Genomic DNA, 60,948 nt, shown 5'->3' with positions numbered 1-60,948 from the left:
AAAACCCATCGTACATATTTCATCTGCTGTATTAAGAGTTAAAGTCATTGTGATTACATTATTTTCTAAATAAACACACAAAATACAAGTTATAACCAATCAGTTGTCACTGACAAGTCTTAACAAGTAAGTGTTGACAGGTGAATGTGTAGCACCTTGTCAGGAAGTCCAGCATGCTTCAGTAGAAATATGTTCATATAATGACTTGCTTACAATATTATAGGGTTACATGTTGCAATATTGCATCATCAAAATTTCAATGCAGGAGAAAACTCACAAATTTACAATAAATTATTAAATTTAAGATGTGTCATTTTAAAAAATTGTATTTTTTTGTGAAATGATGCAAATTTCAAAAAAGCATTAAAGGGTTAAAGAAAGTAGATTTCCAAAGGGGGTGGTGAGTCATTTTATTTTCTTTCCGAAAAGGGGCAGTAGGCCAAATAAGTTTGGGAACCTCTGCATCTAGCGTATTTCCTGTGCTGCCTCTTTATTTCTTTCAGTCATTCCTTGTGTATCTGTAGTTAAGCCACGTTGATCTCCATTAAAACAGAACAAGTTTAAGGGCCAATTAAAAAAAAAAACAAACCACAGGATTGACCAGCCCATCCTTCTTAGATGCTCCTTTAAGTCCTAGCAATGGATCTCATCTTACCTGAAATTTATGGCAAGTTCCACACTTGGGTATGAATCCTTACTTTGTCATACTAAGTATAAACCAATTTTAGTTAGTGTTTACTTACGCAAGAAATGTTGAAGCAGGTCTGAACAATGTTTATAGGTGATTGTGTTCTGTCTCTGACAGGGTCTGACACCTGCAATTCATCACGCTGACTTCAGAAAGTTAAGGAAGTGTCTTGAATGTCACTAACATCACCCTAACAAACCATAATGGATTTGTCATCCATGAATTTATCTATGATATTCTTGAAGCAACAACAAAATCCTAAGTTTCAATTTTAACTCCTCATGAACCTATCCTTCACAATCTGGTATTCGGTAGGCATGGGGAACTTTCAAACTATCGTGCCCTTTGCTGGCGCTCATTCTCTGCCAAAAAGCAGACAGTGGGACTGTTAATTTAAGTGAGCAAGAGGAGGCAACCCATTGACCAATGAAAAAAGTCATCTGTATAGAATTTTGATGAAAACCTGGCTTGAAACCCCCAGAACTCTGGGAAGGAGTCTTTTTCTACAGTAAAAGAAGCAAATCAACCTTCTTGAGGCTTCTCACACACTCCATTCCATCTCCTATCTGCATGCCTCTTCACTGGTTGAATTGCTCTCCAGACCTGGAATGGACTCTCAATTCATCTCTATTTCTTAGCATCACAGGAAGACTGGGCTATCATTGGCAACTGCCCTGCCCCCAAGCCCCTTACACTTGAGAGCCCAGTCCTCCTGTGACTTTAGAATCCTATATTTCATTTAAAACTGAGCTCAGTTTCTGCATTCTGCAGGAGGCCTTTTCTGATCTCCCCAGATGCTAGGGTTTTCTCTCTAATAATTGCCTTGTAGTATGTATGTGTACATATATGCACACAGATATATACATAAACATGTAAATATATGCATATAGATACATGTATATGTATATATACATGCTCCTATACATAATGTGTATACAAAGAAATATTCTAATCAAGGTTTATGGATATAACATGAGAGATAGGAATAAATGAATAATGTATTTAAAAAATTTCTTGATTGGAATGATCCAGGGAGGTGGTAGTAGCCTCGGGTGCAATGGGGAGGGGGGTGTTAAATAAAAATAAAGGGGTGGAGGAAGCATAAGGAAAGAAAAGAAGAAAATTTTGAAAAACCCGTTGTACATGTTTCATCTGTTGTATAGCAGAGTTAAGAAGTCATCGTGATTACATTATATTTTATAATAGTATTTTATTTTTCCAATTGCATGTAAAGGTAGTTTTCAACATTCATTTTTGTCAGATTTTGAGTTCCAAATTTTTCTCCCTCTCTCTTTTCCCTCCCACCTCCCCAAGGCAGTAAGTAATCTGATATAGGTTATACATGTACAATCACGTTCAACTGATTTCCACATTAGTCATGTTGTGAAAGAAGAATCAGAACAAAAGGGAAAAACCATGAGAAAGAAAAAACAAAAACCAAAAAAAGTGAAAATAGTCTGCTTCAATCTGCATTCAGACGCCATAGTTTTTTTTTTTCTCGATGTGGATAGCATTTTCCATCATGAGTCTTTTGGAACTGTCTTAGATCACAGGTTGCGGAGAAGAGCTAATTCAGTCATAGTTGATTATTGCGTGATGTTGCTGTTACTGTGTACAATGTTTTCCTGGTTCTGCTCACTTCACTCAGCATCAATAAGTCTTTCCAGGTTTTTCTGAAATCCATCTGCTTGTCATTTTTTTTTTTTTGGTCTTTGGCAGGGCAATTGGGGTTAAGTGACTTGCCCAAGGTCACACAGCTAGTACATGTCAAGTGTCTGAGGCCACCAGATCCTCCTGACTCCAGGGCCGGTGCTCTACTCACTGCGCCACCTAGCTGCCTCCTGTCATTTCTTATAGAACAATAGTATTCCATTACATTCATATGCCACAACCGTATTCAGCCATCCCCTAGTTGATGGGCATTCCTACAATTTCTAGTTCTTGGCCACCTCAAAAAAAGCTACTATAAATATTTTTCTACATGTGGGTCCTTTCCCCTATTTTATGATCACTTTTGGATACAGACCTAGTAGTGCTATTTTTGTATCAAAGGGTATGCACAGTTTTATGACACTTTGGACATAGTTCCACACTTTCCAGAATGGTTGGATCAGTTCACAACTCCACCAATAATGCATTAGTGTTCCAATATTCCCCTATCTTCCCCAACAATAAATGAATAATATAGCAGTGTTAAGGATGAACCTTGCCCCACCTGACCAGCAGTGCTTAAGGATGGCATCCTTACATACAGCCATGTTCTTTGCAGTTCCATGGATGAGAGTATAAATTTGTGTTGCAAGGTGAAAGCCACACCTTTTTAGGGGCTCTCAGGGACAAAATCTCTGAACCCTAATCTACTACTTGATTTGGTACCTTATTGAACACAAACTGGGTTTGAAGGCAATCAAGATGTATATTCTTACATTTCCTCATGAATTACTAAAATTTCAACATCTCTCTAATTAGTTAATTAATTAGTTTTGAATCTCAATAGATGTGGGAAAGTTTTTAATAAAATACAACACCCATTCCTAGACTAGAAACACTAGAAAGCATAGTAATAAATGTTGTGTATTTGTCCTTCATTTTCAAAGAGGACCATGACATCAGGGAAATGATGACATGACTTTGATTTGAGTGAGGAAGGGCTGTGCAAGGTCACCAGCCTCACTTTTCTCCTCCGGAGCCATCTGGATCCAGTGACCTGATATTCATCAGGATGAGTGGAGATGACCCAGGATGCAATAGGAGACCCTGGCCCTTTTAGGCTAAGGCCTTTTAATGTACTCACTTAGGGTGAGTTAACACCCATTCAGTGAATAGGCCTCTTTAAGAAGTGACAAACACACCCTGTGAGTACACAGACCTGCCTGGATGGGGACCCAGTTAGTTGCTAGTTGTGTAACTCAGCTTATCCTCTCCCTCTCCCTCTCTTTCTCCTTCTCCTCTCCAAAGGAAGGTAAATTTTGATGGCCAGAAGCTACCCACTTAACTTGGGGTTTACTGGCTAGATTTCTTTTTCTTTCTGCAATGCTACCTAAATTAATTTACTTATTCAGTGCCATACCAATCAAACTACCAAAGAATTAGAGATCTAGAAAAAAATAATAACAAAATTCATCTAGAAGAACAAAAGGTTAAGAACAGCCTGCAAAACTTTGCCACATGCCAAAGGATTTCAGGTGGCCAGCAAAAAATGTAAAGGAAAACATCCTTTGTGTGTAGAGGAACTCCTTCGGCATGCAGCAAGTGGCCAGAGGGCCCTAAGCTGCCAGCAGGCTGCAAGTTGTGCAGGCCTGGTTAAGAATATCAATAGAATCAATGAAAAAAAATGTGAAGGAAGGTGACCTAGTAGTACCAGATTTCAAACTATATTACAAAGTGGTAATCATCAAAACAGTCTGGTACTGGCCAAGAAACAGAGCAGTGGATCAGTGGAATAGTTTAGATTACACAATACACAGTAGTAAATGACCATAGTATTCTAGCGTTCGATAAACCCAAAGGTCCAAGCTTTGGGGGCAAAAATCTCTTTATTTAGCAAAAATTTCTGGGAAAACTTAAAAGGCAGTTCAGCAGAAAGTAGGCATAGACCAACATCTTATACTGTATTCCAAGATAAGGTCAAAATGGGTCCATGATTTAGACATAAAGGGTAAGCATAAGCTTAATTAAGCAAATAAGTGGAGCTGTCAGATCTATTACCCTTGATACTGGAAAGTCCTCTAGCATTATATGACACTACCTCTTGGTTGCAAAGACACTATTTTATATATTCCTATGCTTTTTTATTATTTAGTGTAAATTTGCACTGTATTTCTCTAAAGCTTTTTCATACAGATATACACGTGTGTAAAAAATTGATATCTCTTTTTCACGTTGTCAAAATTTCTCCCAGTATCTCTCCCCATTCCCCTGTCCCAGAGAACCATGCCATATAACAAATAATATATTTTAAAGAGAAGAGAAAAATCAACAAAACTGATAGGCAGAAAAAGTCTGAAATATGGGCAATGTGCCACACCCATGGACCTCCCAGATGTTCAAAGGAGTGGGGAGAGAAACACAAAGATTTCAACATCTTCTCAGATCTCTTCTTTGGAATCGTGCTTGTTCTCTGCAATATTGTAATATTCACTTTTGATTATTTTGTGGTTGTCTTTCTGTTTGCGTTGTAGTTGTGTCTGTTGTTTCCTTGGCTCTGCTTACTTCACTCTGCACCAGTTCATGTAGATCTTTCCAAGCTTCTCTTTTCAACTATTGAAATCATGTGTTTTTACTATTTTTATTTTTAACATAGTCTACTATGTTTGTGGTTTTTGTAATATTGAACCAAACTTGGATTTCTGGTATAAACCCAACCTGACAATGGTGTATAGTTTTTTTAATATGTTACTGTTGACTCTTTGCTATTATTTTATTTAATATTTTTGTTTCAATACTCATTAGAGACCTGCTTATCATTTTCTTTCTCTTCTTTCTTTAGGATTTAGATATTAGAACCAAATTTTTCTCATTATAAGGAATTTGGTAGAATCCTTTCTCCCACCCCTCCCCATCTCTCTTCCTCTCTCTCTTCCCCCTCATCTCTCTCCCCTCCCTTTCTCTGTGCAAACAATTTATATGACATTGAACTTAATCTTTCTTCAAACATTTTGATAGACAACTTGTAAGTCCATCTAGGCCTTGTTTTTTTCCCTTTAGGGGTTCATTTATGACTTATTCAATTTCTTTATCTGAGAATGGGTTGTTTTTCTTCTTTATTTCTTGTTTTGTTAATCTTATCCTTTTGTATTTTGTAAACATTCATCCATTTCATTTAAATTCTCAGTTTTATTGGCATATACTTGGGCAAAGTAAATTCTGCCTACTCAGTTCTTTCCCTCTTCATCTGTTATGTATTCTTTTTCATTTTTAATGATAATTTGGTTTTCCTCTTGTCTTTATTGATTTAGCTAATAGTCTATTTTGTTAGTTTTTTTCAACAAACTGTATCTGTTTTCTTTATCAATTCAATGGATTTTCAATTTTATCTCCTTTGATTTTTAGAATTTCCATTTTTGTTTGATTGGATTTTCAAAAATTTGTTGCCTTTCTAGTTTGCTCTATTGCTTTTCTCTTTTATTGATGGAAGTAATCAGAGAGATATATTTTCCTCTAATGAATACTTTGACTGGATCCCGAAAGTTTTGGTGTTCTCTCATTGTTGAAATTTTATTTGATAAAATTATCTATTATTTCTGTGGCTTGTTCTTTGACTCACATATTTTTTTTAGGATCATATTATTTAGCCTCCATTTTTGTTTTAATCTGTCAAAGGTCCCTTATTGATTAGAATTTTTATTGTGCTGTGGTCACTAAAGGATTTTTAACTGAAATTCTTGAAATAGACTGAGACTAAGACACTATAAATGTCATTCCATTCCATGGAAAGTTAACCACCATTCTGTTTGTGAGACAGAAGCAGAAGAAATTAACTGTCATCCTTAGAGTCTGTGAAAGGAGTGACAGATGATTTGAATTACGTGTGACTTATTCTGCAGAGGAGACATTCATAGAGAAGGAGTCTGGAGGAGAATTCTTGGAAGACCACGACTGTGGTCCTGAGAGTGTTGAATGTTGAATAGTAAGTCTGTCCTTCCAGCGTCTGTAGAAGAGTCATCAGTTGCATTCAGTAGATCCAAGTAACTCCGGTTGTGATTTTTTCCCATAGCTGATTCATTGTTGGAATATTTTACTATATCTCTCTGTATTGCTTGTTTCACTATTAATAAATTATAAAATCAGCAATGTTGGTGTTTTGTCTGCCTGTGAGACCGGGGTCTGATACTTAAAGAAGAGAGAAAGTTTATCAGAAAAGAAGTTTATCTAATTAGGCACTGAAGCCACTTGGGCTGTGCAAGGCCATGCAGCTGTGTAGAGCTGCAGAGGGGGAGGGGGAGGTCTGTGGCATTTTTTACTTATGGTAACCAAGAACTGTGTGTGCTTTTACCATCCATTTCCTCCTGTAACTCATTTATCTTTTCCTTTAATTGATCGACCCATTGGGTGTCTCATACGGTTATTGGGAATGTGCCATTGGTAAAACCAGGCAAGCAGCAAGAACGGAGATGGGGAAACTCCGGATGAAGGAAATGACTTGTGATGTTATTGAAGAAGTTGCAAAAATAATCTATGTAGTAAGTGATGAAGCTAAGGACAAAGCTTTGGAACTGGAGCTCAGTTGGGTTGGAGAAGCGACCGAAGGAAAGCATGAAATCGCTCCAAAAGATGGAAGAGAAGAAGCAGAGAAATACACTTCCAATCAGTTCCTGTGACATGCAGATCCAACTGATGAGATTGAGAAGACACAGTTGGAAAAATAGGAGAATTAAGAAAGAGCAGGGTCATAAAAATCCGGAGATAAGAGATCACCCAGAAGGACCACAGTGTTGAGTCAGGGTTGAGGCTGGCGAGATATGAGTATGATCCTTTTGACTTGGCTGCCTCCGCTCTCTGCCCTTCTCTCGCTGGTGAGTTCTCTGCAGAACCTTCAATTTGAAAAAAGGCACGAAAGGGCATTGTCTTTTCCTTAAATTGACTAGACTATTCCTTACTCTTCCTCACCCCACTTCTTCCTGAAGCCAGGCTGATGGCAGTCCAGGAGTTCTAGATCAACGAGCAGGTTTTCCCTGCCCACAGGGACTGTGGAATTTTTCATTTTTGATGCTTTCTTTCTAGTTCTCCTGGAAGAGATAAACAAAAAACAGAGATGGAGCGATGTACACACAGGTGTAGGGAGAAGAGCCTAAAGCTGAGAGAACGACTAGTTCTCTGTTTTCAGCTAGTCAGACTATAAGCATGGGTGAAATGACACGTGGATGGAAGAGTGTCAGGAATCCTCTTGTCTAGCCCTGGTTTGATAGAAGGAGAATGTCTAAAATAAGAGATAGTTAGATGGCATTGTTGATGGAGCACTGGTAAGAAAAACCTGAATTCAAATCCAGCCTCAGATATTTACTGTGTGATCCTGGGCAAGGTGCTTAATCTCTGTCTGCAGTAGTTTCTCATCTGTTGTTCAGTTGTGTCTGACTCTCCCTGATCCCATTTGGGGTTTTCTTGGCAAAGGTTGTGGAGTGGTTTGCCATTTCCTTCTCCAGCTCATTTTATAGATGAGGAAACTGAGGCAAACAGGGTTAAGTGACTTGCCCAGAGAAGCACAGCTAGTGTCTGAGGCCAGATTTGAACTCATGAAGATGAGTCTTCCTGACTCCATCTTGGCGCTCCCTACGATGGAGATAATAGCACTTACCTACCAAGGCAAAGTGCGATGTAAATCTTAAAGTGTGACCCAAATGCTAGCCATTAGCATCATCATCATCGTCATCATCATCATTACAAGGCAATTGGGATTAAGTGACTTGCCCAGGGTAATACAGCTAGTGTCTGAGGCTAGATTTGAACTCACAAAGATGAGTCTTCCTAACTCCAAGCCTGGGGCTCTATCCACTGTGCCACCCTACAATGGAGATAATAAGGTTCACAAAGTACTATGTGAACCTTAAAGTGTGATATAAATTCTAGTCATTATTATTATTTTTGCAAATCAATTGGTGTTAAGTGACTTGCTTAGGGTCACACAGCTAGTAAGTGTTCAGTGTCTGAGGCTCCTGATTCCAGGGCCAGTACTCTATCCATTGCACCACCTAGCTGCCCCTATTCATTATTATTATTAGGCATAGAGATGTAACCCTGGATTCCAGGGATGGTGGTGCCTGCCCCAAAGCTGTCTTTTTTTAATCTCCACTCAGTAGAGCAGAGGCAAGGAACAGAGAAAATGCTGCCTTAACAGAACATAATGCCCTTTAGGAAATATGGAGCTATTAACAAAGCCCATACCAGGGTCAAGCCAGCCAATGGCCCAGTGATCCTGACCCTGGAGTGGCCTATGAGCAGATAGAGAACGCAGAGGATTAAGTAGCAAAGGCATCATGATGAGCAGGTATTAGAAGGGCAGGGGATTTTCTTACTGTGTGGGTCTGGGTGGAGCCAGAGACAACCTTGCTTGAGAGCGTGAGCGACTCGAACGCAGATTTTGTTTCCCTGACTGTCATGAACCATCGTTTGTACTGTTCCTGAACCTGGAAAGCCAAAGGAGTCTCTGGGTCAGTTCACTGTGGGCAATGAGGTAGAGGAAAAGGAGAAGTGGAAAGGGAACTCACCTGATGATTGAAAAGACAGTACACCAGGAAAATGAAGACTCCCTGCAGGCTGTTGATGACAGTGAAGAGATAAGCCATGATCCTAGCAGCTGGGCCAATCTGCAGAATGCCCAGACACCAGGTGCAGCCCAGGATGCACAACTGAGCCAGGGCTTTAAATGTCAGCAACCTAAATAGGAGCGCAAGGCGAGAATCTGTTATGTGTTCTGAGAGCATCTGCCTCTCAGCCCCCTTGGCAGAGAGCCCGGTTTCTGCTTGAGTCTTATGAGAAGTTCCATAGACCGAGTTCCATAGTCATAAATTCCATGGACCAAGTCCTTGGATGGACGATTAAGTTTTAGTCTTCACTCTCAATGGCTGCTAGGTGGTACCATAGTGCATGGAGCATTGGGCTTGGAGTCAGGAAGACTAGACTCATCTTTGTGAGTTCAAATCTGGTGTCAGACACTTCCTAGCTGTGTGACGCTAAGCAAGTCACTTAACCCTCTTTGCCCCAGTTTCCTCATCTGTAAAAATGAGCTGGAGGAGGAGATGGCGAAACACTCCAGTATCTTTGGCAAGAAAACTTCAAAAGGGGTCACGGAGAGTTGGACATGATTGAAAAACAACTCAGTGTCTTTCTTATAAAAGTGGGCCTGAGCAATGTCTGCCTGGGACAGTGTTCTGCCCTGGGTAAGGATTGGCTCGGAGCAACGCGGAATGCTGTCTTGTAAATCTTAGTCAAGCATCTTCCAAAAGCCTGACTTAATAAACATCTACGGGATTGTCACTCACTTGAAACATTTCTGAGTAGCTCTTTTTCAGCAGAAAACTTTTGTCTACCTGTTGCTCAGGCCAGGAGATTCTGATTGAAATAAGGTCAGGTCTCCGGAGCCATAATGAAGGTGTGAAGATTAGAGTTCTATTTCCGGGTACTAGAGGCAAATGTAGTTTATCAACAGCTTAGAAACAATAGAACTCAGCAAGAATAATTAATAAGAACAGGAAACTACCAGATGCTCCTTGATGATGTAGCAGATAGAGCGCTGGCTCTGAAGTCAGGAAGACCTGAGTTCAAATGTGACTTCGGATACTTTCTAGCTGTGTGACTTTGGGGCAGTCATTTAACCTCCCATCTGCCTCAGTTTCCTGAACTGTAAAATGAAGATAATAATGACATCTACCTCACAGGGTTGGTGAGATGGTCAAATAAGATAATATTTGTTAGGCACTTAGCACAGTACCTGGCACATAGTAGGTGCTTGATAAATTCTTGCTTCTTCCTCTGTTCTTCCCCCTAGCAGCTATACCCCTTTGAAGCTTCTCCCTAGCCTCGCCTACTCTTCTCTCACTCCTCTGACCTGCCCAGGGTATGTTTCATCTTGCTTGCCCCAGGTGGAAAAAGTGCTAGAGTGCTACATGCCTTGACTTTTTTTTTAAACCCAATTTGGGAGCAGCATTTGGGAGTCTCAATACTAAGTTCTCTTACCTTTTGAATTTTTGTAGTAAATGAACTTAAAATAAAAACTGAGTGTCTTTCCCTATTTTTTTTTTGTCATGTAAAACTAGGATAGAAATAAAGAGCTTAAGGGATAAATAAGATGTCCACTACATTTGGAAATTTTCTTAGCATTTAAACTAGGATGAGATTAAATATGTGCTGAATTTTGATAATTTATGAAATATTATAAAGCATCTAGGTGGCACAATGGATAATGCCAGGCCTGGAGTCAGGGAGACTCATCTTCCTGAGTTCAAATCCAGCCTCAGATACTTATCAGCTGTGTGACCCTGGGCAAGTCATTTAAACCTGTTTGCCTCAGTTTCCTCAAATGTAAAATGAGCTAGAGAAGGAAATGGCAGACCACTCCGGTATCTTTGCCAAGAAAACCCCAAACAGGGTCACAAAGAGTCAGGCATGATTGAAAAACAAATAAAAAAATGTAATATGTACAAATGAGAGTTTTTTCCCCACCCAAAACCCTGGACAAAACCTAGAAGAACTTGGGCCAAGGAAAGAAAGAAGCTGAAGAGAATAAAACTTCCTAACTTCTTTGCTGAATAGGTAGGCAAATTATTGGCTTCTTAAGCATACCTTCAGTGATAGGATTAAATCCCTCCTTTTATGAAGATCCACCTCCACTGTTCCATACAGGATGAGCGCCATCATCTTTATTTTGACATCTTTACATAGTCAATACAATGTTGATTTGGAGACCCAGTGACTGGCTTGAATCCTCTTTCTATCATTTACTACCTGTGTGGCCCTGGGCAAGTCCTTTATTCTCTTTGGGTTTCAGTTTCCTCATTTCTAAAAGAGGGGGTTTGGCCTACAGGCTCTATAATGTTCCTTCCAGGTCTGAATCTGTGACCCTATGAGTCTGTGAGGTGCACTGAGATATGACATTGGACCCAACCAGGGAACATGGCTTTGACTTTCAGAGACTGCTTAGGAAAGAAGGATCTTTTATTTTATCTTACCTTGTGTCCTGGAGAGTGGATACCTCACTATTGAGGGAGGAAAGTTTCCTATGCAAAATCCAAAAGACCAGCAGAATAAAAACAAAGTTTACCTGTGGGAACATTGCAAAATTCATTGGCTCATGTGTTTCACCTGGAACCTGAGCTCCATCTTGGTCATCTACTTCCAAACCTGGCTGCTCTCAGTTTGGATCTGCATTAGTCACTGCATTGTGCACATGTGTGTGCATGCACACAGACACAAGCTCACATGTATATTTATACATGTCTACAAGACCATTGCCACCACCCGATCAGCCAGGAACATTGATTCTTGCTCCTGACACCTTGCTCAGCCCCTCTAGCTTCCTGGGGATCCCTCTGTCTAGTGGCTAGAATTACATTGTAAGGTGTTCACTTACACAGAATATAGTACAGACAGGTCCAAGGAAAGCCCAGAGAAATCCCTTTTTTGGCTGGAGCCAGCAGCTAAGGCAAAGAAAGAACAACTGGTAAGCCCTGGTGGCCAAACACATCAGCATTGATGGGTACAAAACTTTCTTAATCCGGGGTGAGGAGACTTCCCCAACTTGGGTGGAGAACTTTGGGTGATGTAAAAGGAATCCTGGGCTAGGTTGTCAGGTGTACCTACTGACACCAACAAAAAACATTTAACTGTCTGTGGTCTGATGCAGTGCTGTAGATGCTCATGCATGTGTCCATATCCATACTCCCACAATACTCCTAATATCAGTGGTACTCACCTCACAGGGTTATGAAGTTCAGATGAGATGGTTCATGGAAAGTCTCTTACAAACTCAAAAGTGCTTCATAAATGGCAGTAATGTAAGCACATATTTGTTCCTATGATTTTGTCACTGTGGGAGCTACTGGTGTGGGAACTCCTTCTAACAGCACAGATCATAATCTGCTTCTAATTTATACGGAGTTTATATAGACTTGGAGTCAGCAAAACCTGAATTCAAACCCTGCCTTGGACATACACTAGCTGGATGTTCCTGGGCAAATCGATCGGTTGTTGTCCTTCATTCTCGAAGAGGACCAAAATGACATCATTATGCTAGAGTCAAGTTTCAATGTGTCTGACCTTGGCTGATCAGACTAATATGAGCTTGGAATGTTCTACCACAGGTTGGGCACAAATAGTCCACGTGAACATTTGGGGTGGATTCTCTAAATTTGTGCATCTTGTGTTTCTTTTGAGCTGTTTCAATTTTGCTTTGCTCATAGAGCACAGCACCTTCTCTAATGTGGGCAGGCCATGCTGAGTGGTCCTGTGCCAGTGTCTCCCATGTCACACAATTCCAATGCTCTTAAGAGAGACCTTGAGAATGTCCTTGTATCACTTCTTCTGACCACCATGTGAACACTTGCCCCATGTGAGTTCTTCATATTTAACCCCTCAACTTCCATTTAGGCATCTGTAAAATGGAGATAATATTAACAGCCGCCTCAAAGGTCTATTGTAGAGATCAAATGAAATAATACATGTAAAACACCTTTCCAACTTTAAGATGTTCCAGAAATGCTAGTTATTTTTATTGTGAGATTCGAATGAGATAATCTATACAAAGTGATTTGCAGGCCTTAAAGTGATATATAAGTGGTAGCTATTATTAATTAATTATTGTTGTTGTCTTAGGGAGTTGCTTGCAGTCAGAGAGGAGGAGTAACTTGTCCATAGTTATGGGGCTGGTAAGTGACAGATTCTGAATCTAGGCCTTCCTGATTCAAAGTCCAGTATTCCATCCACTAGGCAATACTGCCCCTGGATCCCAGGGTTTCCTATTCTGGCTAAATCATAGCTATGCATGTGTAGGGAGATTGATTTTGCTGGTTAAAACACTGCAGCAAAGCTGCGTGGTGATCACAGAAGTGCATAACAAGGATCTGGTTGGGACCTAGGATTTCACTTGTGTAGGGAGCTCTTGAGTGAGGACCCTCCCTCTCACAGGGCAGATTGAACCTTCTCAGGAAATGATGCTCGTGGAGAGCTGCTTAGGACACCGTGAAGTTTAATGACCCGCCTAGGGCCAGAGAGTCCGTCTGTGTCAGGCAGGGCTCAAATTCAGGTTTTCCCGGCTTCAAGGTCAGCTGCCAAGGTCATCCACTCTGCCAGATTCTTCCGTGTATAACACAGACAGGAATTTGGATGAGGTTGATGAGAATACTGACCATGTCTCCCTAGTCTCCTTTTGTTGTTGTTGTCGTCATTCTGGATCAAATTCTTTTAAAGCCGAGGCAAGAAGGATCTCAGGAGTAAATAAGTCCAAACTCTAAATTAGTTATCCGTAACAGAAGGCTTTGATATCTTACGCAGGCATAAGAGTAAAAAGGGAAAGACCTAATCTTAGACCAAGGGCATTCTTCCTGGCTTTTGTTAATTGGATGCGGTGGTTATAATTAAAGAACTGTCAGCCTGCTTCCATAAGGGAGAGGGTCTGGCCACTATACCCTAGCAGACTGAAGCACAGATGGCTTGGCTGGTCCTGAAGGGAAGCATCAAGAAGATAATAGCAAGGAGCAATATCTGATAGAGAGACATTGAGACAAGCAGAGCAACATGCCAGTGAAGACTATATAGCTTGAGACCAGCAGGGTCTAATAGAGCAGACACACTGTGCCCACTGAGCCCAGGTAGATAGTACCAAATCAGTAAGGAGCAGGCCCAGCATGTGCCCAGCAGAGTCAGCAGACCCAGAGAAGAGCAGGCCAAGGGAGAGAAACTTGATAACGTCACCAGAAGATATCCAGGATCCTGTAGCATTGGAGGTGTGGGCTCCTCCCACTGTTCAGCATATGTTTTTTACTGGTGGAAAATCCCAACTTCTGCAAGAAGCCTTTTTCAACTCCTCTTAATTCTAGTGCCTTCCTTCTGCTAATTTTTTCCTATTTATCCTGCATAGAGCTTGTTTATATATATTTGTTTGTGTGTTGTCCCCATTAGACTGTAAGCTCCTTGAGGGAAGAGATTGTCTTTTCCCTCTTTTTGTACCCTCAGTGCTTACCATAGTGCCTGGTATGAAGTAAATGCTTAATAAATGTTTATTCGTTGATTCCTATGCCACGTCACTCTTCACACTGATGATATGCATATTTGTATGATGGTATGCCCTATATTTATAGGGCTAAGTCTTCTTCCCATGTCATTTCATTAACTGTGTTTGCTTTGAACTTATTGTGTCCTCTGTCTGACTATAGAAAAAGCAAAGATTGGTGGAGTTTGTGAGCTATCTTTTTGAATAGATAAGGACCCAAGAAATACCTTGAACCTGTGGCTACTTTTTTTAGGACCTTATGTATGAGAGAGGGGTGTCACAGGTGTCATATCTAGCTGTATGTGTACATTTTTATTATGTCTCCAACATATAATATACATATATGATTATTTATATATTCATATATCTAATATATGTTTATGCATATAAGAATCCCAGATTTGTGATAACTGGCCTATTGCTATGTCCTAGCTAACAGAAGTAACTCCATTTTTGACCACCTGCCTATGTATTGGGAAGTTTTTATCTACCCAATATTGGCTTGGTTTGCTACATTTAGGCAAGGAATACAAAGCCCTCCTGATCATAATAGCCCAACTTCATCTAATTCATGTATGTAAGGTTAGCAAACTTTCCAAATCACAATGCTCTTGTGGTTGATAAATGGGTCATAGTCTAGACCACCTGCTGAGTGGTTCCCCCTAAGATCCCCCTTCCAGTCAGTCCCTATGAATCTGTCCAGCAATATAATTAGATCGAAAGTCAGAGACCCAAAGTTCTGGACTCTCCTCCAGGGAGCACATCCCACTACCGGTGCTGCCCCTAGGATGGTAGGACTGAGGAGCGGCCTGCTTGCTTGCCTGCGAGTCATAAACCACCTGACTCATGATCCTGTGAGCACCCCTGTCCCTTTTCAGTACCCTACCCACAATACTTACTGTACTTAACGTAACACAGACTCCACCATTAGGACTCTAAGAAGACTTTTCAGCTCATTAAATTGCTAGGCTCAGGTCTATGGACAGAGACACCATTTCTCTGGATCAGAATTTCTCTGTCATTTTCGTAGTGATTTTTGCTCCTGTTGATAAATTAGGCAAACCACTTTATGCTTCAAGAAAACCTTTCTTTGATTGTGGCCCACAAGATCCTGCACAAAAATCTAAGGCTTCCACCATAACAACAGTCTATGAAAAGCATCCCCACCCCCATTTTCCTGAATGGGAGTATAGTTGGTAAGAGGTCTGTAACCCATGTGATAAGGTGGTTTTATGACCAAATTATCTCTAAAGCTTTCCTCAGATTTTCCTATTAAAGCTTAAAGATCTGTGGGCCAAAGACAATTACAGAAACTACACTAAAGTTTAGCCAGCAACCTTCTAGCTTGATATCTCAATTCAATTCCATTTGATTTATTTTGATTCAATAAGTGTTTGTTAATAGCCTACACGGGTAGCTGGGTGATGCAGTGGATGGAGTGCCAGGCCTGGATTCAGGAAGACATCTTCTTGAGTTCAAATCTGGCCTCAGATACTTACTAGCTGTGTGACTCTGAGCAAGTGACTTCACCCTGTTTGCCTCAGTTTCCTCATCTGTAAAATGAGCTGGAGAAGGAAATGTCAAACCACTCCAGTGTCTTTGCCAAGAAAACTCCAGATGGGGGTCACAGGGAGTCAGACACAACTGACATGTTCAAGGCATTGTGCCAGGCACTGGGAATGCAGAGACAATTTAACCTCTCTTCCCACATAGTGCTCTAGTATCTTCAATGGATGGCAGCAATCAGGGGTGAATGAGTAAGCTCTACTTACTGGGAAGGTGTTCCGGGAGTTCCATAAAGGTCTGCTCTTGATGCTGCAGAAGTAGCCACAATCACAGCTGGAATTCCATATCCCAGAGGATACATGACCCTCTTCAGGGATTGGCTTACTCTGGAGTAATTGACAACCATCAGGTTCCGGGCAGTTAGAAAGAGATGTAGACCGTCCAGCAGCATCCAGGTGAAAGAGGCCAGGTAGAAATAATGTAATAAACCAGCAATGATGGAACATAGGACCTGGCAGGGCAGGGATACAATGTTAGAAGAGCTTTGGGTCTGGAGTAAAGTCCTTGAAGAATCTCCCTTTTACAATGCCTTCCCTCAGGGCCCGGAGCCATTAAAAAAAATAAGAGAGAACAGGACATTGCAATGTCACAGGTAACACAAACACCAACATCTACTAGCTGCTCCCATTTCCTGGAGTGTGTGTCTGGAATGGGGGCAGCCAGGGCCCAGTACTTTGGGATGCCATTAATACCTGATTCTTGGTTTGTTTAATTCCTGCGAGGAAGATGAGATCAGCCAGGAAGAGGCAGAGCGAGAGCTGTAGGTGGAGGGAGGTGCTCGTGTTCTTAATGGTGTGGCACAGGAGGAAGGTGAGGATGGCCAGAAAGAGACACAGCAGGGAAAGGCTCAGCCCCACATATGTGATCACTGTCAGTACACCGTCCTCCACCTATGGCCCAACAAAGGAGAGATGCCAATGATTCTTTCTCATTCTTTGGTTCTGGGGTTGGAGAGGCATCGTGCCCATCATGTAATAAGTGCTTTATAAGTACTGGTTGATTTTACTTGATTTTGGTGTAAAGGAAGGGGAAAGTTCATTAACCTGCATGCCTAAATTTGGATTGAGGCTTAGTCACTTATGAGCTGTGTGATTATTGGCAAGTCACTAACCTCTTTGAGCTTTGGTTTTCTCATCTTTAAAATGGGAATTTCCAACACAACATGCCTGAGAAGTAGTCATCTAGCCTCCATCTAAAGACCTCTAATGACTAAGAGAGTTTCTCTTTCCTTTGCTCCCAATAACCAAGTCTCATTAAGTTTTGTCAATTCATTCTCAATGGCCTCATCATCTCTATCCCCATCTACAACTGGTTCTGGTCCTAGTCCACTGCCAAATGGAGGCAACAGCCCAACTTTTCTCCATCCTTAAAAATATCCTTAAAATATCTCATCATCTGCACTAGCTACCATCTTATATTTTTCCTCCTTTTCTGAGCCAAACTCCTTGAAAAAGCTGTCTAGTTATTCTTCACTTCCTCTCCTTTCAACCTCTTCTAAACCCCCTGCAATCTAGCTTTTGATCTCATGAATCAAATGAGCTTGCCTTCTCCAAAGTGATTTAGTTGCTGAATCTATCAGCCTTTTCATAATGTTGATCCTTCTTAACCTTCCTACAGCATTTGACACAGCATTTGACGTCCCATTCTATAGACTCTTCCCTCTCTGGGTTTTTGTGATGCTATCCACTCTTAGTTCCCCTCCCATGTGTGACTTACTCCTCTGCTATATCATCATCCTTGTCATATCCCTAATGGTGGTTGCTCCCAAGCCCATAGGCTTGGATCCTATTCTCTTCCATCTCTACACTATTATATGGTGACCTCAGCAACACACAGAGGTTTGTTTTTCATATCTATATATATGACTCTCAGATCTATATACCCAGCCCTGAGCTACAATCCTGCATACCCAATTGCCTATTGGCCATCTTGAATTGGATATCCTATAGACATTTCAAACTCAAGATGTCCAAGACAGAACTCATTATATTTTCCCTCAAACTCACACCTCTTCTGAATTTCACAATTATTTTTGAGAGAACTGCCTTCCAGCCACCTAGGTTTGCACCATTGGTGTCATCCTTGATTCTTCCTTCCCCTTCAGCCCAATTACCTAATCTAGCACACAGTAAGTGTGCTAGACTGATAAATAAAATAATAAATAAAATAAATAAAATAAATAAAAATAATAAATGCTGACTGATCCTATGACCCTACTCTGAATTACTGAACTCCACTTCCAGTTCAACTGAATTTGCCCCAAGTACAGTTTTAACTAGATACAACTACAACAACAGGAAACATCTGGAAGTCTGTGATATGTTGGAAAGGCTTCATGGGTGACTCAGCAATAGGCAATTTTTTTTTCTGTTGTCTAAGTACTAGTCTTAACTATAGGAAGGTAGTACAACCCAAGTTTAGTAACTAGGTAATGAATCTTTTCCATCACAGCAACTAACAAAGGCTACCTGCTAAGGTATAAAGGAGTTATAATCTTCATTGGTGCAGTATGATGGAAAGAGCATTCTATCTAGTGTCAGAAGATCTGGGTTCAAATCCTGCCTCTGACACTTATTACATGTATGAGTTTGGTTAAGTCACTGAACCTCCTCAGGTCTCAGTTTCCTCACCTGTAAAATGAGGAGGTTGGACTATACTATCCTTGAGGTTCCTTCTAGTTCTAAGATTGATTCTATGATTTCAATAGTTGAGGTCAGATCCTTGAAGAACTCAAGTTTGGGTAAATAAGGTGAGCTGGCCGGTGGCCATCTCTGTAATTAGTTTAGAGCAGAGATTCTTAACCTTTTTTTTGTGTCATAAAGCCCTTTGGCGGGCTGGTGAAATCTATGGAACCCTTCTCAGAATGGTGGTTTATTGCCTGTGTTCATAATGGAAAGAAATGCTAAATTTCAGTTTCAGGGCAGAAAATAATGATGCCTTTTTTTCCTCATCCAAGTTCATGGACCCTTGAAACCTATGCTCTATATACAGCAAGTTAAGAAAGCCTTAGAGAACTGGGGAGAAAACTCTGAAAGGATGGGATGTTTGGAAAATAAGATCTATGTGGAAAAGTGATTGAAATTTTGATGCTTCTGCCTGGAGAAAAGAAGACAGATGAGTAATTTAATAAATTTTATAGGAAGTAGAGGAAGGACATTTATATTCTCCCAGTAGAATGAATATAAGTTCCTTAAAAGAAGGGAGTGTTTCATGTTTGTCCTTGTAGGACTTAAGAAATGCTTGTTGACTGAATCAAAATACACAGAGGATAGTAATGAGCCATCCTTAATCTAGGAAGACAGGAGAAAATATTAATGTGCAGCCTGGCAGATTCAGTTTGGTTAAACACATAGTGGGAATGATTAAAGTTGGCATAGATTGTTTAGGAAACCCATGGCATCACCTTCTCTTAAGAAACAAGGACATTTTTCGCTTGTTAGAAACAGTTTCATCTGAGGATTACCTGGCAACAGAGGAAAAGAACCCATGACCTTACTCTCCATGGACTTTTCCCACTAGGGGTCCATGATTCTGCCTCTAGCAGATTTATTGGGAGGCTTTGGTTTGAATGGGCATGACATACACACCTCTGATTGGGGAGCCATCAGGACAGCAAAAGTAGACAAGTGGGTGCAGTTGCAGCTGGTATGTGTCTCATTGGACTTGTTGAGGGTGCAGTGATCTTCAGACCAGACACCTCCCTCCTCTCCCAGTGCTTTCCAGTAGACACAGAGAGACCTTTCTTCTGCTTTCTTTTTCTAGAACAGAGTGAGATGATTTCATTTCATTGGTTCCAAAGGCCCAATTTGCTTGGTGTTAGCAGAATGATCACAGTCTGGTCCATTCATGATGGATTTTAGAGACAATAGAGAATTCATTTTTCCTCTCCTATATCTTTTTGGTGTCTGTGAGGCTTCAAACGTAATATCTTTAGAAGGCATACTTTGTTATTCCTGTTTCTAATTTCATTCTGTGCTTTACACAAATAACTTAACGCTGGCATATAATAGCAGGATTTCATCTTGGGATATTATGATTTCATCAGCATGGAGAGCTCCTTTCCCAGAGGAAGTTTATCCCTGACTTAATAGATGAGTCCTAGGGAGTTGCCTTTGGCACAAAGAGGTGTTTTGGTCACACAGCTATGTTTGAGCCCTTGACTCTAAGCCCAGTATTCTATCCACTATTCCATGCTCCCCCTATCGTTTAAATATAGCAATGGCCACATAAACCCTCCGTGATTCATTCTCTATGATGTTATGATACTCTTATTTTTTGGAATTTTTTTTTTTGCAATTACATGTAAAATTTTTTTTATCATTTGTTCTTCTTTAAAATTTTGAGTTCCAAATTCTCTCTCTCCCTCCCTTCCCTCCACCCTCATTGAACAGGCAAGCAATTTGATAGAGGTTATACATATACTGTCATGCAAAACATATTCCCATATTGTGAAAGAAAACAGACAAAAAATCCCCAAGAAAAATAAAGTTAAAAGAGAAGTATGCTTCGATCTGCATTCAGACTTCATCAGTTCTTTCTCTGAGGTGGATAGCATTTTTCATCATGTGTCCTTCAGAATTATCTTCGATCATTGTATTGCTAAGAATAGCTAAGTCATTCATAGTTGGTTATCATACAATATTGTGGTTACTGTGTATGATGTTCTCCTGGTTCTACTCACTTCACTTTGCATCAGTTCATGTCTTTCCAAGTTTTTCCTGTTCATCATTTCTTATAGCACAATAATATTCCATTGCAATCAGCATTGAAGAGCTCGTTCAGCCATTCCACACTTGATGGACATCCCCTCAATCTCCAATTCTTTGCCACCACTAAAAGAGTTGCTATAAATATTTTTGTATACATAGATCCTTTCCCTTTTTTTTAAAATCTCTTTGGTATACAGACCCAGTAGTGCTATTGCAGGGTATGCAGAAATTTATAGCCTTTTGGCCATAGTTCCAATTTGCTCCCCAGAATAGTCAGATCAGTTCACAGCTCCACCAACATTGCATTAGTGTCCCATTTTTTCCACATCCCCTTCAACATTTGTCATTTTCCTTTTCTTTTATATTGGCCAATCTGATAGGTGTAAGGTGGTACCTCAGAGTTGTTTTAATTTGTATTTCTCTAATCAATAGTGATTTAGAGCCTTTTTAGATGACTATAGATCGCTTTGACTTCTTCATCTGAAAACTGCCTGTTCATCTCCTTTGACCATTTATCAATTGGGGAATGACTTGTATTCTTATGAATTGACTCTGTTCTCTGTATATGTGAGAAATGAGGCCTTTATCAGAGAAACTTGCTGTAAAATTCCCCCTCCCAGTTTTCTGCTTTCCTTCTAATCTTAGCTACATTGATTTTGTTTGTGCAAAATCTTTTCAATTTAATGTAATAAAAATTATCCATTTTGTATTTTCTAATGCTATCTCTTGTCTGGTCATGAATTCTTCCCTTATCAATAGATCTGACCGGTAAACTATTTCATACTGTCCTAATTTGCTTCTGGTATCGTCCTTTATGTCTAACTCATGTAACCATTCTTTTTATACAGTATGAGATATTGGTCTCTTCCTGGTTTCTTCCAAAAGACTTTCCAGTTTTCCCAGCAGTTTTTGTCAAATAGTGAGTTCTTGTCCCAAAATCTTGGCTCTTTGGGTTTATCAAACACTTAATTACTGTGGTCAATTACTACTATATATTATATACTTAATCTGTTCCCCTGATCCCCCACTCTGTTTCTTAGCCAGTACCAGATTGTTTTGAGATCTGGTACAGCTAAATCACTTTCCTTCACATTTTTTTATTGATTCCCTTAATATTCTTGGTCTTTTGTTCTTCCAGATAAATTCTGTTATTATTTTTTCTAGCTCTATAATGTAATTCTTTGGTAGTGTGATCGGTATGACACTGAATACGTAGATTAATTTAGGTAGAATTGTCATTCTTATTATATTAGCTCAGCCTACCCATGAACAATTAATATTTCTCCAATTGTTTAGATCTGACTTCAGTTGTGTGAAAAGTATATTGTTATTGTATTCATATAGTTCCAGGGTTTGTCTCAGCAGGTAGACTATGGTATTCTCTTTTTAATGATTGTGAAAGTTGGTTGTATTGTCATGATGGCCATTTACTTGTCCCAATCAATCATTCAATCAGCAAGCACTTATTAAGCACCTTCTGTGTTCTAGTTCTGTGCTAGATTCTAGGAATACAAATATAAAAGTGAAATAGATCCTGCCTTGAGGTGTTTATAGTCTAGTTGGGGAAGACATGTATGTATATATAAAAGTATGTAGAAATAGAGAATAGATACAGGTGACTTTGTGTGAGGGCACCAGCAGCTGGGATTATGAGGGAGGCTTTATAAGGAAGGCACTTGAGCCAGTCCTTGAAAGAAACAGAAGGGACCCTTGGATGAAATTGAGGAAGGAATTTATTCCAGGCATGGAGGACAGTTAACACAAAGACTTGGAGGTTAGAGATAGAGGGTTGTGTTTGAGGAACAGTAAGACGTTCAATTTGGCTGGGTTGTAGTACATAGGAAAGAGGGTGATGTGTAATAAGCCTGGGAAGGTGTGTTGTGTCTGGGTTGTGAAGGCTTTAAAAGCCAAAAGGAGGACTTCACATTTTATCTCAGACATCGTAGGGAGCTCCTAATGTTTATTGAATAGGAGGAAAGTGAAATGGTCAGACTTACACTTTAGGAAAATTTCCTTAATAGCTCTGTGGAGGATGGATTGGAGTAGAGAGAGATTTGAGGCAAGGAGACCAATTAGGAGGCTATCCTAATGATCCAGGTGAGAGTTAATTAGGGCTTAAATTAGGATTGAAGCTGAGTGGAGAGAGGGGAATAGATACAAGGTGTGCCTCGAGGTAGAGCTGACAAAATTCATCAACTGAATGGATATAGATGAGATACGGGAGAGAAAGAAGGATGTTACTGAGGCTCCGAACACAGATAATGGTGGTGCTTTTGACAGACAAAAGGAAGTTTGAAAGAGGGGGGGTGTTCATTGGGTTTGAGATCCCTATGGGACACCTGAGTTGAAATAACAGTTGGTGATATAGGACTAGAGCCTGGGAGAGAGGCTAGGGCTAAATATCTAGACCTGGGGGCACATTTTCTCAAACTTATAATTTTCATTTTGTCACACAGCCAGTATATGCCAGAGGCAGGGTTTAATTTCAGGTTTTTCTGACTCTGAGGGCAGTTTTCTATCCAGTAAAATATATTGCTTCTCTTATTAAACTCTTGTGAGTTGGGGTGTGTGTGTGTGTGTGTGTGTGTGTGTGTGTGAGAGAGAGAGAGAGAGAGAGAGAGATTCAGACATAGAAACAGACATTCTTTCAATAAACATGTTGAAGTCTCCTGTGGGCCAGTGTGAGGAATTCATGGGGGACAGAGAGAGGAGGGAGTGAAGGGGAGAGAGACACACAAAGACAAAAAGAGAGAGCGAGGAAGAGGAGGAGGAGAAGGGGGGAGGGAAGCACAGACAGACAGAGACAGAGAAAGAAAGAAAAAAAGAATAGAGAGCAAAAGACCCATGGCAGAACTTTGGGGTATGTCAACAGTTAGGGAGTGTGACATAGGTGACAAGCCAGCAAAGGAGACTGGGAAGGATCAGTCAGAAAGATAGAGCAGAACTTAGAGATAGAGTGCAGTGTCATGAAAACCCAGAGAGGAGAGAGGATCCTGGAGGGGAGTGGGGTAGTGAGCAGGGTCAAATACTACAGAGAGGTGGAGAAAGAAGAACACTGGTGATGAAGAGATCCTTGGTAATTTTGGAGAGAACAGTTTCAGTTGAATAATGAGGCAATAAACAAGGTTTAAGAGGGTTGAGAAGTGAGTTGGAGGTGAGGAAGTGGAAGTAACATTTTTGACAGGAGTTTGGTTGAGAAAGGGAGAAGATATTGAACAATAGCTCAAGGAAATGGTAGGATCTAGTGAGGGTTTTTTTCCCCTTAAAAATATGATATGATTGGGACAACTAGGTGGTCCAGTAGATGGAGCACCAGCCCTTGGAGTTAGAAGAACCTGAGTTCAAATCTGGCCACAAATACTAGCTGTGTGACCCTGGGTAAGTCACTTAACCATGATTGCCTTCCCCCACCCCAATATGGTCTGACTTAGATGTGTTTCTAAGCAACAGTGAAGGAACCAGTAGAAAGATTGAAGCTTAGGGATGAGAGACGGTGGTGGGGCCAATCTACTGGAGAAGATAGGATCAAGGGTGCATATAAACGGGCCAGCCATGGTGAGTTGAAGGGCTACTTCTTCATCAGAGACTGTGGTAAAGAAGAAGGCACTGGGGCAAGATATCAGAGGGATATGAGATGAAGTATGGCAAAGGATCTGTTTTCTCAGTAAAGCACTAGGCAAAGTCTTCAACTATGAGGGTAATGGGAGTGGGGCGAACAAGGGCAAGGTGACTAACTAGATGTGAAGAGAGAAAAGAAGGCTGACAACTACTGTAGGGAGTGGGATAGAAAATCAGCTAGGGAAGAGTAAAAGGATTGCCTTTGAGCAGCATTTGAGTAGGAGTGGAGGAGATCAACGGTGAGAGTAAAACAGGATTGGGATTTGGAAAGATGTGAGTGTTATGGGACAAAGGAAGAGGGAAGAGAGAGTAGAGAGCAGGGTCGAGCAGTGTTGAAGTGAGCTGGCTAACTGAATATGAGGTGAGGAGGGGAGGAAAGTGAAGCCAGAGCAGGGGTCTTGACCTGGGAAAGTACCGAGGGGTAGAAAGATTGGAGTTCATGTTGAAGATTAAGATAGTAAGATTGGATTTAGTACTAAAGCATAGGGAATGATGTAATGACAAGAGATTATGATCATTGTTCTGTCTAAGAAAGATGGAGACCAGCAGACCCTTAACTAGGAATTTTTGTGCCTGGACATGTGGCCTGAAAATTATCCTCAGATGGTGAGCAGGCTGGATTGGAGGAAGAATTTAACAGAATGTGTGCCATCTGGTAGCATTTTATTTTTACTAATTTTTCTTAACTAACTAGGTTTTAAACTCTGATGTTTCTGAAATGCTGTCAGTACCCTATAAATTTGGACCCGAGGAGAAAGTGTCTGCTGCCCTTTTCTAGTTCTAATTCTGATGATAAGGATGTTTTCTAAACTTAAGTTTTATGGCAAATGTACAGTGGAGGCCAAACAGATTAATTGAGAAGGAGAAACTAAATGGTTTTGTGATCCTGCCCTTGTCCTAACACATCAATCTTTACTCTGAACTAGGCAGCTAGGTAGCACAGTGGATAGAGTCCTGGGCCTGGAGTGAGGAAGACCTAAGTTCAAATTCAGCCTCAGGCACTTACTAGCTGTATGACCCTGCACAAATCACTTAATCACTCTCAGTCTCAGTTTTCTCAACCATAAACATGAGGATAATAACAGCATCTGTCTGACAGGGTTGTTGTGATGATCAAATGAAATATTATATAAAAGCACTTAGTACAGTGCTTGGCACATAGTACGTGTATATAAGGGCTTATTCTCTTCCTTTCCCCTGAACCGATCAAGAATTCTGGCATGTGGGAGCATGGAAAGGCATTCTTGAGGGCAGAGCCAAGAGAGCAGATTAGAGGCAGCAGCCCAGCTGAACTCTCTCAACATTCTCCTCCAAACAATTATAAAATAATGCCTCAAATCAAATTTTGGAGGTACAGAGCCAACAAAAAGTCAGAGTGAGACATTTTTCTACCCTAAGAAAACATCCGAGGTCCACAGTTCAGGTCGTACATTGTGGCTGCAACAGAAGCCATAGCAGCAGCAGCTTTGGGAGCTCTCAAGCCCCTAGACAGTAAGAGGTGTATGTGTGTGTGTGGGGTCACACAATTGGTCAGAAAGTGATTACAGGGGACCCATTGCTGGTATTGGGTACAGCTGGCACTGATTAGCAAGTCTATTGCCCACACTCAGTTCTAGGTTGCAATTCCAGAGCAGAGAAGAACGCTTGCGGTCAGTCATAAAGGAGTAGGAGCCCTGGTCACAGTTCCAGGGCCAATAAGGGTGCTAGTGCTTGAAGCTGCAGGGGAGAAGGGGCCCTTCCTGGGTAAAGACCAGAGCACACACCAGGAGAGCATTGACTACACCTCTTCCTGTATCACACCACTTTGGAAGTACTGAAAACTTGCAGATCCCCAGAAATAGATCTGAAAACAGTAGCACAAAAAAGCTTGAGGCTTGGCACAGTGTCTGCCTACCCCTAAGTGAGCAGAGCCCAACTTCAACATAAATTTTAAAGCAAGGAAATAGTTTGGAAAATGAGGAAACAACAAAAAAAGAACTTGATCATACAAAGCTACGACAGTGGTAGAGAAGACTAAGCTACAAACTCAGAGGAAGACAATAAGGCAAAACCAGCTACAACCAAAGCTTCAAAGAAAAATGCTGACTGGACACATACCCAACAAGAATTGCAGAAAGCATTAATGAAAAAGATAAGACTGTAGAGGAAAAATAAACAAGAGTGAGGCAAGAAAATGATGAAAAGAGAATTCACAGCTTGATAAAAGAGGCAAAAGAATATTGAAGAAAATAACACTTTAAAAATTGACAATGGTAAAAGAGGCACAAAAATTTACTGAAGGAATTCATTAAATTTCTTAAAAAGCAGAATAGGCCAAGTGAAGATGGACACACAAAAATTCACTGAAGAAGAAAATACTCCTTAAAAAAGCAGAATTGGCCAAATGGAAAAAGAGGTACAAAAGCTCATGAAGAAAATAATTCCTTAAAAATTAGAATTGAGCAAGTGGAAGCTAATAACTCAATGAGACATCAAGAAACAACAAAACAAAGTCAAAAGAATGAAAAAAATAGAAGAAAATGTGAAATATTTCATCAGAAACACAACTAACCTGAAAAATAGATTGAAAAAAGAAAATTTAAGAATTTTTGGGCTACCAGAAAGCTATGGCCAAAAAAAGAACCTAAACATCGTATTTCAAGAAATCATCAAGGAAAATTGCTATGCTACCTCAGGTCCAGAGGTAAAATAGAAATGGAAAAGAAGCTCCAATCACCTCCTGAAAGAGATTTCAAAATGAAAACTCCTAGGAATATCATAGCCAAATCCTAGAGCTCCCAGGTCAAGAAGAAAATATTACAAGCAGCCAGACAGAAACAATTCAAATATTGTAGAGCCACAGTCAGGATAGGGTAAAATTTAGTAGCTTCTACCTTAATGGACTGAAGGGCTTGGAATGTGATATTCCGGAGGGCAAAAGAGTTAGGATTACAAACAGGAATCACCTACCCAGCAAAACTGAGTACGATCCTTTAAGAGAGAAAAATGGATATTTAATGAAATAAAGGACTTTCAAGCATTCCTGATGAAAAGAACAGAGCTGAATAGAAAACTTGACATTCAAACACAAGACACAAGAGAAGTGCAAAAAGGTAAACATGAAAGAGGAATCATAAGGGTCTCAATAAGGTTAAACAGTTTACAATCCTACATGGGAAGATGATTCACCTAACTCCTAGGAACTTTATCATTATTAGGGTAGTTAAAAGGAGTTATATGGAAAGAAAACATGGGTGTGATTATGTTGGAATGATCTCAGAAAAAGAAAAGAAAGGGTGAAAAAGAGGGATGCACTGAGAGAAGGAGAAAGGGAGAGGTAGAATGAGGAAAATTTTCTCACATAAAAGAGGTATGGAAGGAAGAATTTTTACAGTGTAGGGAAAAATGGGGGACAGTGGCAGGCAATGCTTAAACCTTACTCTCATTGGAAATGGTTCAAAGAGGGAAGAATATATACATCCATCCATACATATTCAGTTGTGTATAGAAATCTATCTTACCCAACAGGGAAGTAGGAGGGGAAGGGAATAAAAGAAAAGGGGGTGATGATTAAAAGGAGGGTGAATTAAGGGAGGCAGTGGTTATAAACTAAACATACTTTTGAGAAAGACAAGACGAAAAGAGAGAAGGAAGAATACACAGAAGAAATTGGGATGGAGGGAAACATACAGTTAGTAATCATAACTGTGAATGTGAATGGGATGAGCTCACCCATAAAATGGGAGCAGATATTAGAATGAATTAGAAACCAGAATCCAATAATATGTTGTTTACAAGAGACACACTTGAAATAGAAAGACACACATAGAGTTCAAATAAAGGGCTGGAGCAGAATCAAATAACTTCAGCTGAAGTAAAAAAGACAAGGGTAGCAATTATGATCTCAGACAAAGCAAAAGCAAAAATAGACCTAATTAAAAGTGATAATCAGGGAAACAATATTTTGCTGAAAGATACCATAGACAATGAAGCAATATTTAAAAATTTTGCAGAAGTTTCTCTGATAAAGGCCTTATTTCTCAAATATATCAAGAATTGAGTCAAATTGATAAAAATAAAGGTCATTCTCCAATTGATAAATAGTGAAATGATATGAACAGGCCATTCCAGAAGAAGAAATCAAAGGCATTTATAGTCATATAAAAACATGCTATTGGTTAGAGAAATGCAAATTAAAACAACTTTGAGGTACCATTTCACGCCCGTCAGAAATGACAAATGCTGGAGGGGATAAGGAAAAATAGGTACACTAATGAATTATTGGTGGAGTAGTGAACTAGTCCAACCATTCTGGGGAACAACTTGAAACTATGCGCAAAGGTTTATAAAACTTTGAATACCATTCACACAGCAATACCACTACTAGGTGTGTATCCCAAAGAGGTCAAAGAAAAAGGAAAAGGACCTAAACAGTACATACAAAGATATTTATAGCAGCTCTTTTTGTGGTAGTGAAGAATTTAAAATCAAGGGGATGCTCATCAATTGGGAACTGGCTGAGCAAGTTGTGGCATATGGTTGAGATGGAGTACTATTGTGTTATACGAAATGATGAATGGGATAGCTTCAGAAAAATGTGCCAACACTTCTATGAACTGATGCAAAGTGAAGTGAGAACCAGGAGATCCTTGTACATTAGTAACAGCAATGTCGTAATGATGATCAACTGTGAAAGACTTGGCTACCCTGATTAATACAATGATCCAGGATAATTCTAAAGGACTCATAATGAAAAGATGCTATCCACCTCCAGAGAGAGAACTGATAACTCTGAATGCAAATTGACGTAAAATTTTCTCATTTTTTGGTTTTGTTTTGCAATATGGCTAATATAGAAATATATTTTGCGTGATTTCACAAGTATAATTGATATCATATTGCTTGGCTTCTCAGTGGGTGAGGGAGGGAGTAAGAGAGAGGAAGAGAATTTTGAACACAAAATTTAAAAAGAAAAGAATGTTAAAATAAATAAATAAATAACAAATTTTAAAAAAAGAAAAGGGAAGAATTCTGGCATATAAAAACCTATTTTTCCAAATGTCCACCCTGTTCTCCTGCTCCACACATTGCTCTGACTGTGGGAAGGAGAAAGAAAACCATGTATGAAGCACCTACTATATGGAAGTACTGTGCTAAGCTCTCTACAAATATTATCTCATTGAACCACGAATATATTGCCTATGACCTGTGGTTCATACTCACCTGAATATGCTTGAAACTCAGAAGAACAGAAAGAGAGGAGGATTCAGATTGCTGAGATTCTATAGCAGTGCTGACTACTTGGGAGATCAGGTAGATTCCATAACTCTTCCTCCCATGGCTCTCCTCCAAAAAGGATGCATTTATAACAGTCCCAAGGGAAAAATAGGAGAGAAAAGCAACTGCACTCGGACCTTAAAAAAAAGAAAGAGCAAAGTCCTTGAAGGCAAAAGGGCTGATTCAATCCCATATTTCCTCATCAAGTTCATTTCCTGGAGGAAGATTCTGTCCACTCAATCACTTAATCAACATGCATTTATCAAAGACTTGCTTAATGCGATAGCTACTGTGCTAAGCCCTAGAGATACAGAGAAATGAAACAAACAGTTTCTGACCTTAGGCAGCTTACATTTTAATGGGGGAGCACACATATATAAATCAAAACAAACAAAATAAATATAGAATAGTGGTAAGATAACCTTAGAGAAGTTGACTCGTGTGTGTGTGTGTGTGTGTGTGTGTGTGTGTGTGTGTGTGTGAGAGAGAGAGAGAGAGAGAGAGAGAGAGAGAGAGAGAGAGAGAGAGAAAGAGAGAGAGAGAGAGGACATGGTGTTTGAACTGAATCTTAAAGGAAGCCAAGGATTCTAAGAGTTAGAGGTTAGGAGGGAGAATATTCCAGGCATGGAGAAAAGCTAGTGAAAGGGATGCCTAGAGCACAAAAGATGGAGTATCATGTGTAAGCAACAGCAAGGAGCCTGGTATGACTGGATTGCAGAGAGCCTGAAGAGGAGTAGAATGTAAGAATAATGGAAAGGTGCAAAGAGGCCAGGTTATGAAGAGTTTTAAATGTCAAACAAAGGAATTTATATTCGGTCCTGAAGGTAGTAGAGAGTCATGGAATTTAATGAGCAGGTAGATAATGTGGTCAGGGTTCTACAGTAGGAAAATTACTTTGTTATCTGAGCACAGGATGGATTGGAGCCGAGAGAAACTTGAGGCAGGGAGGGAAGGCAAGAGGTGATGAGGGCTGATACTCAGTGATGGTTTTAAGTGGAAAGAAGAGGACATGTGGGATGGAAGGTTATGAAGGTGGAAATGACAGGCTTTGGGAACTGATTGAACATGCCAGATGAGCAAGAGAGAGGAGCTGAGGAAAACACAGAGGTTAAGAAGTTGGGTGACTGGAAGGATGGTGGTTTCCTTGACAGTAAAAAGGTTGCTCTTAATAAGCAAAGGTTTAGAGAGAAAGATAATGGGTTCTGTTTTGGACATATTGAGTTTGAGGTGCCTATAGGATATCTAGTTTGAAATGTCCAACAGGCACTTGGTGATGTGAAGAGAGAGAGGCTAGGAACATATAAACAGATCTGATAATCATCTACAGATGATACTCGAATGCATAGTAACTAATGGCATCACAAAGTGAGAATGAAATACAATGAAAAGAGAAGAGGATCCAGGACATAACCTTGAGCAGTTAGTGTAGGTGATGTGGTTGAAGACAGAACAAAAGGGACTGTGAAGGAGCAGTCAGACAAGGAGAACCAGGAGAAAGCGGTGTCATGAGAACTCAGTGAAGAGATGGTATCCAGGAGGATCAGATGGTCACCTGTGTCAAATCCAGCAGAAGTCAAGAAGAATGAAGATTAAGTAGGGGCCAGTAGACTGGCAATTAAGAGATCATTGGCCATTTTGTAGAGAGAACAATTTTGACATGACAAGGTTGGAAGTCAGATCACAGAGGTTTCAAAGCAATTGAGGAAGTGGAGGCACCAATTGTTAACAGTTTTTTCCAAGGGATTTCATTGAGAAGAAGTATGGCATTGATTTTTTTTCAGTAAAGTATGAGACAAGGTCCTCAGAAGAAAAGGGAGTGGTTTGGGAAGTTCAAGGGAAGAACAGGTTTTAAATAGGGATAGATGACTAGTGAACAAGTTAAAGAGGTCTGCCTTGATGGAGTGAAGGCCAAGAAGAAGTTATCTAGTACAATTTTATAGTGAACCTAGTCCACAAGGATTTGTGATATCCTCTAGTTCTGGCCAGCAGCATTTGAATTAGAGCAAAGGAGGCAGGTGGTGGGAATAATTGAGTGCTGAGGTTTGTCAAAGCATGATTAATGATAGGATAGGGAAGCAAATGATTCAACAGTAGATAATAGAATAGAATTCATTTGAGGGAGCCAAGATTGGAAAAGGAGGAGGTATAGCCAGGGTAGAGGTGATTGCCTGGAATAGTACTAAGGGAGGGAGGGATTGGAGGTCATCATGAGGACACAGGGAAGGTTTAGGGGGAGAGAGGCATAGGGAGAGATAGACAGATAAGAGATTATGATAAAAATCCAGAGGTTGTGAACATGGAAGCAAAATTTTTGTAGGCATTGGCAAAATCAAGGGTTCAATTAACTCTGTGAGTAGCAGAGGTGGAAATGCAGAGTTGGCTGTGGGAGTTGAGTTATGAGTTGTGAGGAGTTGTGAGATTGCTGAATTGGGAAGTTAGGGTATTTGAAGGAACATCAAAATGTTCCTAGTCTTCTAGAATGAAGGAAGAACATGCAGTGGAAAGAGAAACTGTTGGCTAGACACCAAACTCAATGAGAAAGAAAGGGAGAATATGTTGGGAGTCAGTAGATAACAGCTATCAGAGTCTGGATTGGGTGATAAATTTTGGATTGCATGAAACTCATAGCAGAGGTTGCTGAGTGACGACGGTAAAGAGAGAGTCCAGCAGAGAATATTAGGACTCTCCCATCATGACCATTGAGTCAGAGCATATGAATAAAAGCAACCATTACCGGAAAGGGTAGTCAGGGAAGCCAAGTCATCTGAAGTGAACCAGGTCTCAGTGAGTGCCAAAAGATGAAAAAAATGATAAGGGGAGAAAGAAGAGGTTTAAGATGAAAGCATTTCTGTTAATTGTGGAACAGACCTTTCAGAAGGCACAGTAGAAGAGTGGAAGTTTATGGAGTGAGACATTGGGCACAGAGTTGAGATGATGGGAGAGGGCTGAGCTTGGGGCTTTGTTCTTTAGCATTTGTGGTTGAGTTTTGAAGGCACTTGAAGTGCCCCTACTTCATTTGCTGTCAAACCTCTGTGATCTGGCTTCCAACCCTGTTGATCAACTGAAGCTGCTGTCTCTCCAAAATGACCAATGATCTCTTAATTGCCAATCTACTGACCTCTTCTCAATCCTCATGCTTCTTGATCTCTGCTGGATGTGATAATTGACCACCTTCTCCTCCTGGATACTATCTCTTCCCCAAGTTATCATGACTCTGCTTTCTCCTGGTTCTCCTCCTTCTTTTCTGACTGCTCCTTCACAGTCTCTTTTGTTCCGTCTTCAGCCATGTCATATACATTCATTCTTCAAGAGTCTGAGAGTCTGAGAGGTCAAGTTAAGAGGCCCATAAGTAAGAGATGTCCTCATATTTCTTGGGCTAGCTTGTGGCAGTGTTATCTTTTTTTAGAATAGAATGGTCTAACAGTGGAAATACCAGGAGTGGGTAGACCAGTTTGGGTCTATGGAAATCAAGAGTAAAGGGTTTTTGTTTTCTGGGTAAAGATGGCGGGATCTAGTAGAAAGTCAGCCCCTTGAAGGCTGACACTGTTTTATATGTGTCTTTGGATGGCAAGTATGAAGCATAGAGTGTTGCACGTTGAGGAACATTAAATCATTTGCCAAGTATGTGGAAGAGAAAGGACTTGAATAGTCAGGGAGTTAGTCAATAAAAATTTGTTAATTACATACTATGTGTCAGGTATTGTGCTAAGTGCTGGGGTTACAAAGAAAGGCAAAAGGCAGTTTCTGTTCTATTCTCAGAGAGCTCAGTCTAATGGGAAAACTGCATGAAAACAGCTATATGTAAGCAAGTTATATATGGGATAAATTGGAGATAATCAACAGAGGGAAGGTGGTAGAGTTAAGGGACGTTGGAAAAGGTTTAAAGAAGGCCAGGGAAGGTAGAAGTAAAGATGAAGAGATAGAGCATTCCAGGCATGGACAACCAGTGAAAATGCTTGGAGTAGAAAGATGGAGTTTGTTTTGTGAGGAACAGCAAGGAGGCCAATGTCACTGGTGGAGTGTAAAGTGTAAGAAGAATGGAAAGGTCGGTTGTAGGGTGTAGGTTATGAGGAGCTTTGAGTGCCAGAGAATTTTACACTTGGTCCTAGAGGTCATAGGAAGCCATTGGAATTTATTGAGAAAGGGAGCGGGGAATGATATAGTTACACTGGCACTTTAGGAAGATCGCTTTGACTTAAAACCATGTCTTCCTAACTTCAAGGCCAGCTCTTTATGTACTATACCACATTGTTTTCCCACTGATTTGCAAATAGTAGGTGCTTAAATGCTAGTTGACTTAAATTGAATCTGAGTTTAATCGTTTCCAAAGGCCAACTAGATAGCATAGTTAATAGAGTACCAGATCTGGCATCAGGAAGACCTGAGTTCAAATCCGGCCTCAGACACTTACTAGCTGTGTGACCCTGGGCAAGTCATTTTGCCATTTGCTTCAGCTTCCTCATCTGTGAAATGAACTGGAGAAGAAAATGGCAAACCACTCCGGTCTTTGCAAGAAAAACACGAACGGGATCAAGAAGAGTCAGAAATGAAAGACGGCAGCTAGAAAGCAGGGACTTGCTTAAGCTCTCCCCCAAATTCCTCCAAACACCTGTAAAAATGGCTCTGAACTAATTCTAGAGCTTCAGAACCCACAAAACAGCAGAGGGAAACAGGTCTCCAGCCCAGGAGAGTCTGGATGGTCACTGGGAAGGGTCTCACATGGTGCTGGGAGCAGCGTGCAGCCCAGCATGGGCCGTGCCAGGACAGACCAGATCTGGAGTCAGCCAGCCAGGAAAAGGCCTTAGGCCTATGAATCATTGAGTTGTGGCAGTTACCAGACTTTTCAACCCACAAACGCCGAAGAACAGGTTAGTGGGAAACTGGGGGATTGAGTTCAGAGAGGTCCGGCCCCATCCCTGGGGGTGGTGGAGGTGGTGCAGCAGTGGTGATGGCAGCAGCAGGAAGCTCCTGAGGCTGCTTGCAGAGCTCCAGGGTCAGCTGCTTCCCGAGTCCCTGGCTTACACAGTGGGAGGAATCTAGTAGTGGATCAGAGCTGGAGTACAAGGAGCGCTTTGTGGGCACAAAGGCAGTTTCTCTTGCTGTTCCCTGCTTGGATCTGGATTGTTGTCCTGGTTGGCAGTTCTTGAGGGAGGAGGAGCAGTGCTTGGACCCTAAAGCTTGGGACAAAGTACTCTCTACTCTATAAGCAGTCATATACTGACAAAAAGCTCAAGGGTCAAATAGTTGGCTGGGAACATGAATAGGCAGAAAAAATGAACTCAGACTCAAACTCAAACTCTAGATTCCTTTTTTGGTGACAAAGAAGATCAAAACATACAGCCAGAAGAAGTCAACAAAGTCAAAGGCCTCCAAGAAAAATATGAATTGGGCTCAGGTCATGGAAGAGCTCAAAAAGGATTTGGAAAAGCAAGTAAGAGAAGTAGAGGAAAAATTGGGAAGAGAAATGAGAGTGGTGTAAGAAACACATGAAAAACAAGTCAATGACTTGCCTAAGGAGACCCAAAAAAATACTGAAGAAAATAATGCCTTAAAGAATAGACTAACCCAAATAACAAAAGAACTCCAAAAAGCCAATGAGAAGAATGCCTTGAAAGGCAGAATTGGCCAAATGGAAAAGGAGGTCCAAAAGACCACTGAAAAAAACACCAACTTAAAAATTAGATTGGAGCAAGTGGAAGCTAGTGACTTTATGAGAAATCAAGATATTATAAAACAGAACCAGAGGAATGAAAAAATGGAAGACAATGTGAAATATCTCATTGGTAAAACTACTGACCTGGAGAACAGATCTAGGAGAGATAATTTAAAAATTATTTGACTACCTGGAAAGCCATGCTCAAAAAAAGAGCCTAGACACCATCTTTCAAGAACTATCAAGGAAAACTGTCCTGATATTCTAGAACCAAAGGGTAAAATACAAATTGAAAGAATCCACTGATTGCCTTTTGAAAAAGATCCCAAAAAGAAAACTCCTAGGAATATTGTCACCAAATTCCAGAGCTCCCAGATCAAGGAGAACATACTGCAAGCAGCCAGAAAGAAACAATTTGAATATTGTGGAAACACAATCAGAATAACACAAGATCTAGCCAGCTTCTACATTAAGGGATCTAAGGGCTTGGAATATGATATTCCAGAGGTCAAAGGAAGTGGGATTAAAACCAAGAATCACCTACCCAGCAAAACTGAGTATAGTGTGCCAAGGCAAAATATGGACTTTCAATAAAATAGAGGATTTTCTTAATGAAAAGACCAGAGCCGAATAGAAAATTTGACTTTCAAATACAAGAATCAAGAGAAGCATGAAAAGGTCAACAAGAAAGAGAATTCATAAGGGACTTACTAAAGTTGAACTGTTTTGTTTACATTCCTACATGGAAAGATGATGTGTGTAATTCATTAGACCTTTCTCAGTATTAGGGTAGTTGAAGGGAATATACATATATATATAGACAGAGGGCACAGGGTGTATTAGGAGGGCAGAGTTTATAATCTCAAATAGGATCATAAACATGTCTGAAACGTTCGGAATCGCCGGATATAAGAAACTCTCAAAGTAGAAGGCAGAAGAATCAAAACATTTATTTAGGCTCCACAGTAACCAACCCATGAACCAGCAACCCCATTTTGATATATTGATCAAAAGCTTCCAGGCCCAATAAGTACGCCTTGAAAGAGTAACCAGGAGGCTACAGAGAAGCATGATTGCGTAAAGCAAAATCATGTTTCCCCCTCTATGGTAATAAGATTACCCACTGGCCTGAAGTCTTTGTTCAGCTTTCTCCCGTAGGTCAGCTCTGCTACTGGCAGCTCCTGCTTCAGCTGTGGCTGTGTCTGTAACTGTAACTGACGTAACTGCCTCTGTAACTGCCTCTGGCTCCAACTGTAGCTGTAACTGTCGCTGTAATGGCCTGAAGTCTTTGTTCAGCTTTCTCCCGTAGGTTAGCTCTGCTACTGGCAGCTCCTGCTTCAGCTGTGTCTGTGGCTGTGGCTGTAACTGACGTAACTGTCGTAACTGCCTCTGTAACTGTCGTTGTAACTGTCGCTGGCTCCAACCGGAAAAGGAAGAGAGAGGATCTTCAAGCTGTCCTCTCCCCTCTTATAGAGTTTTTTGACATCATCAAGCACCGCCTGAACGACCAGGGCCGATTGGTTCTTGACTTGGCCCCTCCCCCTAGCATAGCCGTTAACACCTCCCCTCAGCCAGCCCCATGACTCATCACACAGGAAGTTGTCTGCTGCCTGGAATGCTCTTTGGGCTTCCTGCCCCGGAAGAGCAAGCCACAGTGTCCAGAGGCTCAATGAGGTAAGCTGAGTCATTCAAAGAAAACAAAGGCCATTCTGGCTACACTCCACCCCTTGTTATAGGATACATAATCTAATCAGCCATGTATCCTAGAACATACATTGTGATCCAATTACAAAGGAAACTAAAACATATCATTCATTATAAAGCAAAACATATCATTTGGTGACATTCCTAAATATTGGTTTACGATTCAAATGTGATCCACCCCTAGGTCCCAGCAAGATAATCTCTTCAATCAATCATCCCCAAAATAATTATTAATAATTCAAATGTCCACCCCTAAATCCTTGTATCCATTACATAGGATCAATAATATCATAACAATAAAACAACACAGCAAGGATAACACAAAATAAGTAAACAGAACACTATCATCATTTCCACCCCCCTTGAACGATTGGGGCTCAAAATCTTGGGGTGAGGGGTGAAGGTCTCATTTTCCATAGCTTCTTCATGCTGAAATTGGATGTAGAGATGGCCCTGCCCCCAAAAAGTCCCATTCCAGAGGTCATTTCTTTAACGAGCTGGCAGGAATTCCAAGAATGCTACATGCTTAGGCAGTCACCGGAAAGTGCAGGGTGCTTAAGCCTGAAGGAAACAAAACTAGCAACAAGGTTAGCCAAAACAAAGGACAAAAAGAATAGACAAGTATGGACTATAATTCTTCAAATAAAATCATCTCAAGTTTGGTTGAGATTTTAGTTATGCAAAGATCCAACATCAGAGCCAAACTCAGGTGGGAAATGTTTCTTTTCAAGTGGCTTATGGCATTTACCAGCATCAGCCATACCTGTGGAGTCTGTGAATCTATTATTATAACCTATTCACGGTAAAATATATGGTTCAGGGGTACGATTTGGTAATTATTTTCCCCTGAATAGACAACTGTTACAGTGTTGTCCTTCCCATGGGCTATAACTTCTGCAGCCTTTGGAATATCATCTGGCTTCCGTTTTACCCATACCTTAGCTCCTGACTTTATTCTATCAATGGAGCAAGACCCTTTTGCCCCTCTAGTAGTTATTTTGGGAGGAGGGTCAGTTTTCACAAAGGGTATTTTTTCACAGGGGATAATAATGACTTGAACCATCCTATCATTTCTACAAAATTGTACAGGATTTTTACCCATATTCTGGAGTGTCACAACAATTTCTTTTTGATAATTAGAATCTATCACTCCAGCCAATACATGTATTCCTTGAGCCGCTAATCCTGGTTTAGGTAATATCCGTCCAAGATGATTCTTGGGGATTCTCATACATACTCCAGTAGGGGTTTTTCTTATCTCTTTCCTATTTAACCTAAAATTCTCTATACAATGTAAATCATATCCTGCTGAACCAGGTGTTCCTGGACTTGGTAGTGGGACATCTTCCCTCACAGTCCAAAATTCAATGTTTTGGATCTCACATGTTTGCTGTTCTCTGATCTGCAGATTTGGGGTCATCATTCTGGCTAGAGGTGTACTCCCCCCTAAGGGCCTATTATTCAAATTACGTAAGGCAATAGACAAATTATCCTTCCAATGTCGATATGAATTATTTGAGCTTAATTTTCTCAGCTGTTCTTTCAACAATCCATTCATTCTTTCAATTAGCCCAGATGCTTGTGGGTAATATGGAATATGATATATCCATTCTATATTATTCAACACACAATATCTTTTCACTTCTTTGCCCTTGAAATGTGACCCATTGTCACTTTGAATCTGCATTGGGGTTCCATAATATAAACTTACAATATCTAGAGTTTTACAGGTGTTTTTCTGAGTTGCGTCTTTATAAGGACAAGCCACTAGTACACCTGAATAGGTGTCAACACACGTACATACATATTTACATCCTTTATCCTGGGGTAGTGGGCCAATATAATCTATCTGCCAAATTTGGGCTGGAACTTTTCCCCTTGCTATTTCTCCAGTAACTATCCTAGGAAGAGTTCGTTCTTTTTCTAATTGGCATATACAACACTCCTCTGTTATTTGTTTTAACAACGCATGAGAAATACTGATACCTCGATCCTGTGCCCATCGATGGGTGGCCTGGACCCCTAAATGGCCAGCAGTCTGGTGGACCCATCTTGCTAAGGCTGGGTCATCAGTTGGAGTCGGAGTAGGGACAATACATTCAGTAGCAATCTTTGCTAGTCGATCCGCATGTGCATTGTACTCACGTTCTGGTGTGGTCAGGGTTGCATGAGCATCAACATGAAAAACTGACAGATCTGTAACCAAAGACATGTCCCATATATTTTCCCATAACTCTTTACCCCAAACTTGTTTGCCATGAATCTCCCAATTCTGATTCCTCCATATAGGCATCCACGTAGCTAATCCATTAGCTACCGCCCACGAGTCAGTAAATATATGACATTGTCCTCCTTTCTCTGCTCTGATGGCCTGATGCACTGCCATCAGTTCAGCATATTGGCTACTTCCACCTATCCCAGAACTTTCCAGAGTTCTCCTTGTACAGGGGTTATAGGCTACTGCTTTCCAATGTCTCTTCTGTCCTAAATATTTTGCTGTCCCATCAGTAAACCAAGCATGTTTCTTCTGTTCTTCATTTAGTCCGTCATATCCATTATTCCATTTCACTAAGGATGGTACCATCTGTTGCTTAGATTCAAGGGGCTTTTCATTGCTCTCAGTATCAATGTTCGCCACAGATTCATGTAGAGCAGAAACTCCATTTTTGCCTGCTCTGGACCTATTCTGAATATACCACTTCCATTTGATTATGCTTGCCTCTTGTGCATGTCCAATTCTGTGAGAAGCTGGGGTACTCATTACCCAAGTCATAATTGGAATTCCAGGCCTTACTACCACTTCATGACCCAGAGTTAGTTGCTCAGTTTCTACTAAAGCCCAATATGCAGCTAACAGCTGCTTCTCAAAAGGTGTATATTGCACTCCAGATGAGGGCAGTTTCCTTGACCAAAAGCCTAAAGGTACACTTCGGCTTTGTTGTTTTTGCCACAGACTCCAATTTGCATAGTCATCTTGTACAGTCACTTGTAACTCCACTGGCCCATTTTGCATAGGCCATAAGTCTAGAGCTAATTGAATAGCAGCCTTTGCTTCCTCAAAAGCTCTACTTTGTTCAAGTCCCCAGTCAAATTCATATTTCTTTCTGGTGACTTTATACAAGGGTTTTAAAATCTGTCCCAAATGTGGGATGTGGTGTCTCCAATAACCAAACAGCCCTATGAACTTTTGGGCCTCTTTCTTATTGGTAGGGGTGGGAAAATCCTGGATTTTTTGTCGAGCTTGTGGGAGAATTTCTCGCAGTCCTCTATTCCACTGTATCCCCAAGAATTTTACAGTTTGAGCTGGCCCTTGAACCTTTGCGGGGTTGATTTCCCATCCTTTGCTTTTCATATGGTCAATTAATAATGCTAAACTCTCCTCCACCTCCTTTATATTCTTTCCCTGTATCATGATGTCATCTATGTAATGTGTAAGCTGTACACCAGGTAACTTTAATTCATCCAAATGTTCAGCTACAATCCTGTGGCAAATAGTTGGGCTATGAATATATCCTTGCGGCAGGCGTGTAAATGTATACTGTCGGCCTTGCCAAGTAAAAGCAAACTGATTCCATTGCTTGGGGTCTATTGGGATTGTAAAGAAGGCATTGGCCAAATCAATAACTGCATACCAAGTCCCTTCACGTTTTTGTATTCTCTCTATTAAAGTAACCGTGTCTGGAACAGCAGCATACAAGGGAGGAGTCACTTTGTTCAGCTGTCTATAATCTACTGTCATCCTCCATGTTCCATCTGACTTTCGGACTGGCCAGACAGGGTTGTTCCATTGAGTAGTTGTAGGGACTAACACTCCTGCCTCAACACATTCTCTTATAGTGTTGGCAATTTCATCTTGCCCACCTGGCACACGATATTGCCTCAAAGTAATTATTTTAGAAGGTTCGGGCAAAGTGATTGGATCCATCTTGATTTTCCCCACTAAGACTGCATTAATGCCTATTTTCCTCACAGCAAATTGGTATTTCCCTTCGGGTAAATTTAAGGTCATACCCTTCAATATGTCTATTCCAATGATGTATTCGGGAATAGGCACAATAACCACACTATATTCTTTCTTGGGCAACTGTCCAATTTTCATCATTAATTTAACTTGCCTGGCTGATATTTCAGTCCCTCCTAGTCCTGTGATGGTAATAGGAGTTCCATGGCTGAACTTGTCTGGATTTCCATAAATAAGGGTGGCCTCGGCCCCAGTATCTATTAATGCCTCAGTTACCGTACTTGACCCATTTTTCCAATATATGGTCAAGTTAATGTGAGGTCTACAATCCAGCCTGTGTATTTCCTTAATTTGGACTGGGGCTCGGCCTGTTCCCTAGTATTCCCTTTCATGTGATTCACTTGGGTATGAAGGTTCAACATCTGTAGCATTTGCAGGAGCAGTTCTGATTTCCCTATCTCTCCTGTTATCAAGGCCTTTATCTCTGTACATTCTATATAATTCATTGGTTGGAATTCCATCTATCATTTCAAAACCTACCCCTGCTCTCAATAAAGCAGTAAACATTTCTTTCCTTGTTACTCTCCTTTGGCGCCAAGTTTGCTGGTTATTCACTCTTCTCTCTCGAGGAGATCTATCCCTTCCCCAGTCACCTAAGTCATATAACTGTAAAATCTTATTTATCACTGTTGTAAGACGGCTCCCTACTTCTCCAAGTAATAAATTCAAAATTAGTTGTTTATAAGCAGGGGGAGCTGTCCTAATTATTAAATTCCTATGAGGCAGTCCCATTGGATCATTGTAATATTTGTCTGCAGTTCCTATCATAATGGCAGTCTTCATTACCTCCTCCTTTAGTCTCATGATACAATCTCTAAGTGAATACCAGGGTCTGTGCTCAGTGGGCCACATAGAATCAGTATCATATCTCTTATTGCATCCCACAGCGGCTAATGCCAACAGAGTAGTCCTGCTATCACCATCTCCTTGCTGATGATGTTCCCTAAAAGCTTGTTGAACTAGAGGATCATGGCTGATACCTATGAATCTCATGCAGTCTGTCCCATCTACTGATATTCCACTGGCCCCTTGATCACTGAGTCTTACCATCCAAGATATCAATGGTTCTCCTATTCTTTGGCTGAATCTACTCAAAATATCTGTGACCTCTTGCGGTGAGAAATCTTCCTGAATTTCCCTTGTAACTGAATCTTCACCTCGGGTTTCTGTCTTCCTCCTTTGTATGGGTCGAGCCCTTGTCTGATCATTTAACCATCTCCTATTCTCTATGTGAGGCACATCCTGAACCCCAGTAGTGTTTTGTGCCTCAGCCCCTAACTTTGTCTCATTCTCTCCCCACTCACTTCCTCTGCCACCATGGCTAGGACGAAGCAGGCAGTCAGGCTTTTTCTGGGCTGGGTTGAAATGCACTCTGGGCTTTTTTGGTCTCCTGTTGCTCTTAGCCACATTAATAGAAAAGTTCTCATTTGAGTCAGTTTGGTCTCCTGCTATCTGAGATTCCTCTTCTTCCTGTGGGGTAGGAGTGCCCCCATGTCTTTCACTTAATCTCAATCTTTCGTATACTAGCCGGTAGGCTGATAACACTATCCAGCTTTGCCTAGATAGTGATGCCCCTGACTGAATCCCAACTTCTCGTAAACACTTTTCCAAATCCCTAGGATCTCCTCTCCGTAGCCTTGGTTCCCAGTTTTCACAGGGTCCAGCTTTTTTAGCCAATTCTTTTGCTAGGGAGGAATAAAATGGATCCTCCCATCCTGGGATATTCATCTCTTCCTCTGGAATTGTTCTGCTTCTAAATAGAGATCTTATACCTAGCGATCCCATCCTGGTCGCCAAATGTATTAGGAGGGCAGAGTTTATAATCTCAAAGAGGATCATAAACATGTCTGAAACGTTCGGAACCGCCGGATATAAGAAACTCTCAAAGTAGAAGGCAGAAGAATCAAAACATTTATTTAGGCTCCACAGTAACCAACCCATGAACCAGCAACCCCATTTTGATATATTGATCAAAAGCTTCCAGGCCCAATAAGTACGCCTTGAAAGAGTAACCAGGAGGCTACAGAGAAGCATGATTGCGTAAAGCAAAATCATGTTTCCCCCTCTATGGTAATAAGATTACCCACTGGCCTGAAGTCTTTGTTCAGCTTTCTCCCGTAGGTCAGCTCTGCTACTGGCAGCTCCCGCTTCAGCTGTGTCTGTGGCTGTGGCTGTAACTGACGTAACTGTCGTAACTGCCTCTGTAACTGCCTCTGGCTCCAACTGTAGCTGTAACTGTCGCTGTAACTGTCGCTGGCTCCAACCGGAAAAGGAAAAGAGAGGATCTTCAAGCTGTCCTCTCCCCTCTTATAGAGTTTTTGACATCATCAAGCACCGCCTGAACGACCAGGGCCGATTGGTTCTTGACTTGGCCCCTCCCCCTAGCATAGCCGTTAACACCTCCCCTCAGCCAGCCCCATGACTCATCACACAGGAAGTTGTCTGCTGCCTGGAATGCTCTTTGGGCTTCCTGCCCCGGAAGAGCAAGCCACAGTGTCCAGAGGCTCAATGAGGTAAGCTGAGTCATTCAAAGAAAACAAAGGCCATTCTGGCTACACAGGGTGAGTTGAATATGAAGGGATGGTATCTAAAAAATAAAATAAAATTGAGGGGAGAGAGAGCAATATATTGAGAGAGGGGGAAAGGGAGAGATAGAATGGGGTAAATTATTTCACATGAAAGTGGCAAGAAAAAGTAGTTCTGTAGGAAGGGAAGAGGGGACAGGTGAGGGGGAATGAGTGAATCTTGCTCTCATTGGAATTGACTTGAGGAGGGAATAACATACACGCTCAATTGGGTATCTTACTCCACAGGAAAGTAAGGGGAAGGGGATAGAAAAGGGTGAATGATAGAAAGGAGGGCAGATAGGGTGAGGAGGTAATCAAGAACAAGCACTTTTGAAAAGGGGGGAGGGTAGAAATGGGGAGAAAATTTGTAACTCAAAATATTGTGGAAATCAGTGTTGAAAACTAAAATATTAAATAAAAATGATATAAAGTTAAAAAAAGAAGAGTCAGAAACTACTGAAAACTACTAAATGACAAATTAAAAGTTATCAAAGTTTCCTCAGAAGCCCCTCCTTCTACAGGGTGTCCCTAAAGTCTGGACACATAAGAAAATTAACAGCAATGTGGAGTTATTGCATCAAGTTCATGTGAATCTTGCAAAGTGCATCAACCTTTGCATCACAAATGATGGAAATCATATTGAAGATGTTACTTGTTAATATTCCAATTAAATAAAATGTTCTTGAAAATTTCATTCATTCCATTTCTTGAAAATATGCATTTTTGTCTATGTGTCCAGACTTCAGGAAAACCCTGTACATTGACCATGGGCAAGTCACCTAACCTTTCAGCACTCTAGTTCCTGAGGAGTTACCAATTTGCATTGGTGGATGGAATCTACACACTGTGAGTTTCCAACACTGATGAAATTATAGATCAGGACAGCAACAGAACAATAATTTGGCTTTCAGCAATCTAGTAAAATATGCAAAAAAATGATTAGGCTGATGGTATTTGTAATGGTATTTGCCAAGAGGACAATTTGTCCTTGAAGTAAGGAAGACCTTGCTCACAACTAATGCTCTCCCAAAGCAGTAAGGGGTGGCCAGGGAAGTAGCTTCTCCCATTGTTCCCCCAAACAGACCCCTGATGATTATTTGCCATTGAGGTCTATGGCAGAAGGGATTTTTGTTTAGATAGATACAAGTTGGTTGAGATAGCCCCCAAGGCTCCTTCTAAGTCAAATACTTGGGGATTCTCTGACATGGAAGGATTGTGTGGCATTCCAGCCTGTTCTGGGTGAGTACATAGTCCATAAAGTGAGTGTACCTTGAATATCTGAGTGGATGATGTCCATGCAGGAAATTTCCACTGAGTTATTCTGAGCTTCCAGTCTAATGTTTCCATTTTCCTGGGAGCAGTTGTTGATAACACGTGTTTCAAAAGCTGGGAACAACAATGAAACAAATGAGCCCACCTGCCTTGCTTGCTTCTCAGCCAAGAAGCCACCACGATTTGAAGCATCCTCACCCATTTCCTTGAATGAGCTATATCTGATCCCCAGGACATTATATGAAATGACAGTCAATTCTGTCTTCTTTTGGGACCACTGGCACTCAGGGGAAGGATTCAGTTATCTGGGCCAATGGCAGGAATGCCTGAATGGCATAATTTCCTCGTCATTTTAATGTAGATTGTGTGAGTCTCAGGGATCCACATCAGATATGCAGCTTTGTTGTGCTTTGGTTAGTGTCCTTGTAGATGGTCAATCATCATTAAAGGTCAGCATTTTACTCAAGGGCTAGCCTAGCACCGTCTCAGCATTTTTCAATAGATTAAGTCCTTACTTTGATTCTACACTGTCAAAGCTCTCAGGTGGAGGGAGTAGACTCATACTGTTTGGAACCAGGAGCAATAAATGGGTAGAAGTTTTGCATTGGCTTGATATCAAGAAAACCTTCCTAGAAGAACTATCCAGAAACGTAAAGGGATGTCTCAGGAAGCAGTGGATTCCCTCTCATTGAAGGTCTTCTACAAAAGCTAGATGGTTGAAATTTTTATCACTTGATCAGACATGATGATCCTGGCTAAATTCAGCTAGGCTGGTCCCAGTAGAGCTGTGACTAGGAATTCTAGCCCCTGGGGAAGATTAAGTTAAAGAAAGGTGAATTTATTTGCTCCTTCTTCGTGAAAAGAGACAGCTGGTCACCTAGCCCAGCCTGACCCCATACAGTTTGGCTATGAATGCTACCTGATTTCTGATCCTCACTCCCAGCACTAGGTGAGGCAGATGGAGTAAGAAGAGGCAGGTAGGGAGAGATACTGCCATGAAGGAAGGCATTCATCATGGAGGGGTTGAGCAATGGAATGGAGGTAATTTTGTTATATGGTATGAGCTGGAGAAAACTTTTACTGGAAGGAAGTGCAGTCCTGAAAGTCAGCTACCCTTGCTCAAAACCCATTCAACCATAGTCTATCTTAAAAGCCTGTCCAACCAATGAATCAACAAAGATTTATTAAACACCTATTATGTGTTTGACAGACATTCGCCAAGACCCACTATTCTGCATGTGGGTCACTGCATTTATACATTCACTGTAACAACCTGATTAATTGGCTTTTCTGCTGGATTATTTGCTGTTTCATTGAGGGGCCTGAACCCAGTGGTTGTTGTGATCCTGAAGACACAGCCACTTTTTGTTATAATGGCCCCTGCCATATTAGCTCACCCAGAACAGAGTTGTTCTGTGCCACCTGGATCTCAGAAGAACTGAGAGCAACCTCCAGTGCAGCCTGTTCTAGGTCCTGTAATAGTTTTGTCACGTTGGTCCCAATTGTTCTCTTCTTCTCAGCAGGCCAAGAGTCATGGGTGGTGATTAGTGATTCAAGGCAGAAAGAAAGATTCTCCAGCTGTTAAGAAAAAATGAATAATCTCATAAGATTAGAACACCTGTCCAAGGCACTGCTCTGGGACCTGGACTAGGCTAGGAGGAAGGATGCTAGAGTAGGAGTGCTGGCTTTAGAATCAGGAAGATTGAGTTCAAATCCTACCAATGATACTCAATGACTTTGTGACTAGACAATGTCAAGTAACATTTCTGAGCCTTTTCTTTAATTGTAGAATGGATATCATACCATATGCCTTACAGGGTTGTTGTGTAGCTGAAATGAGATAATGTATGTATAGCACCTTAGGGACCTTAAAATACTCCATAATTGTCAGCCATCATTAGATGTAGATGTCTGGGACATTTTACTTGACTCTTTACTTGACTGGGCTCCTCCATCTTGGGACCTTGACTTTCCTGTTTCTGACCTCAAGCCATCTTTGCCTGATTCCCACTTTCTCCTTGAGCCCATCTCATCTTTCTAGGATTCCATTTCTCTTCTCTGTCATCCCATTTATCTTTTTTACTTAATTCTGTATCTTTACACCCTGCCCTCATCTCACCTCTAGCTGACCAGCATCTCTCCTCTTTCTGAATCTATCTCAAGAGAGGCAGCATGGTATGGTGGAAAGAATAGCATAGCTGGAGTCAGAGGACCTTGGTTCAAATCCTGCTTCTGACACTTACTATCTATGTGATCTAGGGTGACTCATGTCACCTCCTTGGGCTACAGTTTCTTTGTTAGTCAAATAAGCAGGTTGAACTAGATGATTTCTGATGCTTCTTCTGGCTCTGAATCAATGATCTGTCTCAGTTTTACTTGATCCCATTTATTTCTCTCTTTATCTGACTCCCTCTTTCCTCTCTATGACCTCAACTACTTTTACTTGCTTCCTGTCTCACTGCTGTTTGACTCCATCTTACTCATATTCAGCCACAACTCACCTTGCTGCTGCCTCCAGGGTTCCGGGGCATTATAGGAAAGAAGACTTCTACAAGAGAGACAGGTAAGGCAGGACCATTAGGAAGATATGTGTTAAATGCAGGCCTTCTGCTAATCCCCCAAGGATTGTCTCAGGTTGATTTAAGATCATACTGTTTGGCCTTCATTAGTAGGGTGCTTCTGGATCTTGGGGTTTCGTGGTTGCTTGGGGTGTTGGTGTGTAGCCCAGAAATATACTCATTCATATCTGGAGTCTCAAAACCAGAAAGATCAGGGCCATTTGGGGAACGAGATGATGTTTTTGTCTCCAAAACCAGCTTGAAATTTTCCTCTACCAGCTGACCCCTGGAAAGCCTCTCCTTATCCTCTAACTTCTCCATGACCAAGAAACAAGACTCCTCCCAGCAGTGCTTGTGGTCTAAGTTTTCCCTCTCACTTCCATGGGGCTGTGAGGATGACATGTGCTCTGGGTATAGGAGGTGGGCTTTGTCTCAGAGCAATAATTATCAATTATGTCTTGTTTGACAATTTACACTATGAAGTAATTTTTATATCCTTTCTCTTGATTAATCCTACAGCATCTTGTGAGGCAGACAGTTCACATACTATTGCTTATAGTTGAGAAAACAGAGAGAGAAAGTGACTCAACTATCACTCATTTTCTTCTTATAGGGTCACAGAAATTCTCAGAGTTTTAAGAGACCTCAGATGACATCTAATCTGAGCCCATTTCTGAATTAGTGTCCCTTCTATGACTTTCCTGACAAATAGTTGTCTATTCCCTGCTTGAAAATCTCTATTGAAATGCAACTCACAAAGGACAGATTAAAAATTAATTGGAAAATTAATCTAATCCTAAAGAATGAGTGTGTCAAAGAACAAATAAAAGAAGCAATCAATAATTTCATAAAGATATGACAACATTGAGACAACATACCAAAGTTTGTGGAATTCAGCCAAAGCAATACTTAGAAAAATTTACATCTCTAAACATTTACATTAGTAAAAGAGAGAAAGAACAGATTAATGAATTGGGCATGCAGCTAAAGAAACAACAAATTTAGATCCTCAATTAAACACTAAAATAGAAATCCTGAAAATCAAAGGAGGGATTAATAAAATTGAAAGCAAAAATACCATTGAACTAATGAATAAAACTAAGAGCTGGTTTTAGGAAAAAAACTAAAAAGAGGCAAATTGTTGATAAATTAGATTACAAAAAGAAGAAAACCAAACTACCAAGCTCCTTCTTTGGAGGAGCAGTGCTGATGAATGATGATCACTGACTGCATGTGCATTGGGCTTTTAAGCCTTAAGCCTCTGAGAAGTTATATCAGCAGTTCATATTTTAATCCCCTGGATGAGTCAAGTCTGAAAAATCATTTCATTTACTTAAGAAAGCTTAGCTATGCATAGTGAATTTCAAACTACATAATGGGGGCTGATCACATGATTTCCAACCAGATTGGTAGGGGTTATTGCTCCTACCACACCTTGGGAGGTAGTAGGTTGCCTTTCATTAAAGATCTTTACACAAAGATTGAATGACCATTCCTGGTGGTCATTTATTGGATATGTTGTACAGGTAGCCCTTGTTCAGATATGGCCTGTAGGATCCAGAAAATCAAAGACTTAGAATTGGATGACAACTTAGAGATTGTTTAGCCCAACTTTTTGACTTAGCAGATGAGGAAACTGAGTCCTCCCCCCCCCCCAAAATAGATAATGTATCCAAGTTGATATAGGTAGTAAGTATCAGAGTTGGGGTTGGAATACAAGTTTAGTGACTTCAAATCCAGTAGTCTATCTACTTTTCCATGTTGACTCCTCACGTTTACGTCTTTCCTAAAATATAGTCTGCACAACTAAACACAATAGTACAGTACAGGGCCTCTGAGAGGTTTGAGGCCAAATAACTCAGTGCCTCTTATGCCAAGGTCACAGGCTCAGGCTCTTCAATTTCCCCCTTAAACAAGGGGGAGATCTTATTTGAAAGCTAACGTGCAAATAGAGCTGGCTCTGGATACAGAGAACCTAGGTATGTTCTCCTACTTACTATCTTTGGACAACTAATTTAAGGTCTCTGGGCCTCAGTTTCCACGTCTGTAAAGTGAAAGGGTTGGATCATATGACCTCTGAGTTCTCCTTCAATTCTTGATCATTGATAGGGTGAGTTCATGATTCTGTGACTCAGAGCTGAACTTCCCTTTGCTGTCCATGGGCTGATCTCTTCACCTCAATCTTTTTATCAAAGACTCAAATGAAGGCATTTTTTTCAGGTGATTGAGAGCTGCAAAGGATAGTTAATATAATGGATGGCAGATTCAAAGCCAACATTGAAGACAAGGTCAAATGATGGTCTCTTTTTTGTACTCAGCCATTTGGGAATGACTCTTATTCTTCCATGCTTGGGGCTAACTTACTATAAATCTTGGGTATCATATCATATCATATCAAACATATCATATGCATTTCTTCCCAAACTTATCCTAGTTATGTTGCTTTTATTAGTGCTAAAGGACTTCAATTTCATGTAATCAAATTTGTCTACATTATCTTTTGTTGCCAGTTGATCCTTTTAATGATTAAACAATTTATTGAAAAAAATTTAATCACTGGTAATTGTAAGTGAGCCATTAAATTGACACTAATTCAAACTTCACTGTGGGGTGGGGCATGAGGAACAGAATCAGGAGAGGAACTGCAAATTCATAATTTGACAATATTGATCCTCCAAGCAAATGGAGAAAATATGGGGCAGTGTCAGCATTTGGCACCAACTCTTCCTGGTCTGACCATGGAAGCACCATGCTGGGGTTTCAGGGGAGCAGTTAGCCCTCTCCAGTCTTACTCCTGGCATTTGAGACTGGGATGAAGCAAAGAGAGATTTTGGAAGGGAAGGAAAGATAAAAGTCTACGTCTGGGCACACAAGCTTAGACTTATCCTTTGGTCTGTTCTCATGGGCTTTGCTCAGATGAGGAATGAATCTCTTCACTCTCTTCCTCTTTTCCACCTGGCCAGGAACCTTTGCCTCCTTCCCTCTTTGCCTCAGTGTGACCAGAGAAAGACCTGTGAACCTTGAAAGGTCCAGAAAGTTTGGGACTTTCCATCACCATCTTACCTAGTAGCATCCTCAGAATGGCTGATGGCAGTCTCTGCATTGAGAACTGGGGACAAAGTGGTCATGCTGAGGAAAAGCAGTTGAGGAAAAGGACTCTATGAGGAGCCCGGCAGAAAGCTACAGTATTCCAAAGGTGAATTTCATAAGGGCTCCATGATTGGGAGAGATCAACAACCAGGAACAGAGAAATATCCCTTTACCACATGAGCCCTTTGAACTTGAGCAGATTTTTTCTTGAACTGTGTGTATATGCATTTGTGGGAAACCTGTAATGGGTTTGGGGGAGAGATGTTTTGTGATAACTATTCTTACTGTACCACTTTGGCAAATATTTGCTTCTGGATAAGTCTAGCTGACTGATATCAATTGACACTCATCGGGTGAAGCACGCTTTTGGAGTCTTGTGAGGCATAGTTTAGAGAAACCATCCCACAACTACTCTGGGTATCTTAGAATCCCATGGGGAGGTGAAGCAGCTCAGCTTTGGGGATTGGTTCAGCTCGTTTGATTGTAGGTCTGGAGAATGAACCCAGTGCTGGTGCTACATTTATTTTAGATTGCATCCCTCCACATACTGGGGACACTGATGATGACGTTGAGAATGTAGTGAGAGGAACAAAAAGGACAGTAACAATTCTTACGCTTTGTGGTTTACCAAGCATGTTTACTACAGTCCTGTGAAGTAGGAAGCACAAAGATTTTTTATCTCCAAATTACAGTTGAGGAAACTAACAGATGATGCTCTGGTCAGAAGAGTCCTTGGTACATTTAGTTGGTACATACTTAGAGTTCACCGCCCCCCCTCCTTCCACCACACACAGTGTAACTTTGTTGGAATGACAGGAGTTTTGTCCTAGGTTTTTGAAATGTGGATGATCCATACAATACTTGTATACTCCTATAGAAGCCATTGAGCAACCTAAGTAAAGGCTAGTGGATAAGAGAGGGAATGTGGCTTAGTGGAGAGAGATCCAGGCTCAGAGTTAAGAAGATCCAGGTTCAGGTTTTCCTTCAGACGCAACCTGGCTCCATGAGTCTCCAAGCCCCCCAGGCCCTCAGCGCCTCAGACACCTCTCTGAGAGTACAGTTAGCAGGGCACTGGGAGAGAGAAATCTCTGTCTGGTTCTCTCCAAACTATCCCTCCTCCCTCTGACTCCTAAATATTGGTTCCCATGAGGCAGCATTGCCAGGCAGGTCAGGCTCCTGTGGCCTCAGTTCCTTCTTCTGGGTTGTAGCTTGGAAAGAGATTTGAACCTTCCAGCCCTGAGCCAAGGTCTGGCCACAGCACTTGGATGAGGTTTCCTGAGGGGACCTGAGCTAGGATGGACAGAATAGGGAGAAGGGGAGAGTTCCCCAGATTTAGAGGCAGCCCCTGTAGTGAGGAGCTCAGGGCACCAGACAGAGAGAGTCAGGGAGGGGCTTGGGGAAGGTCAGAGGGGGCCCATATGAGGAGGCAAAGGGCACTGGCCAGAGGTGGCCCATGCAGGGAGGGGCTTGTCTGCTCTCAGTTCTGCACAAATTGCCCTTCACTGACTCCCAGGCTAGCCAAAGATTGCAGGGGAGGTTTGTACCTTGACAGTTGTTCATGGTGGCATTTGGGAATGTCTTCTCCCCAGAAGGAAGCACATATCCAGGCTTACAGATGCAGTGGTAACTTCCCTCTGTATTAACACAGTTTGCATTCTGACCACAAGAGATATTAATGGATGGTGCACATTCATTAATATCTGCAACAAAAGAAAAGAAAAAAAGAAATGAATCACATATATTAGCCTATGACCAATGTGAGAATTTTTTTCTTTGACTATAGTATGCTATTTGTTCCAAGGGGCTGGGAGAAGGAGGAAAGAAATTAATTGAAAAAAGAAAAGGGAAGAAAAGATCAGGAAGGCAGTAGAACGGGGTGGGCTCAGGGACAGTGCCAAGCCTCATCTCTGAATTCTCTCTGGGAGCCTCCTCCCAGCATGTAAGTCCAGACAACTCTTCTCAGGCCTCTGACAGTAAATGGGAGAAAAGATAGAGGAGGGTAACTGGAGGAGGCCAATAGAGGGATTTCTGAGGATGGGGGAGATCTGAGGAGCTGATGGTCAAGGAGAGGCTGATGATTTGGAGGGGGAGGGTCAGGTCATGGTCTCCAGGACCAGCTCCTGGAGAGAAGACAGCAGATGAGATGGAGGGCACAAGTAAAGGGGCCAGCCTGGGCAAGGAAAAGAGCCATTTCTTTCCCAGAAACAGAGGAACAGGACAAGAAGATGGTCTGGGAAGTATATCCAGGAGGTGAGGGAGCTCTGGAAGGGCAGCCTTGATCTTTTCAGTAGAGTAGGAGGCCAGGTCCTCTGCTGAGACCCAAAGGGGAAGGGGGTCATGGGCAAGAGAATTTTATGGAGTCAGAGCAAGGTTTTGAACTGTCACATTGGAAATTTTTATGCTTTAGAAGTAAGTGGACAAATAAAAGGATTAACCAGGTGAGATGCTCTTATAATCTCTGCTCCCTGAGAGGGAGGCTGAGGTGGATCCCTTGAGCTCTGGAGTTCTGAGTTTTAGAAGGGTTAAAGTCAACTGAGTGTCTATGCTAAATTTGGCACCAATATAGTGAGTTCCTAGGAGGGGAGTGCTGCAAGGCTGCCTAAGGATGGGAAAACTGGCCCAGGTTAGAAATGGAACAGAAGAAAACTCCCATGCTAATATATCTATAGTGAGATTAGAGCCAGGAGTGGATGCTGCACTTCCAGCCTGGTCAGACTGGAAGACCAAGGAAGGGAGAGAGAGAGAGAGAGAGAGAGAGAGAGAGAGAGAGAGAGAGAGAGAGAGAGAGAGAGAGAGAGAGAGAGAGAGAGAGATAGAAAGAGAGAGAGAGAAAGAAGAAGAAGAAGAAGAAGAAGAAGAAGAAGAAGAAGAAGAAGAAGAAGAAGAAAAGGAGGAGGAGGAGGAGGAAGAAAAAGAAAGAACAAAAAGAGAGGAAGAAGAAAAAGATTATTGTCTAGCAGGGAAGGACCAGTTAAAATCAGACAACAGGAATTTGATCCAGGATATGGGATCACAGGTTTAGAGCTGGAGAGACCATTCTGACCTCCTCCTTTTACAGATAAAGAAAGGGAAGCCCATAGTGCAGAAGTGACTTGTCCAGGTTCACACAGTCAGTAAGCATTAAAGATGGCATTTGATTCTCCCTCCTCTGCCTCCAGAGCCAATGCTCTTCCCATGTGTCCCCTCAGCCTCCCAGGGATAGCAGCACTTTCTTCAGCAGCTACTTCGCACCTGCTTATGGATAATCATTATAATTATAGTTAGAATTTAGATAGTGCTTTAGGGTTTAGAAGCTCTTCACAAACAGTATCTCACTTGATCTCCACAACAGCCTTGGATTTAGGTGCTGTTATTGTCTCCAGTGTGCAGTTTATGGAATTGAGGGAGGCAGAGGTTAAGTGACTTCCCCAGGGTCATGAAGCATCTGCTGTTGGATGTGAACTCAGATCTTTCTGACTCTGTGTCCAATGCTCCATCCACTGTGCCCACTATCTCCCTTAGTCAGTCAGCCCACCAACATTTATGGAGCACTTACTATGTGCCTGGCACTATGCTAGGCACACTGGGAGTACAAAGAGAGAAAATGACTCAGTCTCTGAACTGGAAGAGGCACTTACATTCTATTGGGGAAGACAACATGCAAACAGCCATGTCCAGACAAGACACATGCAGTGTAAATGGGAGGTAAAATCAGAGAGCAGGGAGGGCTTTGTAAACCTGAAGTGCTGTGGAAATGGTGCCATTCATTCTGATGATCCCTCCTCCCCTCAGGCTGCAGGCCCCTGTTGGCCTCTGTGAGGCTGAGCCCAGAGGGTGTCCTGCCCAGAATGGAGCAGATGGGGGTGTGGAGAAAAAGCGAGGTCACAAGAAAAGAAAAGGAATGGCCCATGTAATGGGGGCAGAGGGAAGCAAAGGCTATTGGATAGGAGAGGGAGTGTTGCCTAGTGGAGAGAGAGCTAGGTTCAGAGTAAGAAGATGTGGGTTCAAGTTTCCCCTCAGACACAGAATGGCTCCATGAGTCTCCAAGGCATCCAGTCCCTCAGTGCCTCAGACACCTCTCTGAGAGCACAGTTAGCAGGTCATTGGGAGAGAGAATTAACTGTCTAGTTCCCTTTAAAATATCCCTTCTTCCTCTGTCTCCTAAACATTGTGTCCCACAAGGCACCATTGCCAGGCAGGTCAGGCTCCTGTGGCCTCAATTCCTTCTTCTGGGTTGTAGCTTGGAAAGAGATTTGAACCTCCAGCCCTGGGCCAAGATCTGGCCACAGCACTTGGATGTGGTTTCCTGGGGGGCCTGAGCTGGAATGGACAGAGAAGGAAGAAGGGGAGAGTTCCCAGGATTTAGTTCCCTCCCAATCCCAAGGGAACTGAACAGAGAGAGCCTGAGTTAGGCAGGGGCCTGGGGAAGGTCAGAGGGAGCCCATATGAGGAGGCAAAGGGCAATGGCCAGGGGTGGCCCATGCAGGGAGGGGCTTCTCTGCTCTCAGCTCAGCACAAAGAGCCCTTCATGGATTCCCCAGCTAGCCAAAGAATGCAGGAGAGGTTTGTACTTTGACAGTCGTTCATGGTGTCATTTGGGAACCTCTTCTCCCCAGAAGGAAGTGCATATCCAGGGATGCAGGTGCAGTAGTAACTTCCCTCTGTATTGACACAGTCTGCATGGGCACCACAACTGATGTGAATGGGTGGCACACATTCATTAACATCTGCAACATAAGGAGAGAAGGAAAAAAAAAGAAATGGGTTATACATATTAGCACATGGCCAATGTGGCAATTTGTTTCATCTGACTACAGTACACTATTTGTTACAGGGGCTTTCTTTTTCTTTTCTAAGAAGGTGGAAGAGGAAAGAAATGCTTATTGCTTAAAAAAAGAAAATGGAAGAAAAGAAAAGATCAGGAAGGCAGTGGAAGGGGGTGGGCTCAGGGGCAGTGCCAAGCCTCATCTCTGAATTCTCTCTGGGAGCCTCCTTCCAGCATGTAAGTCCAGACAACTCTTCTCAGGCCTCTGAGAGTAAAAGGGAGAAAAGATAGAGGAGGGTAACTGGAGGAAGCCAAGAGAGGGATTTCTGAGATTGGGGGAGACCTGAGGAGCCGAAGGCCAAGGAGAGGCTGATGATTTGGAGGGGGAGGGTCAGGTCATGGTCTCCAGGGCCAGCTCCTGGAGAGAGGAGAGGGGAGGAAATGGGGTGGGGCACAAGTAAAGGGGCTGGCCTGGGCAAGGAAAAGAGCCATCCCTTCCCCGGAAACAGAGGAACAGGAGAAGAGGATGGGTGTGAGAGGTATGGTGTCCAGGAGGTGAAGGAGCTCTGGAAGGGCAGCCTTGACCTTCTCAGTAGAGTAGGAGGCCAGGTCCTCTGCTGAGACCCCAAGGGTCAGGAGGTCATGGCTACGAGACTTTCAAGGAGAGAAGGTAAGGTTTTGAACTGTCACATTAGAGAGTTAGAAGCTAAGTATTAGAAAGATGAAATTGTGGACAAATAAAAGGATTAGCCAGTCAGGATGCCCTATAACCCTGCTACCTGAGAGGGAGGCTGAGGTGGATCTCTTGAGCTGTGGAGTTCTGAGCTACAGGAGGGTTAAAGTCAACTGAGTGTCTATGCTAAGTTTGGCATCAATATAGTGAGCTCCTTGGAGAAGAGGGCTGCCAGGCTGCCTAAGGGTAGGAAAAATGGCCCAAGTTGGGAATAGAACAGGAGAAAACTCCCTTGCCAATAAATCAATAGTGGAATTGGGCCCAGGAGTGGCTGTTGTACTTCCAACCTGCTGAGAATGAGAGAGAGAGAGAGAGAGAGACAGAGAGAGAGAGAGACAGAGAGACACAGAGAGACAGAGAGAAGAAAGAAAAAAAAGAAGAAAGAAAGGAAGAAAAAAGAAAGTAAAGAAAGAGAGAACAAAAGGATTATTGTCTGGCAGGGAAGGCCCAGTTAAAATCAGGCAACAGGAATTTGATCCAGAATATGGGGTGACAGGTTCATAGCTGAAGGGACCATCCTGACCTCCTCGTTTTACAGATAAAGAAAGGGAAGCCCATAGTGGGGAAGTGACTTGTCCAGGTTCACACAGCCAGTAAGTATCAAAGATGGGATTTGATTCTCCCTCCTCTGACTCCAGAGCCAATGCTCTTCCCATTGGACCCCCCAGCCTCCCAGGAATGACAGGACTTTCTTCGGCAGCTACTTAGCGCCTGCCTATGGATAAAAATTATAACTGTAGCTAGCATTCAGATAGCACTTTAGGGTTTATAAAGCACTTTACAAACACTATGTCACTTGATCTTCACAACAACCTGGGCATTAGGTGCTGTTATTATCCCCATTTTACTGTTTATGAAACTGAGGGAGGCAGAGGTGAAGTGATTTGCCCAGGGTCATGCAGCATCTACTGTTGGATTTGAACTCAGAGCTTTCTGACTTGGGGCCCAATGCTCTCTTCACTGCACCCACTAGCTACCTCAAGCACAAGCTCTTTGGGCTTCATTTTCTTTGAGTTTTAAATGCTTCCTGAGTGCTCTTAGAGAGGCCAAGATATCGTAGTGGACAGAGAGAGTTGGCCTTGGAGCCAGAAGACCCAGGTTCAAGTCCTGCCCCTGACACAGGTTGACTCTGCAATCCTGGGAAAATCACTCAAGGTCTTAGTGCTCTAAGAGTATTAATGGTTGTAGCCTAAAAATTTAAAAGAGTTAGTTTTTTTAGAGTAGGAATAACATTCTGCCATGAGCCACATTTGGGAAACCCTGTCATTTCTGGTCTCCGTGCATTTACCCAGACTGTACCTCCTGCCCAGAGCACACTGTTTCCTCTTCCCTTCTTGTTCAATTCAACAAACACTAACTGAATGCCTAATGTATACCAGGCACTGAGTACAAAACAAGAACAATCCCCCTATCCCCAAAGAGTTTATGTTATTCCACTGGAATTCCTGATTCCCTCCACCTTCTCCCAGTTCAAAGGCATCTCTCTCCCTGTTCAAATTTGGCCATACACCATTTTTGACCTTTTGAAGGGGAGGAGCCCTATCACAGTGTCCTAATTATTTGTGTCCTATCCTTTCTAGTCAGCTCTTTGAAGGCAGAGTCTATGGCATTCTTTCCCCAATCCATAACCACTCAAAAGAATTTGGCCTGACCATCCACACAGGAAAGACCAAATGGATGAAGCATGTCTATTGCCCTGATTATGACCTACAGTTACATGGACAACTTGTAGAGCTTGCCTATCAGTATGTTATCTCTGGGACAGACACTACAAATAGACAATGAGTCAGGTTTAGAATTAAACAGAATGGGGAGAGCAGACTGGATTGCCTTCAAGAAACTGTAAGGCTCCTTTAAGGATCTCAGTCTTTTCCCTTGAACAGAAGTCCATATTTTATAAGCTAATATTCTACCAGTGTTGTGGTTTCATTGAAAGACATGAACATAAGAATCTCTGAAGAATATCAAATGTGTATCAGATACAGAAAAATGGATAGTTGCATGGTGGTGGTGGTAGGGGAGGGAAAGAAGCATTTATACAGCACCTACTACATGCCAGGTACTTTTACAAATATTATCTCGCTTGATCCTTACAACAACCCTTTGAGGTAGGTGCTATCATGACCTCATTTTACAGTTGAGTAAACGGAGGCAAACAGAGCTAAAGTGATTTGTCCAAGGTCACACAGCTAGTAAGTGTCAAAAGCTGACAGGTGAACATTCAGTCTCCTCCATTAGAGAAGAAAGTGAGGGAGGCCTCAGGGACCTTGGGGAGAACCAAAAGTTCGTGTGTGTCAGACTCAACAACAGGACTTGGACAAGAGAGTCTTCAAGGTGGGAAGGCCTGGAAGAGTTGGGAGCTGCTTTACTGAAGGGAATGTCCAAACTGAGGACATCACAGATCTGTTGGAGTTATCTCTTCAATCACCATGCATAGTGCCCATTTGCTGAATGGGAAAACTGAGGCACTGATATGACTCAGGTGACCACAGAAGTTAGCGGGCCAACAGTATGAGATCCTAGGGTCTCACAGGTTCCCAGCTGCCACTGAGGTCCACCAGCATCCTGAGCCCATCACCAGCAGGCCACCCTTCTGCTGCTGCTTCTCCTCTTTCCTTCTCCCTCTGTCCCCTGCCTCCTCCACTTCCCTTCTCTTACAAAAGTAGCCGCTTGGTAGGGTGCCTTGCACCCCACTCCCCCTTACTCAGCTGCTCCCTTGTTCCCAACTCTTGGACTGATGTGGGAGAGGCCTCTTTACCGTCACAGATCTCCAGAGGGTCATTGAAGTATATCTCCCCACTTGAAAAAGCAAATCCATCCTCACAGGTGCAGTGGGTCTCGTTGATACAAGCAGCATGCTGGGGACACCGACGACGACATCGAGAATCTAGCCAGAGGAATAAAGCTGACAGTCACAACTCTGATTTCTACAATGCTTTAAGGTTTATAAAGTATATCTGCCACAGCATTCCTGTAAGGTAGGAATCATGGGGATTAGTTACCCCCATTTTACAGATGAGAAAACTGACATCTGCCGTTCCCACGGGAATAGCCCTTGTTATATTCTGTTAGCTTCATGTCTGCACCTGGTTGGGGGTGAGGGGATCGGGGAGCCCCCAGCTTAGGAGCTCAGCTAACTGGCCAGCCTGTGAACCTGGCAGATAAGAGAAGGAGGCCAGCAATAGCTTGTTATTTCTCATCATTTCATTGGGGTGAGGAAGAAGTAGTGAGGCTAATAATGATTTTTGAAAAGATAACACATTTCCACCGCACCCTAAAGCTTATCAGGTGCTTTCCTTACAACTCTGTGAGGCCCATGGCACAAGTATTGTCAGCTTCATTTTACAGATCAGGAAACAGTCCTTGGCTTGCTCAGGAGCAGTGACGGAGTGGGATTGGATCTCGAGTCAGGATGATGGCATTGGAGGGGGCATATAGCTCAAGGGGCTTGAGTGGGGCTCATTTGGTTGTAGAGGCAGCCTCTCTTTCCACCCTGCTCCCCATATCAGGCCTCTCTCTTCCCTGGCTGGGCTTCTGTCAGTCTCCAGCTGTGAATGGGCAGCTCCCAGCACACTCACCTTTGGGGTTCTGGGTGAAGGCAGTTTCCAGAAGGACCAAGACACAGAGCCCTGAAACAGAGAGAGGGCGAGTATGTGACCTTAGTGACCATCTGATCCAATCCCTTTGGTTTACAGATAAGGAATCCCCAGCCCTGGGAAATCCCTGCTTGGTCTAGGTCACACAGTCACTTAGGAGTACAGGGATTCAAAGCCGGGCCCTCTGACTTCAAGGAAAGAAAGGAATAAAGGCCCAGGCTTGTCATGTCCTTGCAGGCCCGGGATGTCAGCACACTGGCCTTCCTTAGGCTTGGATCAACTTGCTCTCTCAAGAGCTCACTTTCCATCTGCAGAAAGAAGGGGCCAGCCACATCAATTGTAAGGCCCCTGCTGGCATGGCTGTGGACCCAGTTACCACAGTCCTGCGGGCACTTGGGAGTCATTGTAGCATTTAGAACTGGACAATCGAATGAAACTTTCATTTTAAGAGTTTGGGCAACTGAGGCTCAGAGAGAAGGGGAGAGACTTTCTCAAGGTCACACAGATAAAAAGGGGCAAAGGCAGGATTCAAACCCAAGTCTTCTCCACACCTAGGGCTCTTTCCCTTAGAGCATACTGCCTTGCTAGAGGTTTAAGAGTCTATTCAACCAACAAATAAACATTTATTAAGCACCTACTATGTGCCAGGCATTGTACTAGGGACTGGGGATACAAAAAGAGAAAAAAGACAGTCCTTGCCCTCAAGATGCTTACAGTTTAATGTAAAAAAGCAGCAGCCGAATTCCATTGGAAAGATGCCTGGACTGGTAGCCAGGAGACCTGGGTTTGAAGTAAGGAGAAATTGAAGGAGAGAGAAAGCATTCTAGACAGCATAGTAAGGAAAAAACACCCTGGAATGGGAGTTAGGATACCCAGTTTGTGTCCTATCTCCAAAGCTTATTAGCTGGGTGACTTCGGGCAACTCAGTTTCCCTCTCTGGGCCTCAGTTGCCCCTTCTGGGCAATGGGTAGCCTCCAAATCATGGTTCCACATCAGGTTAGGTGGGTCGCTCGGAGCCCCAGGGGTCTCTTTAATAAAATCTCTTTAATAAAAAGATATTCAAATACATCCAGGAGAGACAGCGGCTGAAGAAAAAAACAAGTGAGTCCCAGCAAGGAGTTTCCCTGGCACCCTGGCAGTCTTCTGCCACCCTCCTAAAAGCTGCTTTTAAGCTCTTCTTGCCCAAAGGTCCACAGGTGGCTCCCAGACCCAATGTACCTGCCCCAAGTCTGCACCACAACTTCCTTGCCTGCAGCAGTCCTGGGGGTTGCCTACCCCACCTAGTTCCACCCAATGCTGCCCCAGAAAAAGTGGGTGGCTAAGCTGATCTCAACAGTCCTTTGTTAAGTGCTCACCCTGTACCTGGCATTGTGCTATCCAATGGGGAAACTGAAACAAAAGCAATATCACCCCTGTCCTCAAGGGGCTAATGTTCTAACAGTGTCTCTGATTCTCTATCCTGGGGCATATG

General features: G+C 42.0%; 1 protein-coding gene across 1 annotated transcript; it reads right to left on the bottom strand.

The window, feature by feature from the left end:
• Positions 1 to 975: 975 nt before the first annotated feature.
• ADGRE3 (adhesion G protein-coupled receptor E3) lies at positions 976 to 59,504 on the bottom strand. Its single transcript, XM_036740128.1, has 15 exons — positions 59,460 to 59,504; positions 58,640 to 58,768; positions 54,955 to 55,110; positions 51,908 to 52,104; positions 46,154 to 46,334; positions 44,754 to 44,870; positions 29,486 to 29,676; positions 19,544 to 19,714; positions 16,649 to 16,846; positions 16,163 to 16,407; positions 11,754 to 11,820; positions 11,353 to 11,444; positions 8,893 to 9,061; positions 8,701 to 8,811; positions 976 to 1,050 (listed from the first exon to the last, which is right to left on the bottom strand). The coding sequence occupies exons 3-15, from the start codon at positions 54,968 to 54,970 to the stop codon at positions 976 to 978; spliced, it is 1,830 nt and encodes a 609-aa protein (XP_036596023.1). The 5' UTR covers positions 54,971 to 55,110; positions 58,640 to 58,768; positions 59,460 to 59,504.
• Between the last annotated feature and the right edge of the window lie 1,444 nt (positions 59,505 to 60,948).

Source organism: Trichosurus vulpecula, chromosome 1 (genome assembly GCF_011100635.1).
Source record: "Trichosurus vulpecula isolate mTriVul1 chromosome 1, mTriVul1.pri, whole genome shotgun sequence".
NCBI lineage: Eukaryota > Metazoa > Chordata > Mammalia > Diprotodontia > Phalangeridae > Trichosurus > Trichosurus vulpecula.
This window is presented reverse-complemented; position numbering and strand designations above follow the sequence as displayed.

What these genes read in the sequence shown, in the direction of transcription:
- ADGRE3 (XM_036740128.1), bottom strand. An exon ending in TTTGGCTAGCCTGGGAGTCA is followed by an intron (nt 46,335 to 51,907) that starts GTGAAGGGCAAT and finishes TTTTCTTAACAG; the next exon opens with CTGGAGAATCTTTCTTTCTG. An exon ending in TGAGTTTCAAGCATATTCAG is followed by an intron (nt 19,715 to 29,485) that starts GTGAGTATGAAC and finishes ACTCTGTTCTAG; the next exon opens with AAAAAGAAAGCAGAAGAAAG.